Below are 70,848 nucleotides of genomic sequence, written 5' to 3'. Positions count from 1 at the left end.
TTAATTAACTATCCATGGCTGGACAGAGTATATCAAAAATCACTATAAAGCTCTACTTAGCAGTTTTTTGACTTTCAGAATACAAATTTTTTGTAGTTATGAATTTATAATTTGCCTGAATAGAGTGCTAGCAGTTGATGCGTTTTTAAAAGTTAGTGACGTCACAGCCGTAGCTTCCGTAATGGTTGTCATGAAAACTCGAGTTTTTTCTCAATAGACGTTTATCATTGGTGACGTCGCAGGGTTTCAAGCTGCTGGCACTCTATTGACTTAAGAATAATTACCTGTTAAAGGGTGATCAGGGCGTCCATTTATAGTTTCAATCCTATTTCTCCTCCGTTCTTTGGATCTCTCTAAATCATGCATCTTATTGTAAATTTTCTTTAATGCTCGCATAACACCTGCTGAAGAAAACAAGAATGAGTGCCCTTATATAGAATTCTCTCAATTCCCAAGTGCTAGAAAAAATTTTAAACATACGTTCCCCTTGAGTTTCTTTCAGACATGCTAATGCAGAATACTTGTCACTTTCCATTCGTTTTAATGTTAAATATAATTGAGAAACTGAAAATAATAAAGTAAGAAGCGAATTCCAAGGAATGAACTAAAATGTCTCGATTCTGTTTTATAAATTTTTTAAATATTTAGAAGACTATTTCTGATTGGCAGAGATAAATTTGACCTCAAGCTGTTGCGTCCATAGTCCATAGAGATATAAAATAAGTAGAGGCTAGGGGGGAAAAAGAGCTTCTTTCTGTTATGAAAATACCACCCCCCCCCTCCCGTGGCATGCGTTATAGGGAAGAAGTACGTAGCGCCACCACACCGTTCTGAAGGAACTAGAAATTGCGTAAGAAACAAACTACAGCATTTGAAAACCTCCTTTTCAGTCGTTTTGAAATTCGGAGAGGTAGGACGTATCGTTGTTCGTCTCTGTCCTTTTTTTTTGTGATAGTCGATAAAAGCATCAGGTCACAGGGGACCCATAGATGCTCCGTAGCCTAATAGAAAATATATGCTATAGGTTGTAATAACATTGACTATTGTAACCTCGTAGCGAAAGCGAAGGTAGGAAAGGTTTTGTCAGCCGTAACTAGTGACACCAGTTAGTAAATGTAAAATCTATACTGAAGTTATTTAGACGTGACTCTAACGCTAAGGCGTTCGTATTAAAATGGTCAATTGTCCGGCGACAAGCGACAGGTTGAAATAATGGTGTTGGTCCATTTGATCGAAAAATATGTGATCGACAGTCGATCATTATACGTTGCAATTGATAGAAATTCCATTTGATCGAATCCCATTTGTCATTTGTTTCATAAGATCGAACCTTCAAATGATCGAATACTATTTGATCGAATTCAAAAGTATTTATAGTACCAGTTGGTATGTTTTTTGAATAATGATGGAATAATTCATTGCTTAAGTGCAGATTACTGCTTCCAGGATGTTGTGATCGAGAAGCCAAAGAAGGGCCTGCACAATAGCCATGAGCTCGATTCGGCAGATTGAGAGCAGCGCGGATGTACGAAAGGAGCATGTGACGTCATGATTAGAGACATGGAATGCGAGACCGGAGTAGGCAGCCTGTGGAAGGCGAGACCCATCCGTGTAAACTACACACATCGTATCCGGAAACAGGTGAAGGTGATTCAAGAAGTCCGCCGCGAGTGCAGGAAGAAAGCAGGTGGATTTAGCATGTCGGCACCAATCAAAGTCAAAGACAAAGGGGGCCCTATTCCAAGGGGCATACATCGGCGCCAAAGGCTGGCGCAGGAGCGATTGGAAGACTTCAGGAACACTATGGATCAAGGCAAGATGAGCCAACGTACCACGAAACGAGGTGGACGTGGTATTGGTAAGCGCCAACCAGTCGGTAAGACAATGAGTTAGGGGACAAGACTGGCAGTGAACACCATACCTCAGGGTCAGGAAATCACGATGGAGGGATAGGGGTGGCACGAAAGAAACCACCTCCAATGCCCCAACAGCCGTAGAGCGAGGAGCGCCAGTAATGAGACGAAGGCAAGCGTTCTGTAAGGTGTTCAGCAGGGCGAGAGTTGTAGCGTCGTCTCTGTCCTTTCTCTCTTCTTTCTTGCTCTAATTTTATTTTTTCGGCCTATGGTCTTCTGCTGCTTTAGTTAGTTTTCTCCCCAGGGGGGCGATTCTGTAAAAAATCGAATGGGAATTCGATCTCGATACCCTATACCATGTCGAAATCGACTTCGACAATTTGCATTGATTTATGCTTATTCGAAATCTTTACCGAATACCATTCGTCGAGATCTCGAAGTTCGAAATCTAGTTTTCGATCGAAAATTGGATTTCAAATATTTACAGAATAGGCCCCCTGTTCCCTTCCCGTTATTTTCTTTTTCGACATTTTAAATGGCGGACCCATAGAAATCTCATGGGTAACTAGAATTCTGCCGTGTAACTGGCAAATGGGCCAAATGCCGTGGCAGACGATAGCCAGATCTCAGCCAATCAGAGCTCAAAGAGTGGTTCTGCCAAGAATTTAATAGCTGAAAACTATTCGTGAGTTCTGAACCGTTCAACCAGTCCCCATGCGCACTATTCGGCAAAACAAATTCTAGAACTACCCAAATGCAAACTATTCGCAGACAAGAACCTCTTGTTGAACCGTTCGGAACCGTTCTAAATGGTACCTGCTCAAGAGCAAGTACTGGTCGGAACTCAAGGTTGAAATCTCTAAAATTCGTCTGCACATCGGGCTGCGTACGTCAAATCGTACGAATCACAACTATTCGTACAAAAGTTCTGAACTATCCAGAACTTTTGCGTGACGTTACAGCTCAGTCCTAGGCCGTTCTCTTAACGGTTCAGAACTCACGAATAGTTTTCAGCTAATGTCACCAGAGAGAATGACGTCACCTATCTCCCGCTATAGTACGGCCTCTCATTGGCTGAAGGTTCAAGGCGAACTGGCGTCAAGCTCGGCCGTAGGCGGCAGCATTCTAGTTACCTATGAGATTTCTATGGGCGGACCACATGGCGAAGAATCTACTCAGATGGAGGTAGGTGGGCCGCAACGGTCGCCAGTTAAAACGGACAAAGTTGACTCACGAGAGGGACGACTCGTACCCGCGGGACGCCCTGCGGTTTTCTGGAAGGAAGGAGGGGGACCGGAGGCTTCCTCCCCCGTCTAAACCAATTCGCCTTAAGCCCTCGCAGGCCGGCGACAAATTCTCGGAACTCGGCACAAAGAAGCTTCACGAGCAGGCGATTCAGCATTTTGGAGAAGGGGTTCATTTTCAACCCCTCCCGCAAGGGGACCTCTTGGTCTTTCCGAAAACAGAAGATCAAGCAGCTATTATTCGCTCTTCGCGCGCTTTCGGCGAATTCAAATTTGAGGTAGATGAGTCTACGCCCGCTTCGACGGTGGCCCTTCATACACGTTCCGTCGGATTTTTAAAAAAATGAGATATAGAAGACGCGCTTCGCGAAAAGAACGTGTTGTTCAAGTCAATCCGACGTTTGGGAGGTCGTACGAACATATATGTCATTGGATTCCCTAAGAACAATATTCCTACGAAGATCTTTCTATACAGCATGAGCTTTGCGGTCTTGGAGTATCACCCACGTCCCCTTCAGTGCTACAAGTGTCGTCACAAACTCACTACGGTCATATCGCGTCGAAATGCCGCACTCAGGTGACCCACGAAATCTGTGCTACGTGCGGCAAGGATCATGCTTTTGATCCGGACGCTAGGTGCACGTCCATCGAATACTGTGTCAACTGCAAAGGGTCACACAGCTCGAAGTCGGCGGCCTGCCCCACGCTAAGGAGAGAAAAAAAGGTTCTAGAGGTTCGTCGCACAGAGGATGTTACTTTCCGGGAGGCAAGAGCAACAGTCCGGCAGGGGACATATGCTCAAGCGGCCACCCGCCACAGGAGTCAAACCCCTCGCCATCTTCCCAACCCAGTGGCAGAGCCTGCCGTGTCCACTGGCGCTGCGGCCCCGGTGTATCTCACCGCTGGTGACCTCTCTCTACTCATCGTCCAGTTGGTGGCTGGTGTTGCAGAGCTCTGTGAAAAACTTCATGGGCAATCCGACAAAAGGGAAAAGTTGAAATCCTTTGTGGCGGACTTTACTCACAAACTGATGGCGGCTCATTCGGCACCCAATGTGTCAGATTTCCCACCGTTGGCGTCTTCTAAACGGCCCCCTGATGACTCAAGTTCCTCTTAATGTTCTCCAATGGAACGTTCAAGGTGCTCGGGCGCGACTTCCAGACATTCTCCATATCTTTGGGGAGCTTCATCCTATCGTTTTAGCTTTACAAGAAACTTTCCTCTCGGCTTCTGCCACCATCAACCTCCACTTCGATGTATTTCGGGCGGACCGACAAACTTTTCCTCCTCCAGCGACCGGGGAACGTGGTGGGGTGGCGGTCTTGGTTAATAAGACTGTACAGGTGATTCGTCTACCACCTCTAGTTTGCAACGGCGTTGAATCCCTAGTTTTAAAACTTCTCTTCCCTTTGGGGTGGATCACGCTCTTCAACATTTACGACCCCAGGGGTAAGGCACCCAAAGCATTTTTCGATCAGCTTTTTCGTGGCTTGGACACTACAGTTATTGTTCTTGGGGACATTAACGCTCACAACTGCCTGTGGGGCAGCAATAAAACAGACGCCGTGGGCCGCCACATTCAAGCTTCGCTGGAGGACAATGACCACATAGTCCTTCTTAATTCTGGTGAAAACACCCGACGCCCATGTGGGGGCACGGAAGATGTGCTCGATCTTGCTTTCGCTAGCCGAGATATAGCCTTACACCTCCCTTGGACAGTTCTGAACAGTGGTACCAGTGACCACCTCCCAGTATTACTCGGCAAGTTAGCAGGGATTCACTGCCGTCGCAAAGGAGCCCAGCCTTCTGGAAATATAAAGAGGCGGATTGGAAACGTTTTCGCATCAACCTGGATGCCTCCCTCGGCAAAGTTCCCTTAACCATAGAAATCTCATAGGTAACTAGAATGCTGCCGTGTAACTGGCAAATGGGCCAAACGCCGTGGCAGACGATAGCCAGATCTCAGCCAATCAGAGCTCAAAGAGTGGTTCTGCCAAGAATTTAATGTCACCAGAGAGAATGACGTCACCTATCTCCCGCTATAGTAGCGGATCCAAGGCGGCGGCGGCGAAACTGTGCCGGTCACAGGTGTCTTACTCTTGCCTATACTAGGCTCGTGTAAGACTAAAAACCACTTCGTCGTCGTCGTCCGAGCTTCGTCTTTCTGGCCGAAAACCTGTTAAGCCGGCCAAGTGGTAAAGTCTGCGCGTATGGGTAGTGGTCCCTCTTTTTCCACGCTATTCTGTGGTTGAGAAAACCTATTAGCTCGGACTGTCGGAGTCTTTATACTCAGTCGGGGCAGCAGTAGGTAACATTGTCAAAGCTGGGAGGGGGAATGTGGTAAGCTTTTCGACACTCCCGGCCTTTCCGCCGTCTTGCGAGGCGAGGCGGTCTCTCGGTCTCTTAAATTTTTAAGGGACGAGCGTATTTGTTTCTATTCGTCATGATGGGGGAGCAAATCTGCCATTGGGTACAGGGGGTTACCGCCATTTTGCGAGGCGAGGCGGTCTTTCGGTCTCTTAAAATTTTAAGGGACGAGCGTATTTGTTTCTGTTCGTCATGAGGGGGGAGCAAATCTGCCATTGGGTACAGGGGGTTTCCGCCGTTTTGCGAATTTTCTGTTCTCTCTCCAGAGAGGCGACGTCTTTCTTTAGATACGTATTCCAAACCGGAGACGCATACTCGAGACCAGGTATAAGCACATTGAACGATAGAGAGTCAGGGAAGCGTATATATACCTGACAGAGCTGAAACTTGCAAACAGTTTAGAGGTATGGAAGTAATATAGTTGTAGTAATTTTTGCAATACAGATGCGGAAGGGTATCGTTCGGCGTGAAAAATGAGACTTGACCCTAGGGCGTATTAAAATTTTCGTGGTGGCGGAAATTAACGACACTGCGTGCGCGTCAAAGAATTATATCGAATAAGACCAACTTTTTTTCCGGTCACTCTCCCTTTAAGGGGGCTGGTCGGAGAGGGCGGAAATTAACGGCACTGCGTGCGCGTCAAAGAATTATATCGAATAAGACCAACTTTTTTTCCGGTCACTCTCCCTTTAAGGGGGCTGGTCGGAGAGGGCGGAAATTAACGGCACTGCGTGCGCGTCAAAGAGTTCTATCGAATGAGACCAACTTGTTTTTTTCGGTCACTCTCCCTTTAAGTGGGTTGGTCGGAGGGGTGGAAATTAACGGCACAAAGAGTTCTATCGAATGAGACCAACCCGCCCACCCTCAGGAGACCCGGGTTTAATTCAAACTTCCCGCCAAACTAACTGCTCGATGAAATATTCAAACAGAAAAACGCGCCGAAAGTTTCGGACAAGAGTGACATCTCTGGACCAACTATACAAACTAAGAAAGTGTTCAAGGGTAAAAGCTCTCTTCCGTTTTAATTTGAGTAGCTCGGATTCTTGCTCGAAGTGCGGGGTGGTAGATACCGCGGAGCACATTCTCTTCACCTGTCCATCCCAAGTTGCATCACGGCGTGGTCTTCTTAGTAGTCTCCATAAGAGGGCTCTTCCTGGCTCTCTGACGGGTGTGTTGAAAGCGGTCCACGCCGGATTTTCAGACGTTATTTCCGCCATTTGCGCTATACTTCGCAACGCTGTTCGGATTTGAAAACTTTCTTCGGACTATTATTATCTCGTTTCTTTTTTTTGTTTTGTTATCGATTTTTCGCGTATTTTAAATTTTTGTTTGTGTGATCATTTTATTCATAGAAATAGAAATTAGACTAGAAGCACGATTGGATTGGGCGGGGACGTACCAGCTAGAAGGCTGCCATCAGAGTGGAATCACGATAGTCGCGCCATCTCATAGAAACAATTTAAACTAAATGAGTAAATATGGTCACGTGGAATAACATAAAACAGATCGTAGGCAACGTATTAAAAACTTTTATTTATCTGACATTATATTAAGTTATTTAAACAGCTTTAGGAAAATCATAACAATCTCAAGAATCTACTATATCTACCGTGTCACCCTTAAAGTCACACGTTAGCTTTGCGCAATCATTGTAAGTCTGAACACGGCCAACTTTGATCACGTGCTGTTCGCGCTACTACGGCCAACAAATTCGTCGAAATTCCGCGAGCAAGGATTTTCCCCCTATAAACTGTACTATAATGTGTAGGAGTTCAGCGCAACGCTCGGTGGTTATATTGTCCCCAATGTAAAAACTATACTAAAAATAATAATCCGCTAGGGGCGCTGACGTCATACACATCTTTTGCTCATAGGTTAACACAGGAACGTCAACGAATGAGATGGCCGCTGTAGCGCGAGAGATGCGCGAGAAATCAAAGTTGGCCGTGGTCTGAAATACAGGGGCGGATTAACACTGACGGCGCCCCTAGGCACAGAAAATTTTGGCGCCCCTTGACATTGATCTTCTAATTAGACGTTACAGTCCGGTCAAGTGGGTGTGTATAGAATGTGCCCTTGGGTGTGACCAGGAATTAACAAAATTTAAGATACGTTTTGTAAATAACAAAATATTTTTATTTTATTGGCACCTATACTATCTACATCATTTTTCGCCTGCACTTTTGTTCCGAAAATGCATTAATAATAGCCGAGTAATCGAGTGTGATCGTTAACTCTTTTTCAATAGTAATATTCTTCCAGTCACTTAATCCCGTCGTTGCTACTACATTTCCCTCCAAATAATCGACAAAAACAGCTTTTAAGCTCTCCGAGTATACCATTTATTCCCGCAGTTTCACTTCACCATTTAAATTTTGTCGTTCAAACGCAAATTTTGTTAGCGCCCTTTCTTTGTCACGAAACGTTCGTTTTGAAAGGCTAAAATCACTCTCGATGTTCTGATTTATTTCATATTTTAATAAATACTCAATAGTAAAATCATTTTTAATCCACTCTGCTGGATCCGCACTTACTACGGGTATTGGATGACTGCTGACCTTTATTGTTTCGACCGTTTTCAAGTTGCTATCGGTTTCATCGCTATTTGTGTCAACTAACTTCACCGAAGAAACTGATATTTTGGTGTTTGAAACATCTAAGTCCATACATTTCGAGTTATTGCAGTCTGCTTCATAATATTTGTCGCCATCACTACTGGTAATGAGACTAGAACTCGCAGATAATTCACGAATTTCAATCTTAGAATCAGATTGAGACCGTACTACAAAGGAATCTAGTTTTTCTTTTTTTAAGAGCATTTTTCTTATTCTGAAAACCGCTCAATTTCGTTTTTGAACTCATAATGCCTACCGAATAGAAAAAAATACAAAAATACAAACTAGCTGCAATTTCCGGTTTTGTTTCTGTCCCTACCCGATTTTTTTAATAATTTTTTAAGAGATACGCATTTTAGCTATTAGTTTTTGATTTTGTTCTTTTTTTAAGAGCATTTTTCTTATTCTGAAAACCGCTCAATTTCGTTTTTGAACTCATAATGCCTACCGAATAGAAAAAAAATACTAAAATACAAACTAGCTACAATTTCCGGTTTTGTTTCGAGGAACAACTTAAGCAAATTTTACTATATCTGTCCCCACCCGAAATTTTTAATTATTTTTTTTATAGAGATACCCTCTATAAAAAAATATAGGCAAAACGCATAAAATGGGTTAAAAAATGGCTAAAATGGTTTATAAACGGCTAAAATGAGTTGAATTACAGCTAAAATATGTTGAAATACAGTAAAAATTGTCAACCTTTAAAACGTTAGTACTGTTTTGCATTGTAACTTTATTTCTTTCCTCAGAAAGAGTTCCCAACCTTTTAAACGTTAGTTCAGTTTTGCATTTCCACATTATTTCTTTCCTCAGAAAGAGTTCCCAACCTTTTAAACGTTAGTTCAGTTTTGCATTTCCACATTATTCCTTTAGTCATCAGCCCTACTTTATCCAAAACGTATTAAAATCTAGAAATATAAAAAACCGTTCTAGGAAAAAATTACAGGAAAATCAAATTTTATAAAAATTCATATCTTTGGAAAATCTAAATTTTTAAAAAATCATATCATTGGAAATAACCATTTCCGACAAAACATTTTAACATTAAAATAATCCACAACTTTAGTAAAAAAATTACTAAACACAAATTGGATGGGAACAGCTATCCTACACTTAGCAAACAATTTGAAACAAAATTAACTTACCAATTATTGAAGGCGGGAATATTTTCCTCCAAATGAGTTTTGATATTGAGTAGGATCTCGAGACATCAATTATTGAGATAACTGAATATAAGGACCATTGAGTTGGGAATAAATAGAGGTATAACTAAATCTGGCTGGCGCGGGACCAATTTCGTTCAATATGGAGACTTTTTCATAAGGCTGGGCGAATAGCATTTTTAGCCTATCGAGACGAATATCGAATACCCAATAAATTTCTAGTCGAATACCGAGACGAATAGTAGTTTTTGAACCAAATACCGAATAGTTAGGCTTAGTACAAATATTACCTTATCGAATATTCGTCGAATAATAGGCCCAAATATTCGTCGAATACTATACCGAATATTCGCCGAATACTATACCGAATATTGACCCAAATATTTGTCGAATAACAGATCTAATAGTCTAAATATTAAAAAACAATATCTAAATGGTAGAATTGTATCAGTTTAAAGTACCATTGAGCATCCCAAAATAAAAAATATATTTTATTTTAAAATATCACTAGAGTACAAATCTTTGGTACTACAATATTGAAGTATATATCGGTATTAAATAAGAAAATCACATTTTAACTTTTTAGGGTAATTTTTTTTTCGCCGAATATCTTCCGAACATTCGCCGAATATCTTCCGAATATTTGCCGAATATCTTGCCGAATATTTGCCGAATATCTTGCCGAATATTTGCCGAATATCTTCCCGAATATTTTCCGAATATTCGCCGAATATTTAACGAATAATACAAATGCTATTCGATATTCGATCAAATACCAAAAAAGACGTGAAGCGAATATCGAGACGGTTATTCGTCTCGATATTCGATCGAATTATTCGGTTAATTCGGTTATTCGCCCAGCCTTACTTTTTCAACTATATCGTTCAACCGTCGCGGCATCTGTCTCTAGTGGTGGCAACTATATTGCAATTGAATTTTTGCGTGAAATCATATAACTTTACAAAATATAGATGGCGCTACCGCCTAATTATAAAGATGAATTTCGTACAGTCTTCTCAGAACAGGTCCCACGTAACCATGGCAACCGAAATCGTAATTGTAATTCTAGCAGTATTATTCCCAATACAATGATAAGGACTAAGACATGAACAATGTCACTGTATTCCCTCCAAAATTTAAATATATCTAGTTCGATTTCCCTCCAACGACAAAAGACAATACGCTTCGCTACTAAGATTGGCGTTCAATCCACACGTGACAGGAATAACTTTCTTTCTCCATGGGACCATATCGAATTTTTAAGAGTTTGGATAATTGTGCAGCAAGATTATTGTCCTTCCAATTTTACGATACGTCCGCGATATTTTTAATAAATTCGGTGAAAAAAAAGAATTTAGTTTCTTCGTTTTACCAAGAATGTATTTATTTATACTCAGGAAGAATGAATATGTCGAGATTATTTTTAGCGTTTCTCCAATTCCACCCGTTGGGGCCCCCGGTATGCTCCTCCGCTTTAATAAAATCAAATAATACTGCAATCTCATTGGTTCTTAAAAATTACGTTTTTCGACGCGATTAACGCTGCTGCGAGGACGCAAAAAATAAGACCGCCTCCTTTTTTCCTCCCTCTCCCCTTAGCGTGACGGGGTTAGGGCCTCAACGTGTCCGTCGATAGTCTCGACATATTCATTCTCCCTGAGTATAAATAAATACATTCTTGGTTTTACTACAGTGGTTTTATAAAGTATTGAATAAAACGTTTGAGAAAATGGAATAACGTTAACAGAATTTTGGCGCCCCTAGAAAAGTGGCGCCCTAGGCACGTGCCTACTGTGCCTAATGGTTAATACGCCCCTGCTGAAATACCACAAATCATCACAGTGTATCTAAATTTTAATTATTTCAGTGTGGTTTAAAATATGCCTACATGAGATTCCAAAATCTTGGTTTCAGTGTCTTTTAAACTATTATCAGTATTAGTCAAGTCAAATTGAGTGGTTTCCGGTAGTTCACTTTTTCCGTAAGTTTTCTGAAATAAACTCTGATAAATAGGGAAACTAAATAACAATTACTAAAATCAATAAATTGGCATACTCTAGAAGATGTATATATGCTTTGTTCTGGAATAGATATTTTTGTGAGCTCTTTCAAATTCTTGTTTTAATAAAGAAATTATTCATATTTCAGTTAGTTTTTCATTTCAGAATGTATAGGGTAATTTTTACTTGTGTAGGTACAGAATTTGCTTTCAAATGGTGCCTTCCATTTTGAAAGTAAATTTCATCCGGCAGAAAATGTTTACTACAGTACTACACACAAAGTCATATGAAGTAATTGAAGATGGAGTCCAATTTTCGCGATTTACCGCTAAAACCCATTTTCCTAGTAATTCAGCATTTCTCAGAGGAAACCTTAGCGTTAAAAAATCTCTTATTCCGAGATTATTATAAAATGTTTACTAAAATATTACATACTTATGAAATTATAGTTTTATTTCTTTCCCAGATCTCTCTTTACAATGTGAAAACGCGCAGTTTTTAACCATTTTTGCGGATATGCTTTTAGACGCAAAAATTTAAACACGAAAAGACCACCGCTGCGCACGACGTGATGCGCAGTGGATCGCATTTTTTTCCCTCTTCGAAATTCGCGTCGTAGCCATGGCGACAATGCGTTTGTCAGATGGCGCGTACATCGCGATTCCACCCTAATGTCAGCCTTCTAGCTGTTTCCCTTGGGATTGGCGGAAAGGGCAGTGCTTCTAGTCTAATTTCTATTTCTATGATTTTATTGCCCGTCTGTTCGCTATTAGTGATTGTTAATTTTCCATTTGTTTTATTTTGAATCTGGTGCGCTCATTGCTATATACACCAACTTATATCCATTCTCGTTATTCTGCCCCCCCCCCCCCCCTGTAAAAGATCAAGGGATCATCAAGCAAGATTTCTGAAGAGGACGTCGTTGTTCACTTGAATAAGGCGTTGGTTTTGGAGACATCTCGGTTCGAATCCCGGTATCGTCCAAAATAGAAATTATTTTTTGCAGCTCCATCTACCGTGTCGTCACTTTCCCCGACAAACAAAATTCAGGCTACTCACACAATTATATATACCGATGGTTCAGTCAGGGAGGATCTTGGTTGCGCGGGTGCAGGTTTTTGTATCCCGGAACATGGGATTGAGAATCGGTCATTGGTGGATCCGGGTCATCCCATCACTACGGTGGAAATGTTTGCAATAAATCAGGCATTACGTTACGCTCATACTCACAGCCTTGGAGATATTATTGTCTGTTCAGACTCCAAGTCTGCTCTCTCAATGTTCTCCAGCTTCAGTTTGGACTTCCAAGTATTGACCTTTAGAACATTATGCGACAATTATCAGGGCAGCATCACTTTGTTATGGTGTCCTGCTCACGTGGGAGTGCCGGGAAATGTGGTGGCCGACAAATGTGCTGATGTTTCTCTCGTTTCTTGTCCCCCCTTTATCAGTGAGTTTCTTCCAAATTCGAAAAATTGCCTGAAAACTAGATGTTTGCAGTTAGTGTCAAACAACTGGACCACAGCGTGGCATCTCTTTCTAAAAAGTACGGATAGAGTTTGTTACAAACCAGTTCCATCGCGTGACATATTGTCAGCCTTGAGGCTTCCCCGTTGGAAGGACTCTCTCCTGCCCAGACTGAACTGTGATCGCTTACCTACCAATGAAAGACTATTCCTTATCAACTTAAAACAGTCGAATGCTTGTACTTGTACTAGCTGACTCCTTGTCACGAGATGTGTTTGCACGTCTCGACCCTTTACTAAAGGAGAGGGACGCATCTTTTACCCACAGCCTATCTAAAATGAATTTTTGTTCTAAAGAAGATGTTCTCTCTATTATGAAGGATGTCAAGACTGATCTAGCTGATTCTCTCAATGTTGTTAACGATGAAACTCTCTCCGTTTTATCAAGGCGCAACAACATCCTACTTTTTGGGTTAGTGGAAGCTTCCGCAGCCAGTGATTCCGAAGCCATCTCAGGTCTTCTACAGAACTGTAATGTCAAAACCTTTGTCCGTTTCTTCCGGCTTGGTGTGGTTCCAACTGATGGAGCGAGACCACGCCCAGTTAAAATTGTTTTACTCAAGGAAGGCCATAAATCGAACATTTTTTCCTACTTGCGGACGCAACGCCTAGCTGACCCTATCTTCCCACTTTCTGCTCGCGATGACCAGACTCCGATACAAAGAGGACGTTACGCTCAGGCTAAAGCTGAGCTAGCAGCCAAAGTAGCAGCTGGTGATACGGGTTGGGCTATTAGGCGATTTAAACTTGTGAAAGTGCAATCTCAAACAGCTACAGCAACTGATTTTTCCGTCCGGAAAAAAGTTCCTTTAAACTCCCAGACAATTGCTGGTCGCCAACCGCGCAGTGTCGCGCCCCACTCTCGGCAACACATGCCCGTCCAACTACCTGAGCGGGCTTCGGGGCAGGGTGGAGCTGTCTGTGGTGTGGTTCCTCCTCATGGTGCGGCTCCTCATTCTCACTGCCAGGTTTCTTCTAACTCTGCCTCGGCTGGAACCTCTGGTTACCCCAACACTACTCAACCTTGGCTCCAACAGCCTTATGGACCATCGCCTAACTTCAACCCTAACCATTACTATAGTCGGCCGCCTCCTATTTTTTCTCCCTCACCCATTAACTCTGTTGGGTGCCAGCCCTTTCGCTCCTAGACATTGTGTGCAAGCCCTTAGTGCTCGGGCTGTCCCTTTTTTCCTGCCCCCGCCTTATATACCAATTGTTTAGTTCATTCTCTTCCTCCGCGCTTGGCCACTCCCCATCTGCAAGAACAGTTCGTACTTGGAAATACTTGTTTTGCACCCGCTCTTCTCTCTAACGCGCGCGGTTTAACCTCAATCTACAAGCACAACGAACTATCGGACCTCATTCATTCTCATAAAGCTACCCTTGCGGCCATTACTGAAACTTTCTGGTTGGCTGACCATTTAGACAGTGAGCATTCTATTCCCGGCTATTCTCTCTTCCGACAAGACAGGGGTGTTAGCTCCTACGGGGGTGTGGCCCTCTATGTTTGTAATTTCCTTTCCACGCGAGTTTTGAGTTTCTCTGATGTTAATTTACTGAACTTTAATCCAAGCCCGCATGGTCTTGACATTCTAATTATTTCGATTAATCACCCCGATTCCCCTTCTTTTGTTACTGTAGTTGTAATTATCTATAGATCAAATAACCCATCCTTTATCAACCATGACCTACTAGTAACTTTTATCACTGCAATTAATGATTATTGTATTCACCTCAAATTTAAACTACTGGTTCTAGGTGATTTCAATTACCCTAAAATACGTTGGAATTCTGCTGTACCAGCTCCCCTAGCCTGTCGTCATACTAAGACCTTTCTTGAATGTATTCTTGATAACAACTTATTTCAAATTATTGATTTCCCTACCCGAAATGGTGGTCTTTACTGCTCTGATAATGTGCTGGACCTAGTTTTTACATCTGACCAGTGTCTGGTTTCTGACCCTAAACTTCTTGCTGCTCTTGGTACTAGTGATCATGGTGTTGTTGTCTTTAATGTTCAGTTGAAAGGCTCATCCCCTCACTTTGTTCCCAGACCCAACTTTTTCAAAGGCGACTACGCCTCCTTTGATGTCTTTTTGTCTCAAATTGATTGGTCACTGGTCTTTTGTTCAGACTCGTCTAATTCCTGGTCCAGTTTTCTTACAATTTTAAATGCCGGTATCTCTTCCTTTGTCCCTTTTCGTAAGCCCCCTTCCTCCCCTATGGTTAATTCTCGTACCGCCCGCAGTAGGGCCTTTAAATCTTCTGCCTGGGCCAAACTCCTACAAGCTAAAAAACGTTGCGTTCCCACTCCTATTTTAGGGTGGTTCCACGAGCAGTACCGTAGGGCTCGCAATGCCCATACCTCCCATTGTCGAAATATTAGGAGGAAATATGAGGCTGGCCTCTCAGATTTAATTAGTGATAACCCAAAGTCCTTTTGGTCTCATATAAACCGGTTTCGTTCGGCTAGGGTAGGTATATCTGACCTTATTAAGCCAGACGGCACCTACACTTCTTCCCCCGCTGAAGCTGCCTCAGTTCTGAATAACTTCTTCGCCTCCACGGTTCGTACTCAGGGTCCCCTCACTACTCTTCCATCTGTCACCGGCCCTTCCCCTAGTTCAGTTAGCGCTCCCGTTAGTTCTGGCGCTCCCGCCAGCGTCTCCCCCTCCCATATTCTTTCTCGCTTTTTTTGTGAACCTGCAGATATTTTTCGTCTGCTAAATACTCTCAAGGTATCTAAGTCCCCTGGTCCAGACGGTATCCACCCCTTTCTCCTCAAATCTCTTGCCAATGCGCTAACGTTCCCACTCTATCTTTTAATTTCGCGCTCTTTGGACCAATCTGAACTCCCCCCCTCCTGGAAAATTGCTAATATCACCCCCATTCACAAATCAGGTTCCCGTTCTGACCCCACTACTTATCGGCCCATTAGTAACTTGAACCAAGTTCCCAAACTCTGCGAAAATCTAGTTAATGAACAAACTACTGCCTTTTTATATTCTACTAACTTTTTCTCCCGTTCCCAGCATGGTTTTCTTAAGAATCGTTCATGTTTATCTAACCTGTTGGAGGCCACAAATTTATGGTCCAAATGGCTCGACGAGGGGTTTAGTGTCGACGTCATTTACCTTGATTTCACAAAAGCCTTTGACTCTATTCCCCACTCATGCCTTCTAATCGCTCTCCGCTCGGCTGGTATTTCCGGCGATGCTCTGGCGTGGCTCGAGAGCTACTTATGTGGGCGTAAGCAGCGGGTGGTCGTCGGCGGGCAGCAGTCTGGCTGGGCTGATGTGGACAGGGGTGTGCCTCAGGGCTCAGTCCTGGGGCCGCTCCTTTTCAATGTTCTCATCAACTCTATGCCTGAGTCTGTCCTTGTCGCGGTTGTTCTGTTGTTTGCGGATGATTCTAAGCTCTTTCATAAGATTGGTTCTCAAGCTAATTGCCGGGAGCTTCAGGCGGATTTGGACGCTGTTGTGGTTTGGGCTGGTGACCATGGCCTTTCTTTTAACGATGCTAAGTGTGCGGTTCTTCACTTAGGTCCCAAGAACCCTATTTTTATATACTCCATCACTGGCAACCCCCTTAAGACCACCCTTTCGGAGCGTGACCTCGGTATTATTGTGGACCCCACCCTGAAATTCTCCAGCCACTCCAATAAAGTCACTAAGCGTGTCCGTTCAATTGCGGGATGTGTCCGCCGTAATCTAAACTTCCGTTCCCCAAAAATAATTAAAACTTTGTATAATGCCCTTGTTCTACCGATTTTCGATTTTTGTTCCCCAATTTGGACCCCTCATTTAGCTTCTGACCAATTGGCATTGCAAAAGGCTCAAAACCGTTTTACCAAATTAGCTACTAAAATTGATAAGCTACCAGCCCCGTCGCGCTTACAATCCCTGTCCATTCTTCCAGTCATTATTCGCCACAAAATAACTAACTTATGCCTTTTACACAATTTTTTCCATAAAAGTCTCGTGCACAACTTTTCCGATTTTTTTGTTTTAAATGAGGGTTCTCGTACTAGAGGCCACTCTTATAAATTATCAAAACCCAGGGCAAGCACAACTGTTCGTTTAAACTCATTCTCTAATTCTGTAATCAATGACTGGAATGGGAAATGAGCATTTCCCCAACTACTCATTTCCCCAACCAAAAATGGCCATAACTCCAACTGTTCATTTCCCCAACTAAGCATTTCCCCAACCGGTCATTTCCCCAACCGAGCATTTCGCCAACAAATTTTTTTTACGGAGTTGGCGTAATGAGCAGTTGGGGAAATGAGTTGCCCATTCCCCCAACTCGCAAACCCTATGCATTTCCCCAACCGAGCATTTCGCCAACCAATTTTTTCACGAAGTTGGCGTAATGAACAGTTGGGGAAATGAGTTGCCCATTCCCCCAACTCGCAAACCCTATGCATTTCCCCAACCGAGCATTTCACCAACCAATTTTTTTTACGAAGTTGGCGTAATGAACAGTTGGGGAAATGAGTTGCCCATTCCCCCAACTCGCAAACCCTATGCATTTCCCCAACCGAGCATTTCACCAACTAATTTTTTTACGAAGTTGGCGTAATGAACAGTTGGGGAAATGAGTTGCCCATTCCCCCAACTCGCAAACCCTATGCATTTCCCCAACCGAGCATTTCACCAACTAATTTTTTTACGAAGTTGGCGTAATGAACAGTTGGGGAAATGGGCGACCCATTTCCCCAACTCCCCAGTTCTCAATTCTAGTAGGAAGTGGCAGAGGTAAAACGACTACAGGGTTAATCGATAACGTATCATTTTCGCACGGTGTTTTCGAAAACATCTTATAGTAATAACAAAAGTAGCTACTTTTGGTAATAATAATAATAATAATTGAGCCTTCTTGGATATTCCTACTAACGAGGAGACTACCCGAGGTGATTATCACCGATTTTGTTGAAACTGTGTGGCTACGTAGACCTTATGGTAACATGCAATTTCAAAAGGGAAAAGTTGCAATGGGCATTAGTTTTGCCATGGCAACCGAAAATGTTTTTGACAACACAGTATGTATAAAACGAGAAAAACGATCACTACAGGGTTAATTCCATAGAAATCTTATAAAGTAGAATCATAGAGAATAATTCCACGAAAATGAAAAATGATGTTGCCGACCAATCACTGTTTTAAGCGTTTAAAGTCCATTAGGATTTGAAAACTAAGAGTAGATAATATACAGTGTAGAATTTGTATGGGTATGATCAGGAAACTATATAGGTATATACTTGGAATGTCTAAGGTACCATTGGCATGGTGTTACGAAAGCGTGTCGAGAAAAAGGCGGCGTTTAAATGACGTCGAGTGTAAGACATATATTAACACATTTTAAATTTATTGGCTCGTGATTTGCATTGAAAAGAATGCGTGACCATGGTAACTAATAGGTGATCTTCCCGCGCAAAAAAAGGCTTATCAGAAAGTGGATTTCAAAACCCCAATTTGTTGTGATACCTAATTTCAGGTATTTATATGGTTCAAAAAGAGAAAACCAGGTAAGATAACATATAATAATCGGGACTATAAGTTTTCGTCGAATTAGGATAGCGAAGCACGAGATTTTATCTCGTGAGTTCTCCGGCTTTAAAGGGATACTGAAATCGGTAAATAACTTGCTTTCTATTGATTTCTACGTGAAAAATAAGTCTGGCGAATGGATCGGTTGCATAAGACTTTGGCGTTTCTACCAGAGATTCTCATTTTACCGGTGTTCAACTGCATTCTCGCAGAGCCACCAGTACAAGAAAACCAAGACAACCTTCCTCGTCTAAGAGAGTTCTGCACGAAATGATGTCGTGATAAGACATAACTTTATAACTTTGTTATCGTGATGAAATTAAATCGTAATACTTTTAAAAATGTTTGGTGCTGTAAATATAAATGGCCGTTTCATTTTCATTATTCATAACCTTTTGGGGCCCCCTAGGTCTCACCCCCCCCCCGGCACCACGGGGTCTGCGGGGGCAAGGTTAGTAAAAAATTTTAGAAACAGAACTGCGGACAGGTTGTCTCGTTTGGGTAGTTTTGGTTTACGCGTCGTTGATTCTGGGTCTGTTCCCAGCCTTCTACTCTAGTATGTGACGTCAGTCCGTTCCATAAAAGCTAGCCTTCCCAAAGTTGCAGTGACGTCACTCGGTTCTAGCCAATAACCTCTATATTCGGACATTAGACCCCCTCAGGGCCGTCGAGAGCGGTTCCGGGCCCCGGTAACATCTTACCTCCGAGCCCCAAAAGAGAGCGTATTTCTTAAAATATCGATGTTTCACGGAAGAAGCATAGTCAAAAAGTTTAAACCCGGGCCCCCTAAGACTGTACGGGCCCCGGTAATTTGGACCGGCTTCCCCCTCTCTTGTCGGGCCTAGACCCCCTTGTGCGGGGGCGCTATTTACGCCAACGAATATATGCATTGGAGCCTTCAAGTTATAAACACTAAACATAAAAATTAAAGTTATTTAAATAAATCTTTGTTCTAACGTTGACCAACCTAAGTAGGCACGAAGTCATAATCTCTTATTGATTTTTGAAATTATATAATTAATAGACAGTTTCAGCTAACCCATTTTTAGACGTTCGCGTAAACGCCTAGAAATATGTTTGCTGAAACTGTCTATTATGTGGTTTCCGCTATAATTCCGAGATGCTTATAATTTCTTTTTGTACCCGTATTGTCTAAATTGGAAATAGAGTCAATCAACGCTTCAAAACGATTAGGACTCTTTAGGAGCAAATAACATATAAGACAGTTTTTGTAAAATTTACTAACATATTTTGGCCTCTAGTATTCGCCTAAGAGAATTGAACTCATTTTCCATGTTAGTAATTAACTCATCTATATCCAAGTCTGAATATAGAAAAAACTTTAGGTTTTTACTAGACATATAATTATTACTAACATAAAGATTGAACATCAAAGGGCCTAAGAAGGAAGCTGCCTCGCGGGACCCCGGACAAAATTTTCCTCCGCCCTAAAAACTTGCTGAATTGTATAGGAAGCTTTTTAACGCTGCTTTGAGCGGGGATTTCGCGACACGTCAACTTAGCGTGGGCACGTATTCTAGGATTGAAAATCTAACGGCAGTCATATTTTGCCGGTGATTTTAAATTTAACCACTCGTCCGATTTTAATTTTGAAAACAGATTTGGATTCATATGCCTTAGTCACATATGACTTACACAATCCCTATATAAAAATGTTTTTTTAATAAAGTGTCCCTTGGATATCCTGCCCGGGGAGGGGTGGAAAAGGGCCGCAAAGCTTGTCGTTACGCCACTGCATTTGGTCACCAAAGGCATCCATATTTATTTTAATCCCTACACTTCTTACATTTATTTTTTTTTAATTTATAATTATTGTAGGCCTATAGGCTTCTGGTACTATATATTTATTGCAATTAATTAAATTTAATTAAGCTTTTTTACAGATTGGACACAGTTGACTAGTACAAAACGGATTGTAAAATTTTATAGCGCTCACCCGGAATTAATAAATAATAATTACGCGACGGCACAATTTCCGTTTCCTGATGACGTAATAACACCAAAATGACGCAATCGCTGTGAAACAGACCTTCATTAAATAATTTTATCCAGTGGCATACTGTTAAATATATTGTGTATTTTTATAATTATTGTAGTTTTGTATGTAATTGTTAATTTTAATATGTTGAAGTGTATTCATTTTTGTAAAATCTTGTAGGCTATCGTGTTTAAAATGTCAAATATTGCCAATATGCGTTGGAAAATTTCCTCTTTCTAAAAATGGTCCTTTTTAACAATACAACAATGTAAAACGCGAGAGTGCCCTTCTGGGGGTTTTTCCGAGGCGATAGCGTTGGGCCATCCCTGCCTTGAAAACCCATAAAGAACGGATATTGAAGGCAGGGGACATGGAGTCGTGGTGTGTAGGGGAAGCACCGCAAATTGACGAAGGCTGAACGACCTAAAGGAGATATAGTAAAAATAAATCTTCTCATTAAAACCAAAAAAAAGGTATCGAAAAACAAAAATAATATGCTCGCTAGTAGAAAACAGTTAAAATATCGCTTTAGGTAATTTAGCCCAATTTAATTAGACTTTTCAGTTTCAACCTAAATAGTTAGTGCCGGCCTTAGAGTTTGCGAGGCTCCGTTCAAAATCAGCTTGCGAGGCCTGATTTTGGAGAATTTGTTTTGTGATAAAATACACGAAATGCAGGGTTTTGAGGAAAATATTTTACGCTAAGTTCTTTTACAAATTTTAGGTTAAATGTGTTTAATCATGAAATTATTAATTCATTTGAAATGTCTTAGACAAAGGTGTCATTAACACTGTGTAACTTTCATCGGTCAATTTCTTTTGGCATTTTTTATTCGCTCAACTAATAGTACAGTGCGAAAATTAAAAATTGTACCGCTTTTACACGGTTCAATTATTATTTGGGAAAATGAAGATTAAAGAAATTTGCCACAATAGTTGTAAAATGTGAACGAAATGTATAGGCGTCAACACTAAAAATTTCAAATAAAATTATAAACTTGAAAATATTTATTCCTTTAATTTCCCCAGTCGCTAGTTTGAAAATGCGTTACAGATCTGATCTACGTAATTATCTTACGTAAGACGAATCAAAACCCCGACTCTTCTTACTTAATCTAATTTGAGAGTGTGAGCCTCCTATAAGTATTTTCCGCAATATAGACTTTGCACGATGACATCAGATCGAGCATCAGATAACGTGACCAATACTTTTTCCCATTGAAACAGAATACAGTTATGGCGGTCATGATAGTTATTGTTGTAATCTTGGAATCGACTGTTGCAGTCGATTTGAGGCAAGCGAAATATACTTCCGCTGACAAGAGGGAAGACTGTAAAAGGCTTGACGTTGAGGTCAGCGCGAAGCCATGTGCACAGTGGCGCGTTTATACCACTTGAGGCCCAAAGCGCAGTGTGATTTTGGGGCCCCTGGTTCAACAATTAAATTTATTAAAAACTACCAGCCGATCATAAATATTTTTCATATGAAAAAGAAGAAAATTCAGCTCATTTCAATGGCTCGAAATGAGGCCCCTAAAAATGCGGGGGCCTTAGGCGCGCACCTAATGGGTAAATCTCCACTGCACGTGCAGTTGAGTGTGTCGCACGTGACTACATGTCTTTATTTATGTCTATGGTAGCCACCTAGTTTCAACAAAATCGGTGATAATCACCTCGGGTAGTCTCCTTGTTAGTAGGAATATCCAAGAAAGCTCATTTATTATTATTATTATTACTATAAGATGTTTTCGAAAACACCGTGCGAAAATGATACGTTATCGATCAGGGTGAGAAATAAGGATTTTTTTTAAAACTGGACCTGTGGCCAGTAGAGCCTAGATAGTTTAATTAAAAAACTGGCCACTGGCCATTTACCATTTTTAACCTTCAAAATCAGGCCTTCATATTTTAACGAACTAAAATCTTGAAGGGAAAAACTTTGAATTATTTAAGTGGTCCCTAGGGCCACTAACACCCCGAGCATTTAATTTTTAAACTGGTCCCGCTAATTTTTAAACTTGCGATTGGCCTGTGATAGTGCCTTATTTCTCACACTGTTATCGATTAACCCTGTAGTCGTTTTACCTCTGCCACTTCCTACTAGAATTGAGAACTGGGGAGAAATGGGCGACCCATTTCCCCAACTGTTCATTACGCCAACTTCGTAAAAAAATTGGTTGGTGAAATGCTCGGTTGGGGAAATGCAAAGGCTCTTGCGAGTTGGGGGAATGGGCGACTCATTTCCCCAACTGTTCATTACGCCAACTTCGTAAAAAAATTGGTTGGCGAAATGCTCGGTTGGGGAAATGCAAAGGCTCTTGCGAGTTGGGGGAATGGGCGACTCATTTCCCCAACTGCTCATTACGCCAACTCCGTAAAAAAATTGGTTGGCGAAATGCTCGGTTGGGGAAATGACCGGTTGGGGAAATGCTTAGTTGGGGAAATGAGTAGTTGGGGAAATGAAAAATTGGTGAAATGGACGGTTGGAGATATGAGAAGTTGGGGAAATGAACCCCACCCGACTGGAATGCCCTTCCCCAATCTATTGTATCCGAACCCTCCCTCCCTAAATTCCGTGCACTTTTAAATGAGCATTTTAACCGCGCGTTATGATCTCACCTTCTGTATAATTTATCCTATTGTATCTGTTTCACGCATATGTATTTGAAATCTACACAAAAGCCTTGCTGGCTTGGTAGATATTTTTCTGTTAATAAATAAATAAATAACACTCAGGAGGTCCAGACAGTGGAGCATATTCTGTTCTCCTGTGTACGTGGTCAACCAGTTAGGCCAAGACTTTTTCATGCCCTAAACACAGGCAGATATGATACAACTCTACAAGGGGTGAAAACCGCGGTCCAAAACGGAGACATGGCAATCATTTCTGATATCTGTGCTATTTTTTTTTTTTTTATTGTGACGGGTGGGACAATACAGTCCGCTCGTCCACTTGATTAATCAGGTGCAAGATATGTGTTACGGCCACGCCAACGGGGGGATACTTGGGGATAGGGTTGGGACACCCGTGGCGGAAGTATGACAACCACCCGATGGGGGATTAGTGGTCGTCCTCACACGGCCTTCCACAAACTCTGCCTCCCGGACGCCTGGGATTACAGGAGTGAGCCACTACTCCCGGCTATCTGTGCTATTTTTCGCGCGGCCAGTATTTTTTAAAGCGCAAGTAGAATACAAAGCAGACATAAATAGTAATTTTTTTTATTTTTTTTGTTAAAAACACAGAAGAGAAAACAGTAGAAAGGACTGCCAACTTTTATCTTTCTGTATATATATTTTTCTTTTTCTTTTGTTTTTGAGTATCTGTATCAGGGTGTGTATGGTGCGAAGGCCTAGTTGTCATGTGCACCAAAATAAAGTTTATTATTTTTGAAAAAAAAAAAAAAACAAACAACAAACACTTAACGACATTCCGTCCATAGCAATAGTCAATTCGAATATATATATTCGATGTGAAACTAAAAATTTAATAGTTTAACCAACGGGTCTATTATAGCTGGAGCAATCATCTTTAGCAACCTTTACGGAAACGAGGAAGAAAATTTCCGAATTTCCGACGGCAGCAGGCGCTAAAGCGTCTAACCAATGAAAACTGTACTCAAGAAAATGCTCGACTCCCGACGGTTTGCATTCTCCTTGTGTGGGGTAGTCGGTGGCGTCATCTACGGGAAGTTAGCGGTGATAATAATTTAGGCCAGTGGCGCTAATTACCACTAACGAGAAACGATTATAAGCAGACGACATTTAAAAAAATTATATTTTCTTTGAAATATAGGTGAGGCCACCGACTAATGATAACTATTTCGATTCGTACATGATTTCAAGAAAGTGTTCCTCAAAACCAAAGCCACAGCAGTTAAAAATTGTGGCTCTAGAAGTACTATATTCCCAATACAATGGTTGCGTCATACTTTAACCCTTTAACCAGCCTGTTCTAATCATCTGACCTCAAAAATCCCGAGACGCTTGTTTTCTCACTTTTTTTGTGGAATTAATCATTTTACATTTCTTGCTACTTCGTGTTTATATACAAATTAGTTTAACTTAAGTATCAACTTTTAAAATACTAAATGGTACAGAAAGGAAATTTAATTATGTCTTCCCTTTTCTCTCTGTTAAGACGTCTTAGAAAGTGACCAACACTTCCCTAGGCTAACCTTGGCCATTGTTGGGAAAATTAAAGGTTTAGATAGTTGTGCTACATTCAAATATGGATACAAATCAGGACAGTTCAATAGATAAGAATAAACAACATAACCCAAATACCAAGGATATTAGCCCATCATCAACACCTAAGGTAGCAGATGTTGTTGTAGCCAGCCCAATACCAGTTAGTAGCAAAAAACCAAACACGTTAGAAATAAATATTCAACAACAAAGCTCACCAGTTGTCAAATCTGTATCATTTCATAGTACTTCTAGCCTTTCCACTGAGAAACGAATTATTAATGGTATTATTGATTTATTATTCATTATACATATTCTATGAATTCATTTGCAATTTTTGTTTTTTCAAGCTGTTGATTGCTTACGTTACATGATAAATGGTACTAGTTTGGTGAAGATAAAAGATAGCTCGCGACAATATCATAGGTACTTTACCATGGAAGATGATCTGTCAGCGATAAGATGGATGCCTTCATCAAAAAAGGCAGAAAAAGCTAGAAGTATGTTGAAGATAGTAAAGATGAAGTTCTTATGTAGATTTATTTCGATCTTCTTGCAGTACCAATCAATATGATTCATGAAATTCGTACTGGAAAGTGTACAGAAGCTTTAAGAAGCAAAGAAACAGTTGGGAATTTTTCAGATGACTGTGCATTTTCTATAATTCATGGAGAAAGTTATAGCTCCTTGGATCTTATAGCTTCAACTTCAGAGGAAGCAAATATTTGGGTTACGGTAAGTTTTCAAAATAAATTATTTTTATCAGTTTAGAAAAAGGAAGTATTAAAAATTGTTACTTTGTATCAGGGTCTTTCAATGTTAATAGCTGCATCAAAAAGTAAAATCCCACCTTTAAATGTTTCTATCCAATTGCTAATTATGTTTTTGCATTCAGCTGACAGTTTAGGAGAGAGCCAACAAATAAGAGAAAGATGGCTGAGAGAAGTGTTTGAAAGAGCTGATACGGAACAAAAGGGGGAACTGAATATTAAAGAAACAATAATTTTACTTAAAAGGCTCAACAGTCAAGTTAACGCTGTTAGGTTTAAGCAAAGAATTATGGTAGGAATATAAATATTTACAAGTAATATTACATTAAGTAACTTCATTTATTGCTAAAATCTCAGGAATGTGAGTTTGATAAAACAGCTGATGAGAGAGGAAAAATTGACAGTACCGATTTTGTGAATATTTTCAAAGAAACTTCAACAAGGCCAGAAATATACTTTCTTTTATTGAGGTAAAACTTGTATGTTAAAATATTTTCACACATCATATTAATACTATAATTTCAGGTATTCTGGCAAGGATTACATAAACTCTGAAGACTTACAGTTTTTCCTGGAAGGGGAACAAGGCGTAAGAATGCTTGGCAAAATTAAAGTACTGTGGCCTTATTTTTCCCTTATGTTTTTCGGCGGATACGATAGAGTTTGACACAGGGATTACGAGGGTATTTCTTTTGGCCGCAAATGAAGATTTCATTTTTTAGATTAATTTAAACGTTTTGACAATTTTTGGAAGTTTATAGTTTTTTTGTTGAAATCCTTTTTGTCGTGTATTCTCCGACACCACACTCTTTTTAAAAAATCGTATCAACGAACATCGTAACTAGTGCAATTGTAGAGAAAACCTTTATTAGTAGTACCTGCAATTTATTGAAATAGCAAGAACAAGGCAAAGTAAGGTACTCGATGGATAAAAAATTATAGGAATTTTAGAGTTAGACTGTACTTAAATATTTCAAAAGCATTTATTTATTCATAAAGAGGGTACATAGTACGTCTAAGCCAATAGAAGCTTTTGTGGCGCCCTCTAAAAAAATCGAAAAATACATCAACTATAAATGGGGCTCAAAAACACGTGTGGGCTACCAAAACAGTGGTGTCGGCGAAACATACACAACAAAAAGCATTACAACAAAATTCCCAAAAATTTGCACAACTTTTAAATTACATTAAAAAATTAAATCTCCATTTACTGCCAAAAAAAAATAAAAAATACCCACGCTATCTTCGTGACAAGGTCTACAAGGTGCAAGTGAAAAAAAATGAAAAGCAATAAGGCCGCTGTATTTTATTTCACCTGAATGCTTAACTCCTTGTATTTTCCTGAAACTATTACCAATTGAAACATTGTTCAAAATAGATGGTGGGTGTGACCTTAGACCAGTGCCAAGAAATAATTAACAAATTTGAACCGTCTGAAGAAGCTCGAAAAAATAACCGTTTATTAATTGATGGTATTATCGTCCATTGGTTTTCTTATAGCAGTTTTTTTTAATTATCACTAATATAAGTATTTCCAGGTTTTACTCAATTCTTATTGTCAGAAGACATAATGTTGTCCTCTCATAAAAGAGTTTGCCAGGATATGAATCAACCGCTTCCTCATTACTTCATTTCTGCTTCTCATAATACGTAATTTATAAATGTTATGATTTACATTATTGTTAGTTCACTATCCAAGGAAAAAAATTAACAAAAATTTTTAGCTATCTTTTGGCCGATCAACTTAAAGGACCATCGGGTGTAGAAGGTTATGTACGAGTTCTTAGGCTTGGAGGGAGGTACATCAAAGGTGATTACTTTTTTCCAGGGCTGTGCCAGTACTCAAAATTCGCGAGTACCCGGGTCCTTTGCCAAGGTTTAAAAATTACTCTTAAGTGGACTCGAGTTTATCAATTAAATTAAAAATACACGCAGAGTCCATTATTTCCAGTCAATTTTGTTTTTTGCAGCAAATAATTTTTATTTAGTAGTCGGCGAAAAATCCCTGATAAAATTGGTGAGAATTTTGGTAATATTTTAATACCAATTGGAAATTCTAAATTAGTCATAGAAATTTAATAATTAGTACATAATTAATAATTAGTTTCGTAATTTTAAATGGTTAGGAAAAAATTTATAGCTAGACTAAGACTCCATTAGAAAATTAGGACTCTAATTTTCCTGAAAGAGTTAAAATCCATTTCTTATGACTCTAAGACTAATGAGTATTGCAAAATCTGACTCGAAGACTCGCAAGTTTAATTTTCCAAGACTCTGGACTAGACTCGAAACCTAAAAAACAGGACTCGCACATCCCTACTTTTTTCTTGTTCTGTCAACTTTTGCATGTAACTTTTTAGGTTTTGTTTTTCTATTGGTGATGGTTTTGGGGTTCTAAATTATAGTTGATTGCTGGGATGGCTCGAATGGCCCTGTAGTCTATCACGGCAACACTCTTACCTCTAAGGTTTCTTTGCTCAATATTCTTCAAACAATTCGAAGAGAAGCATTTGTCGCATCTCAGTAAGCTTGTCTCGCAGTTGATATTTTTTATTTTCTTTCGTATAACTCTTAAAATACATATTTCTAAGTCTAATTGATGATCAATTTTTCTTTGTAGATTTCCTCTATTTTTTCATTTGGAAAATCATTGCAGTATTCAACAACAAGATCAAATTGTTTTAATGCTTAAAGAAGAGTTGGGAGACGTTCTCTACGTTATTGATGACTGTATTAAAGATATTTCTCAATTAACTCCGAGAAGTTTGATTGGAAAAATAGTCTTCACTGTAAGTTTATGATCTCTGCCAATATTTTTTTATGTAAATGTAATTGATATACAATTTCACTAGGGCAAAAAATTGCCCAATTATTTTCGTGAGATTGGTGATGTTACGGATGAAGATGATGCGGCAGACTGCGTTAATTCCAAGGTTCTAGTTATATTTACATGGTGCAGTTTAATTAGAGTTTTGATAATGTTTATTTTTAGGATGTTTTGAGAAAGATTTCGTTACACAGAACTTTGTCGGATTTAATAAGCTTTCCAAGAGTTCGTTTCATTGATTTTCCTGTTTGTGACAATAGTCGTAAGTGTTTCTACTTTCGGCTGTGGTTAGTGCTTATAATTTAGTTTTGTTTTCTGTACATTTCAGATTCCTATCGAGATATTTGCTCATCGAATGAAGCCCAAGCTGCTAAACTATGTCGCGCAGAAGCTGAAGATTTCAGTGCTCACAATAAACACTTCCTAAGCTACATATACCCTAACAGTACTCGAGTGGATTCTTCCAATTTTAACCCAATTGATTTTTGGAGATGTGGTTGCCAAATTGGTAAGAGCACTATCAAACTAAATTTTATATGTCGCTTAGAATTTAACTAAACCTTTCATTTAATAGTATCCATGAACTTCCAAACCTCGGGTCAAATGATGGACTTATATTTGGGTTGGTTTGGTCAGAATGGTAATTGCGGATATGTCCTGAAACCTGAAGGTCTCAGAGACCCCATGGTTTTATCTCACCCACCTGGAAGAGAAGGTTTCCTATACACTGACCCTTTAACTCTCCACATAAAGGTTGCAACTTTTTATTTAGAAACAAAGGTTTTTTTTTATCAAAGTCAATTTTTATTTTGTTTCCTTAGGTAATCAGTGGACAGCAGCTACCTCGACCCAAAGGGGCTTCCAAGAAAGCGTCTACCATTGACCCCTATGTAGTTGTACAAATATTTGGAATAGTCTCTGACTGGGGTGAAGGGAAAACCAAACCTGTTTCCAGTGATGGTAATAATTTGTATTTAAAACCCCCAAATTTTTAATTTTAGTTAATGAATAACCTAATCTTTAAAGGGCACTGTCCTATTTTCAATGAAAGTTTCCATTTCGACATTGCAATGCCAGAGCTTGCGATGTTGAGGCTTGTTATTTTAGATGATGAGTATATTGGTGATGAATTTATTGGTCAAAATACAATTCCATTACAGTGTATACAAACTGGTAAATAATTTTTCTTAATCATCACCCCTTTTTTTGCTTAAACTAGGGGTGTGCGAGTCCTGTTTTTAGGTTTAGAGTTGAGTCCAGAGTCTTTGAGTCCGATTTTGCAATACTCATACGAGTCTTCGAGTCATAATAAATGGATTTTAACTCTTTCAAGGCCAATTCGAGTCCTAATTTTCTAACCTAGTTTTATTTGAGCCCTAAATTTTATCCTAACCATTTAAAATCAAAAAAAAATATTTTAACCAATTATTCATTATGTACTTAACTAATTATTAAATTTATATGACTAATTTAAAATTACCTATTGGTATTAAAAAATTACAAAAATTCTCAAAAACTAAATTTTATCACCACTTTTAACAGGGATTTATCAGACTACTAAATAAAAATTATTTACGGAATATTTGGAAACAAAGCAAAAAAAGAATAACCGGGAAATAATGGACTCTGGGTATTTTTAAATTTATTTATAAATTAAAGTCCGCCTCGAGTAATTTTAAGCCTTGGTAAAAGACCTGGATACCCTATGGAGTCCTAGCAAAACGATTTTCGAGTCTCGAGTCCAAGTACTCGCACAGCCCTGGCTTAAACCCTTCTCCTAATTGCTTTTAAATTAATTTTCAAGGTTACCATCATATATCTTTAATGTCAAATACGGGGGAACCTTTGCAAAATGCAACATTGTTTGTACATGTGTCGCTAACGAGCAAAACAAGTGACCAAAAATGCAAAAGAAAAAGACCAAATAGGCCTCCTGTTGACATGCAAGTTGTTGGTCTCAAAGAAGTCGATAATATATTTCGGGTAATAATAAGTTTGTAAGATTTTGGAATTTATATCTTAATATAATACACATATTTAGGGTCCTTTGTTGGCTGGCTTAGCAGATGCTCAACAACTTCGTCATGATATGGAAAATTCCATGGTGGAATTATGCGAAGATTGTGGGCTTTCCATAAGTTCAAATATTATTCAGTGTTTAAGAGTTTTTGTGGTACAAAACCCAATAATTTTACGTACAAAGTTATACAGAATAATTTTGACTCTCTTTAGGTTAGAGCTGCAAATTCGACAGGTGTGACATCCTGTGAAATAAGTATTAATAATAGTGTTCCATTACCCGTTCTGAGCGGGGATGTTACCCTTCATTTAAAGAAAGTCACGTTAAGTTTTGAGAAAGTGGTCATGGAGTGTAAATTTGTGAAAGACAATGCTGATAATGTAGTACAAAAGGTATATAGCATCATACTGTAATCTGCCTCATGTATTTGAGTAGTGTATTCATTCACATTTTTTATTTAAGCTTAAAGCTTGTAGCTCTCAAGCGTCTGTTATATGGCAAGATTTTCGGGCCACGTGCCATTCTGCTGGATTGAAGGGCAAAAAGGCTGAAAAGGTATAATAGAAGTGTATTCTATGGGTTTAACTTCATTGCCTAAATATGAATTTTATAAACATTTTAAGGCCACTGAGAATTTTCTATGGAATGTTAATATTGTTGGCTATCTAACTAAAATCTTAGTAGCTGCTAAGAAAGAAAGTGAAACCATATTAAAACAGGTAAATTGAACTTATTTGTGATTAATTTGATACGCTCGCTTTGTTAAAGCTTTTTTTCTCCTACTGTTTATAACAGCTGGAAAATATTGCTCCGGCAGTTATTAAACTCTTTGAAAGTGAACGAAACTCTAAATCCGTCTCTAGTCATAAGTCTTGTTCATCCGTCTTAACCACCGATGATATAATAATACCAGGAAGCAGTTGTAGTTCATTGGGAGCCAGTGGAAACTGCAGTCCGGAGAAGAAAATGCCAAATTCCATCACAATTCCATCTGTCAGTGAACCTGGTCAACAGCAACTCAAAGGGATACTGAAAAAAGGACACAGCCCTTTGCCCACACCTATTCCGGCCCCTCCTCCATTACCAGACAATGATAATAACATTCCGGAAGATGGAAAAGTGTTTCAGTTCCCAGTGCAATCTCAACCAAATTCTTGTAATACCTTGTTGCCTCCTGACAGTTCACCGAGAGCTTCGTAACAGTGAGTAAAAAAATCTCATTTAGGCTATCAAATTTTTGTAGCAAATACGTGTAATACTATACTTGTACTGGTGAGGTAAAACCACAGTTTTAGAGAAATAATTTTACTAAGAGCAGAGTGCTTCAATTACACAAACTGTGGACCAGTGCACTACAAAACCTATCATATTTAAAAATACTCTCGATGGAAGTATTGGAAATGAATCTTAAGATTAGGGTCGTAGCAATAGTCAAGAATTATCTTTCAGTTCAAATTTACAAAATAAACGTTTCTTTGGGCTAAGCCATTTTTATTATGTATTACTATGGTCTTCCCTGAATCTCAAGAGAGATTTTAGGCCTACAACATTATTTTATGGTGCTAGAAAGAGAATATTTATTTTATCCTTTTTAATTTGTATCTATTTTATAGAGAAAGATTTTATTTGTAACATCTGTACTTTATTTAAAGATATTTTTCCTTGATATATAGTTATTTATTATACTCAAGCCAGCTAGTCAAGGTACTCTGATATTTTAGGCAAATTTTTTTATAGTGGTAGATTACTAAGACACTCCCATATGTGTCTGAAAGTGGTATTAAAAATATTTTGTCCTAGATATAAAGTTCACCAAAAAGTAATACTAAATCATTTACTGTTGATTGAATTTTTACGCAATCCTATGCAATGATGAACCAAATTTTATTTCAAATAATTAAACAAATATTAGACTAGCCAAATTGGGTTAGATATATCTGTCATTATTTATACCATAATTTATAAATTATATCTTTTATGTTTTATGTGAAAGTTGTGTGCTATTTGAAATGAATCTCAGATAAATACTCTTCCATTTTCTTTTGATATATACATATATGATGGCCAAATTTTAGGATGAAAATTGTTAATAGATAACGGCCGTTTTATTGTGAAGATTTTTTTTAAACATATCAGGAAGGATATTGTAGTAAAAAGTGGGTGGTCTCTTCATTCAAAGCTTCTCAGCACCAAAAAAATCCCTTTGTCACAATAGAGTTGTTAATTTATTTATCAAGTGATGATAGTGTATTAGATATATTATCTAAACAGTGATGTGGATAAAACGGAGAGAGGAAATTGGTATTTATTTTATTGTACTTTTTTGCAATGATGAATGAAGTTTTCATCCCTTTTCTAACTAATTTTATTAATCCTTCTTGGTGCTATAACAGAAACTATTTAAACACCTAAATTATATGAACCCAGGCATGGTGAAATTGACACCAATGATTTTATACAACTAGTGAAAAAAAATTCAGAGAAAAATAAAATGTTAAAAAAAATAGGTTATAAGAGTAATTTTCTCCATAATGAAAGAATAAAAAGTTATTGAAGAAAAATATCATAATTGTTAATTGGAATACAGTTTATAGTTTATTATTTTAAAAGAAATCAAAAACTTTGGCTCATAAATGTTGTTTTTCATTCTATAAATAGCGTTGTTATTCTGTGTAAGGAAATGCATAGAAATATAAAATAACCTGTGATTATTTATACTTTTTTGAAATGTTATTTCGTTTGAAAAGTCAAAGGTATAATAGGTCTATCCATATTTTGCATATTAAGATTTTTATTGGCAATAATTCAAAGGTTGCTAGATCCCTATACTTCTTTCTGGGGGAAAGTGCAAATTTTTCTGGCTCATTACCAATAAGGAAAACAATTGCAAACTTTTGGTAATAGAATCTCCTCGCACGTATCTTAAGCAAAATATTACGCTCATTCATTCGCATTTTGCAACTGAATTATTTCCCTAAATAAAAATTCCCTGACCCAGCATAATGTGAGTCGTACTTCCTTAAAGGAAAAAAAATATTCAATAAACCTTAGCTTTTTAAAAGACAGGGTAGAGCACCTAAGAAATTCCAGCAACCAGTTTGTAGGTCGTTTAGGGTAAAACCCCATTAACACCGGGTGCACCTTGTAAACATAAACCCACTCTTTAAGTGAATTAGCTTCCCCAAAGAACAATCAAGCGTGAAAATTCATTTTCAGTTTATTAACAATGTCAACGATTGTACATTACATACATAAAACATATTTGGGAGGTTTCAAATTGGCAACTCTGCCTAAATAAAACATCTCAAAAACAAAGGGTAATATACATATGTTAAAGTAATATTATCAAAGTTTACAAATATGTTAAAAAGTAAATTTTTAAACTGCACCATAGCGTAAAAAGGGCGGATTATATTTAAGGCACTTCAATTTTTTTTATAAAAGTAAATTTAATAGATATATTTAGTATTTGATAAAAATTTGTTTCCCCATTAACCTTTTTTTTAGAATAAATGTATGGCGATTAGTTCCCTATATTAAAAAATACTTTGGCTCTTAAATATGGCCTTTTTTCTATTGGCTCACTTCCTTTTGCTTACAACAAACTTATTAAGAAAATACACAATTTTGCTCAAATACATAATGTATGGGTACAACCAAATCATTGGCAAAATCAACTGGCACTCCTGAAACTCTGGCTTATATTTTATACGCATACATAATGTATAGTAGAAGTCAAAAAGGCCTTGATATTACCGAAGTATATATATAGGTCAAAACCCTACACAAGTCATAGTTAACGCTGTAGATCTAACTTATTCAATAACCACTGAAACATTTGTCAGTTTACCTCCAATAGTGAAAGTGGGGAAATAGATACGAAAAATAGAGACATTCCTTAAATTTATCAAAGCATGGCACCATTACGCATCGGAGTTGAATAAAATAAAAAAACATACAAAAGTTTATTCAACTCTCAAAGAAATAGAGTAAGAAAATATATAAACATCTGTTCAAATATCATTTTTTACATTGGTTATTTTGGGTTAGGTTATCTAAACCGTTTTATTGACAGTACGTTTCCCGGTAGGGTTGATTAATTAAAGGGATTGAAAATATGGCCTTATTAGTTATTACTGGAATGTTTGAATACTTTATAAGTTTCTAGAATAGTTCCAAGTTAAAACTGTACCCTGGCTTAATTATGTAACTCTGATTAATAGAGATAACATTGTTGAACTGATTACATTTTACCGTTACCCAGAATTTATCAGAGAAGTAATTCATATGAAACTGTAAATGGGCTCTTTTAGGCTAATACTTTTTTTTTAAAAGTTATTATTAAAAATTAAATAACTTTTATTTACATAAAGAGTCCTCTAAAAGAATCAATTGAAAATGTATATACCATAGACTCAAAATGTGAAAATATTTTCTATGTTTCTTAAACATGAGTTCTAGCACAGATGGTTTGAACACTGTCAACTGTGATCTCACGCTATAGCGGCCAACCCATTCGCCAAAATTCCGTGAGCCAGGCTATAACAAGCGTGGCGTGACGCTGCACTCAGTTTTTTAACATTGGCTTCAATGCAAAAACTATTATGAAAATAATATTCCACTAGGGGCGCTTAAATAATACATATCTTTTGCTCGTAGGTTAACATAGAAACTTCAGCGAATGGGTTGGCCGCTATAGCGAGAGATCACAGTTGACTGTGGTTTGAAGGAGCAAACAGATATTTTCTATAAAATTGATAAAAACTTACAGGGGTATTTTTTGTCCTTACTCAAAAATTAAAAAAATCCTCAATTTTAAAGAACAGGGAGAGGGGGAATTGATACGTATTGCAATATCTTTTACATTTGTTGAACTATCTGATATTTTTCTTTCATGTCTAAAGTTTGTTTACGGGGGTCCCTCTTTTTCCGATTAGCCAGCATTTCTCTCATTTGGGCAGCGCTCATATTCAGATTGAGATCCTCTTTATTATCTTCTTTCCCAACACTAGAGTTAGTAGTACTATTTTGTTGAATGGGTTGTTCGGTGGTGGACTTCTTAACACCGTTGTTATTATGGTTGACATTGGCTCCCGAACCTAAATTGCATTACCCATAAAAATCTAGTACTAAGGCCTGGATAATGTATCCTCAACTTTTGTAGTAATTCTTTCTTTAAGATTAAAGATATATTTACCATTAGAAGAGGTTCCATTTTGAGCTTCTGATTTAACACTTTCCTTTGGTTCCTCAATTTCTTCTCTCTTAATTCGTGGGGAAGATTTTCCATTCTAAATTTTATAGATAAAACACTATAGCAAATTTTCTCACTATATTTATTGATTGAAACATACCACTGATGATAGATTTTGTGACTCCGTATCTATCTTTTTGATGCCATTGGCACTTTCTTCAACCTGAGATTGTTTTTTGGATTCTTGAGCTTCCACCTTGGATTCAATTTCGGTGGTCAAACCATTTTTACTCTCCTTCGTTCCATTTAACCCATTATGAGTGGCAATTTCTGCAATCTTGGCAGACTGAGAACTTGGGGTTTTCTTGTATATAACATTGGACTGGGTGCCTTTCACCACTAGTTTACGTTCCTTATACCACTTATCCGCTGCTTCATCTAAAACTAAAAGCTTGGTTTCATTTACCTTTGGGAAAAAATGTAAAATATTGTAAGAAACTGCTTTCAAACTGCTTAATTTATAAAGTTTCTTCTCACCATAGCCTTGATTCTTTCCACAACTTGTCGGTGATTTTCATTGGCAATATTCACACCATTTACTTCGATTATTCTGTCACCTTCTCTCAAACCTGCCTGTTCTGCTGGGCTTCCCTCATCAACTTTACCAATAAATTGACCAGTTTTAGCCTTTTCAGCGTGCAAATTAAAGCCATATCCATCAAAGTCAGGCCATTTAACTAAATGGCACAGTCGTGGCGCGGGGGCATCCGCGGGTAATTCGGAAGCCATTTGAACTGAAAAGTTTTTTGCTACACTAACACAATGCAAAGTAATTGATGTTGAGCCCTTAAGGGAAATTTTCGCTCTGAACACGAAGATATGTTTAGTAAGAATGCCAAGTTAGGCTTAAAACAATATAAAAATAATGTAAAACAAACTTTTGTAGAAAATCAATGGTACTAAGAACACACACTTCAATAATAATTTTGACAGGCAAATAATTTAGACTAGCCTAAAGCATCACCATTAAATTTTTAAGTTTGTTAGTCTTTTCTATCGAATATACAGATGCACATACGATACGCGCACAATAAAACTCAAAATGGCACCTACGAAGAGAATCGACGAAAATTCCCCAAAAATTTTCAGTATTGATGATTTAAGCGCCGCCTGTTGGTAGAGTCACGGCCAACTTCGACCGTGCTTTAACGGCCGTAACAATCGTTTCGAATCATATGTTAGCGAGCGTGACGAAAAATTCCCGCTAGAGGCATGAAATCTCTAAGTTGAAGCCATAGATAAGGGAAACGTATATAAAGGTCTAGATAAAATATTTCAAAGGGAGTGAATACGGAGGTGACAGCTAGCAGAAACGCGTAATTTCTGCAGGCTATCCCTAAAAGGCGCTATCTATCGGTAAGAAAGCTCGTGCTATCGTCGCGAGAGCCATTGTCTCCTGCTTAAAAATGATACTAAAAGTCACCAACAGATGGTGTCTAAAGACTGCGGCCTGCGGAAAGGTACTTAGTACTAAAATGCTAATGGCGTTTTCCATTGGAGTCCTCTGAGCGCTCCTAAATATAAAACGTGTTCCATTGGGACAAAAAGGGCAACTACAAAAAGGAGGCACGTCTTCCATTGGCACTGTTGCTCCCTCGCGGATTGATCCGAGCTGCCCCAACTCGAGGGACGGGGCAACCAAAAAAGAGCAATTTTTAAGCAAAGTGACTCCGAGAAAAATTCGTATTCCATTGGGAGGGCTGGAAGTCTAGTCCTCCGAGCACCTAGCGGAGTTCTTCGTGGTAGAGTGATGACGTAGAAGGCAAATCCGGATCACGCTCGGAGCAGTCCCAATGGAAAACGCGGCGAAAGTTATTTTTCGTTTCAACTTTTTTGCCAAAAGCTATATTTTCAAGACAAAAAAAGGTACGTGTTAGTATATTGAACGTCTTGTTAATCTTTTGATACGGAAATAAGGCCATATTTGGAAAAGCTTAGCCGTTCCCCTTTAAGGTCCGGAGGTGGCGCTCCCGACGGCCGACGAAGACAATAAAAACCAAACTTTTGATTCGCGACAATAGAGTGTTGTCGTCTGAAACCCTGCGACGTCACCATTGTAATTTGCCTATTGATAAAAACGGTAACTGTCATGGCGGCCACTATTAACACTACAGCTGTGACGTTACAAGTTTTCAAAATCATATCAGACGACAACACTCTATACATGGATTTGAAATTCTTTAGGCAGGCCGCCTGGTGCGAGCGTAGTGAGCGCGCGAAGTTGGATATGGTTCTACGCTCGCTCCGCTCAATTATTTTAACATTTTTAATTAAATAATATTTAGTTAAAATATATTATAAGCGCAATAAATTATAATTTTAGGTTTCAACAAGTTTTAAGCTTTCGTCTTTTTAAACCAAGAATACTTAGTAAGGGCCGGTTTGTAATTTACTAATTTTTTCTGACTGAAAATGTTTTCCATAATAAAGGTACAAAACTGAACAGAAATCATCCTCCTTGAAATGCACGCTGCAGACCATCAATTCTGTGTATCTTTTGGTACAAAATCATCGCGACTAATGTTTTTAACTATAAATTACTAGTAATCTCGTGAAAAGGTAGGTCTTTTCTATTTACATGGTTTGATGTATAATATGGTACGCAACACGAAGGCATTGTGATGAATATTTCTATCTTTTACCTATTTTGTTCCAAAGATGTACCTAAGCATCTTTTATTTTCTAATATATTAGTTTTAAGATTCTTACTCTTAAAACTAATTAGATTTACAGAAAATACTACCTAAGAACGGTTATAAACTCGTGAATTTGCTATATATATACTATTAATAAAGTTATTATTAAAGATTTATAAAGCTTAAAGGGGAACGGTCAAGCTTTAACCAGTTAGATAGCCCTATAGCCCATTAAAAACTAAAATTTATGGCGAAAACCGCATCAAAAAATATTGAGTGGTTAATTTTTAATAAAATAAAGAAATTTCGGGAAATCGAAAAGCGCGCGTCCGCCGCGACACCTGGTGGGAAGTCAGTGAGACAGTAAAACTACGTAAAAGCGCGCTGCTGAAGACGCAAAAAAATTGTTCCAGTTATAAGCGACCTAAGCCTAAATTGCGCGATTTTAAAAGTTAGGATAGTTCGCAAATCGCTCATACGGGGTGAGGAGCGCTGGCGGCAGCCCCTAAGATGGCGGCGAAAATTCAAACCCAAAAACCTGGCTTTTTTTTTCGTTTCAACTTTTTGGGCCAAAAGCTATTTTTTCAAGACAAAAGAAGGTACGTGTTAGTATATTGAACGTCTTATTAATCTTTTGATATAAATAATAAATAAATAAATAAGGCCATATTTGGAAAAGCTTGGTCGTTCCCCTTTAAGAGAGACATTATTTACGCATCAAACGCTCTAAACACCTCTACGGCCTTCAAAACTGTGTTCTAATATGACACCTTCGCGTAAAAAACGCGTATCTCTTTCTTAATTTAATTTTTATAAGGTAATATTTATTTTAAAACATTGCGAAAAGATAGTTTAACTTACTATACCTTGTAGTAGGGTTTTGGTCGTATGTAGCGCCCCTATCGGGAATTCGGGATTATTAATACACGTAAATTAACATTAGATGCGATCATGCGAGGCGATTTATGGGGCCGCTAAAGCGCGGTACGCGTGATCGAAGTTGGCCGTGTTCTTGTGGACTCACGAATAATGCTCAAAACCAACCACTTGTTCAAAAACAGGTTGTAAGAGTGCTTTCAATTTGAAACTCATGACGTCACCAATGTTACTGGCCTATTGAGAAAAACCGATAACTGTCATGGCGACCACTGTGAATACTACAGCTGTGACGTCACACGTTTTCAAAAACGTACCAAACGAAAGCGCTCGATTTGCGACTGACCCGTGCGGGAAATCTAGCTAAAGAGCTATTATACCGAAATGAGAAACTAAGCCTTAACATAAAAATTTCAAAACGCGTTGGGTAGCAACGGAAAGCCGAAATGCGGGAGAGTGGTGGATTATAATGTAAGTAAGTTTTTAAATTTCTTCAAATTTGTTTAGGGATTAGCTTTTTTATCCTTTTTCATTATCGACTATTCTACTTATTCGCGTTTTTCATCACTCTTTGCAATGCAGTCCATAGGTGGATTCTCTTTACATTAGATAACTCATCTTACTTATTTAATTATAGGTTAAAAAGTTAACCGTAGATCATTTTCGTGATTTTCTGTATAGGTTTTGGTTAGAGGTGTGCAAATATCATTTTTTGGGGATCGAATCGAATATCAAATATTTTTTTTCAAGGCACGTCAAATACCAAATCGAATATTTATAACGTCAAATAATTTGGTCGAATATTTTTAGAGCAAAATTTTAAGCCAGTTAACTGATCAAATACCGAATAGTATTTCGAATACCAAATAGTTCGACATATATGGTTTTGAAATAATCAAATAGTTTGCATATTTGTCAAAAAAATAAAAAAGTAATTGAAATCACTGTTCATATCACTTGCAATAGTAAAATACTAAACTAAATGTATAATGTATATTTTATTTCATAAATTTAAACTTTAGTAACTACTAACTACAATTAAAATCAAAGGATCTGCTATATTTTTCATGCTTTGCAAACACTTCATTCAAATCTAGAGTTTTCAAATAAATGTAAAACACTAAGGAGCAGATCTTTTATTACAAATAAAAAAATAATATTGAGTTTAATTTATAATAATTTTAAACCAATAATTTAGTGAACTCAAAAATTCAAAACCTAAAAATCCAAAAAGTTACTTACTTCAACCTTTCTTCCAGTTATTAGTTTTGTTTTGAACTTGGTTTACGTTTTATAGCGTTTTCCATTTGATTGCTCAAGATTCGCTCTGAATCTGTCTCTGACGTCATAGATCTCACCCCAATCCACTAGAGTAAAACCGCAAATGGAACATTCCATGAACATATTCAGGCCCGGACTGGCTGCTTTGGGGGCCCTCGGCAAGACAATGAAGTGAGCCCCCTTACCGGGCGGTGGGGGGTATGGAATAAAAATCAAATGGTTACTTATAGGACAACAAATAACGTTTAAAGTATACTAGATTCTACGTTCACATTAATTTGAAAAGTCAAACGCGTCTAAAGGACCTTTAGGAAAAATTTATTGTAATCAATTTGGTGCCCCCTTGAGGCTGGGGCCCTCGGCGATCGCCGACCAGCCGACCCGGCCAGTCCGGGCCTGAACATATTCCCGCGCTTTGTTGTTTTTCGTCTGCTAGTAATTTGAATTTTCGCGTCTTGGTCTTCCATTTTGCCAAAAAATCTAAAAGGAACACGCGAAAATTTTCTCCGATGTCGATCTCGATCCGTTGATCTGTCGAAATCGGCAGATCGGTTTTGTGCGATCTCGGAGCACCGGAGAGCGGCAAATGGAACACGCGAAACTTGATCGGAGCAGATCCGAGCACGCTAATGGAAAATAAAATGTTGATCAGAGCGATCAAGAGTGCTCGAGAGCAGTCAAATGGAAAACACTATAAGTTTTACTTTGCTATTCTAGAAAATACCATAACAAAGAACACGCGAATAATCTAGCCAATAGGCGCTAGAATAAACAGCTTCTGCCTTTCGCTAAGAAGTTTTAAAACACGGTATGAATAATGGACGAGCAAGTTCGTGCGAGTTACTCTTTATATGGTCCTTGCCGCTGTGGCCTAAAGAGAGGTACCAGAAATAAGCACTAGTTCAAAAATTTCACAGCGTTCTCCTCTGATGGCCTTGAAACTCAACAAATTAGAAAAATACCCGCGGTTATGGAGTGTTGTCGTCTGAAACCCTGTGACGTCACCATTGTAATTTGCCTATTGATAAAAAACGACCATTTGATCAAGAAAAACGAATATTCGCGAACTTTCTCAAGTGCTATTCGATTCGATAAATCGAATATTCGATTTGGTATTCGATCGAATTATTTGGTCTAACCAACTATTTTGCACACCCCTAGTTTTGGTTTTTATTAATTTTTTTACAATAGCTGGAAGTTTCAACCTAACAACATTTATATCCGAAAGCAGGGATCCATACCTCTACTTGGAATGCTTATCGCGGCAGATTTTCGTCTCGATGTGGCTGACGGTTTTTATGACGTCACTATGTTAACTTAACAAACAACAACGTGAAAAGGGAGCGCGCGCAAAGGGGATTTTTCTCTCGTAGGTGGGGCCAAAGCCGTGAGAGTTATCTTACCATACGCGATACGGCAAAATAAGTATTCCAGTAAACTATATAGGTATACACTTGGAATGTCTAAGGAAGATTTTTAAGGCCGTGATGAAGCTCGTAGAAATGGGCGGGTCTTAAAGCGGGAAAACTCACGAGAAAAACTATCGCGCCTCGCTACCCTAATTCGACGAAAACTCGTCATTAAGCCTAGTCGTGGATATTATATTTACTTTTGATATTATTAGCTTACCTGATTATCTTTTTTATAACCATACCTGAAATTAGGTATCACTACACTTCTTTCACGAAGAACATTATAATTACTTTAAAATGTAAAGTACGATAGTAAATTGAGGTTTTTAAATCCATTGTTCTATAAGCCTATTTTGCGCGGGAAGATCGCCTATTTGTTACCATGACGACGCATTCTTTTCGCGTCAAACCTCGAGCCAAAGAATTTGAAATGTCGTGTTACGTTTTACACTTGACGTAGTTAAGTCCCGCCTTTTTCTCGACGCGCTTTCGTATCACCGTCCCAATGGAACCTTAGACATTCCAAGTGTATACCTCTATAGTTTCCTGGTATTCCAAGTGGAAGTATGGATTCCTGCCGAAGTCGACTACAATTTGCTCACACATGATTTAGTTGATAGGTTCGAAGCCTATTTTTTTTAAAAATAGGATAGAAATCATGCGCTAGCGAGTCACCCAGTTCGAGACGAATTTTATTCATTTCAGAACGTAGTGACAATAAATAATTAAATAGTAGAAATGCCTAATTTAACGACTCTCACCGAAAATAAAGCCTAAACAACACTCTTGTTGGCGATTTACGTTTCAAAAGTACCACCTATTATTGGGAATCTGAACTAAACTCAGTTTTCATTCTAATAATCTAATTTTCAAAATGGATGCTGGTGGATGAAAGCGTTGCTACTTACCTTGTTAAAAAAACGAATTAGTATAAATATTAAAGCTCGCAGTTGAAGTTTTAGCTCGGTTTTGTATATTTTAAGATGTTGCTTTTAATTGTTTCGTATAAACCAGTTTTATAGCATGCTAAATAATAATGGTTTCGTTTTATCGATGTACCACTTTAGGCCTAGCGTTCATTGCATGGCTTCTGACCATAATTTGCGACATAAGGGGCCAATTAATTATAAATGTAAAGAACTTAGGAGGAGATATTCTCCAAGAAAGTATTATAGCCAATACATCAACGGACACTGTTACTTTGGAATTTCAAAGACCAGATGGAACCTTAGTCACTCTTTTTATAGACTTCAGATCGGTCTGTTAAAACTTCTTAAAGAGTGTCTTGTTATATTTCGTTATAATCAATTTGTGCATGTACTTTACTTATAGGAAGTGCAAGTTTTCAGACTACTTGTTCTTGGAGAAGAAGAAAGGGGTCAGAGCCAGTATCAAGTTCTATGTTTTGTAACTCGTTTTTTTAAGAATGAGTTTATTTCTGCTGATGCGATGTCCAAATTAAGACAAGTAACCTAAAGAAGTTTTTTTATGTGCTTTAATTTTTTAAAAAACTTTAATTACAGAGAAATCCAGGGGCTGTCCGCCAGCCTGAAGAGGAAAAAACAAAAGAGCTATTAGAGATGGATTTAAGCGTCGAACTTTCCAAGTCTTCCATACTATCACCTTTCCTACCTGAATTTTGTCAGGAAGCAGTTAATGCAACCTTTGCCAGGGAAGTTGACCTACGTGCTTGGGCTAGCCCTAAAGGTTTTAGTTAATGTTATGCTAAAGATTAACATCATTCTTATTACATTGAACAAATCCTTTCTTTTTCTTGTTTCTTAGCCTTGAACCGCGATGTGGTATCTCTGATTGCTTCAGTGAAACGGTTCTCTCCAAGCAAACCCGTCCGTTGCAATAACAGCTCTTCCTGGTTTCAACCATGCCAGTGTCAGTTAGATACTTGTGTTGGTTGGTACCCGTGTGGCCTGAAATACTGTCGGGGCAAAGACCCAATTGGGAAAACAATAAGTTACCGTTGTGGCATAAAAACTTGCCGCAAGTGCCGTGTTTTTGAGTATTCTGTGGCCCAAAAGCAACAATGCTTATGGGACGAATCAAACTCTCTTTAATTCACTTCTGGTGAAAAATCGGTACAATGATCTTCCAAGGACTAAAACTATTTGTACGCTGTTGGATATTGCACTCATTGTAAACCTTTTTTTTTATTTAGAAAGTCTTCTACAATAGATATATTTTACATTCACTTTCGAATACTGGCTTTTAAAGTTTTGTAATGGTATTCATTGTACCGACATTTTTACCTGTAGGAATCGTTTTTATTCTCAAATCTTAGTTATTACAATAATACTATAATTTTGGTGACACTTTTTTTCTATTATAAAATCATGTTTTTTTTCAAAACTTATACTAATCTAATGTTCCTATGTTGGAAAACTTAATGTAGTGAAACTGCAATTTATCATAGTTAAACTATATATTTTGGTTTTCATTTGCGATATTACAAAACAATGTCAGTCTTTTAATTCTTAAAATTTTTGAGTTTTGGGTATAACCGGAAAAAGAAAGTTATGTAGATACATGTAGATGTTTTACGAAAATTGCATTGTAAACCGGTTCAAAGTAGCTTTTCCTATATGATACAAAAAAAGAAAGAGATGTTTGCATAAACATTCCCTTTAATGCCATGACCCAAAAGCTTCCACAGCAACTGAAATAATATATAAAACAAAAAGAGCTATTTTCTACAATTATAAAATAATTCTTATATTTGAACGAGCCTTTAGGCATTATGTAAATAGTTTGGGAAAGAAGTTTGCGAGTAGTCCTAATTGTTTAGTGAAATGTTTTTATTTCTAATTGTTCCTTGTAAGTTAACAATTCTTTATCGCAGCTACATATACATGTTTTCTTTAAGATCAGCAGCTTAAGTCTGTTACACAATTTTAAAAAGAAAACTGCGAACAAAAAACAGATTGAGAGTAAATAAAAGTTTTGTAGGAAAGCCTTTGTGAAGGTTTTTGAGGACACTTTCAATAACTACTAATGTAAATGCTCATTGAACAAATGTTTTAAATTTACTGTTTATATCAAGCTGAATTTTAAATCAAAGTTTTTCAATAAAATGCGGTTTATTTAAAAAAATTCCATCTAGAAAATTAATATCATATACAAGCCAAATAATTTTATTAACAATTTTGTTTTGCATTTTAAGTTTTTCTTTAAAAAGTACTTAATTTTTTTGTGTTTAAATAAAAAGAATAACTGAAAAGAATGCGGAAGGTTCCATATCATTTGATTTTTTTCCCACATTGGTGAACAAAATTACATTTGTTTTAACTCTGATATTAATTTTGCGTTACAGTACATTAATCATAATCATCTACAAAGTCATCCAGTTTTCTTTTGTTGGGATTGGCATCCATGCCATTCAGTTCATCAACAACTTGTTTGTTTAATTGCATAGTTGCCATTGGACCACTGGATATACTTGTTCTTATTGCTGGTGGACCTGATGACAACTTAATAATGGGAGTTGGAGTTGATTTGGTAGCGTTTTTAATTTGGGGTCTTGAAGAAACTGTTACTAAAGCACTGCCTTTGTTTACGACGGATAAAGTGTTTCCAGTTTTGCTGTTTAGAGACAAAGCAGCGTTGGATTTGGAGCTATTTCCTTGTGTTGAACTTAAATTCATACGACTCATTGATGAAGAACTGGCAGAGGATCTTGATTTCTTCATAGATTTCATTCTGTAATTGCTGGATGTTAAACTGTAACGATCTGGAGGTAAGCGAGGCCCGACATTAGCCTTGATTAAGGGCATTGCAATGCTATTTTTTTGGCGAGCTGCTTCGATTAACAGATCTCTTGGTGGAGGACTGGTGAAAGCCCTATCCATTTGAAGCTGAATGGCCAAGCGTACATCATCAATATCTACAACCTTCTTTTTAGCGTGTGAGGAAAACAATCTAGCATCATCTAAAATTGAAGTGACATATCGAAAAGTGAACTCCAGCATTTGATTTACAATCCTCTGTTCATATTCAATGACTCCCATATCTTTCAATATAGCAGCCATAACCAAGGCATCTTTTGGAGTTGTTTTCTGAGAACTCATTTTCTCAGAGTTTATTGCTACAGCTTAAATGAAAAGTAATGCAATTAGGAATTATTTTGCAAACTAGCAATCAACTTAAAAAGTTTAAAGATAACTTACACGTTACAAAGTATACATTAGAACGGTGCGATTAGAGACATCAACAATTCACCATAATCCATTTTTTTTCTTCATTAGATAAGATATGGTGCATGTGGCATCGAGGCCTTCACACCATGTGCTCCTTTGTTAATGACGCTATTTTGTCAAACAATTCAGACGTAACGTAAAAGACATAATTTGGTTTATCATTGTTCTAAACAAGCGCAGCTTTTATAAAAACTTAACCGCACGTAACGTAATAATTTCCCTCTTTGTGTCCATTTAGATTTGTGCCTACATTGTAGACTCCATGGCTAGATGGCGCTACTATAGCTACAAGAATGATCCCCTTCGAAATAACAAAATCATACACAACAATTAAGACTACTATGATTTAACCGTCTAAGACTTGTATTTCAGCTCTACCTCTCAATTTCTCCTTTATTTACCTTTTATTTTAATTTTTTTTACTGTTTTTATTTTCATTGTTATCTCCATTTTAGTGTCACTACTTTCCAAGGTTGCTAGAAACGCTAATATAGGGCTACGTTCAGTGCAAAGACTATATAACGCTTCGCTTACTAGACCGGCGTGTTCCTAGGAAAAACCTGTTAACACCTCTGTAGCACTGTAAAAGCTGGGGTAATATTTTACCCGCGGCTAGAGGCGCCACTAGTAACACAGCTCAAGCTAGGGGAAATTTTGGGCCAGCGTCGAGCCGGAGCCACAATCGGTATGCAAGTTGAGCCATAGAACACGCCTGTCTAGTAAGCGAAGCGTTATATAGTCTTTGGTTCAGTGAAGCTTAACGGTCTTATACCGTTTTGCGTTTGCGTTGATTACGTCATGGGCCAAATAATGATAAATCCAGGACATGACTCTGGTACCTTCACGCGTACTAAATCGGCCGTCCACTAAAAGACACAGGCGGCCATTTTAGTAGGGGGGAAAAGGAGGAAAAATAATAAAAAATTGGGGACAAAATCAAGCAAGTTTCCGGTTTCCCGAACGCCATCTAGTGATGACTGAGTCGGAATTCGTAAATAAGTGGCGGTTGTAATTCGAAAATCCTGCCATATTTCGCCCCTCATTTTTTTATTAATTTTAACGATTCTAGGAAAGTATATGTTTAATATTATATAATTATATATATTATACTAATTATGAACTTAGTACGTATAAAAATAAGTACTTACTTTAATAACCACACTATATATGATAACTGTGAATAAATATTCCAGGATATTTACTACGACGACCACGTGTATTATTTTTGAAAACTGTCCCTAAAACATTTGCCCCCAAAATGACGTAGTTCCGCGATCGCGCGTTTTTCCCAATAGGGGGCAATAGTGATCGGGTGTTAGCGCTGTTGGACGGGTTTTTCGCATAGAGTCATGTCCTGGATTTATCATTATTTGGCCCATGATTACGTTGAGACTTTTGCTGAACGCTTTTTTAGGATTGTTTTAATTTTTATAAAATATCGTCTGCTGTTCCGTCCGCAGCTAGCCTTCCCGTGTGCTGTGACGTCACGATTCCGATTAACAACGAAGAAACCTGCTCTTTCAATCGTTGAGTTTGTTGAGCTAACGTTCCCAACGTGACGTCAAAACCGGATATTACAAAAACCGTTCAGTGAAAAAAAAGTTGTCAACGTTGAGACCGTTGAGCTTCACTGAACGTAGCCATTGTGTGCTCGAGCAGCCCTTTTAAAGCCTTCAAATAAGAGACGAGATGAAAGTGTTTAAGTGACAGGGTCTGACGACGACGTCACTAAAACATTCGATTAGCGCCTCAGCCGTTATAAAGAATTCTAAAAAATATATCAAAAATACATTGCTTGGGTACGGCAAAAGTCAGAGAAAATATAGTCCGAGGACATAAAACAACTTCTAAAATTCGTGACGTCGGTGACAGACCCCTTGAAACATAAGAGCAAAAAAATTTACCAATTCAAATCAAGCGTGAGCACCCCTTGACTACTTTCGGGTTCACTCTTTGTATGTATAATATTCTTTTGTATTTTATGTCATTATAGTACCCTTTGGTCACATAATGTTTCCTGTAAGGTTACACACAAGCTATAACTAGCTTCGTAGCCATATTCTTTTATTTCAAATAAATAAATTGACACAAAAAATAGCATATATACTTTACGCTGCACACGGGCTCGTGGGAAAAACACGGAAGAGACAGCTAGCAGAAGACCCATATTTCCTAGATGCGCTACAAAAAATTATCATTTGGAAAAGAGAATGCCTAGAGCTCAACAAGGTGCTCCCTCCGGGACAATCGGGTTACCGAAAAGGTCGTCGTGCCACTGACAATGCGATTCGTCTCGCTTCTGCGGCCACCTGCGCTCTGGCCTCCAATAAGCATTGCCTAGCGGTGTTCTTGGATCTCTAAGATGCATTCGGGAGTGTCCACCATCGCGCGCTCCTCTACAAACTCCAAAGTTTTGGTTTGGAGGGCAACTTGCTGTGGTGGGTTGAAAACTTTTTGGCGAATCGCACTTCTCAAGTTCGCGTCAACGGTGAATTTTCGGCCACTTTGCCAGTCCGGACTCCACCAGGGCAGCGGTATTAGCCTTATCCTATTCAGTGTCATGCTGGATGGGATTCCTCTGCTCTGCCCCAAGACGGTCGATCACGGGGAGCACACAGATGACATTGCCGCCTGGATCAGCGGCTTTGACTGGGGGAGTCTATTCAGGACTATGCAAGTCGCTCTTGACAGGATCACCGACTACGGCGCAAACTGGGGACTAAACTTTCAACCTCTCAAGCGCAATTTGAACCTTCTCTCGAGACACCGACTTTGCGGCGGCCCTCACTCTCACACTGGGCCATCAGCCACAGTAGCGTCGCTAAGGGTGGGCTGAAGTGGGCTTTAGCCCCCCTGCATTTTTGAGATGGGCCACATATTTATATTAAAAGGGCCACATGTTTATAATTAAGAGGCCACATATTTTAATTTAAGAATTTTCTTTATCTCTAGAAAATTGTTTTATTGCCAAGAAACGTTTTTCTGGAAAAACATCTTTCAAAATCAATTCGTTTACTCAAAAAGATAGTAGGGAGCGGAAATAGAGAAAGTTGAAAAGAAAGGGGCTTAAGGGAATTTAAGGAAATATCCCAGGCATGCACGTGTCCCCTCCAGGTCGGATACAAGGTCAGTAGGGGGTCCAGAAAACACGACGAGAGCCGCAACAATAAAACGACCTTGCTCTTCTCGCTTCCTGCAAAATCTGGGGTTTTTTAGATTTCACCATTTTTGCGAAATATGGTCAATCCAAGGTTCCCGCTAAGGGCCACAAAATTCTTAGGGGCCACAAAATAATTAGCCCACCTGTGAAAAAACCTTAGCGCCGCTACTGATCAGCCACTAACTAAGGTGTCCACCTACAGGTACCTAGGTGGTCTTTCGATGCCCGTCTCTCTTGGATTCCCCATATCGAGGACCTTTCCTCCTCTTCGATGAAAAGACTAAACCTCCTCCGAGTGGTTTCGATATACACACCTGATACGCTCCAGACTGGATTACTCTAGTCCCCTTTACGCGTCGGTGCCAGCAGTGCCCTCAAGAACCTGATGAAGTTCAAAATGCGGCCCTTCGAGTTATCCTCCGGACTCCACCGTCTTCTCCAATCAGTCTTGCTTCATGTGGGGCGGCGGCCACTCCGGACTTCTACCGCACTCTCCAGCGCCGGGACCTTGCTTCCTTGGAGATTTTGGAGCATTGCTTCCCAAAGAACAGGCTGCCTTTTATACTTAGGGCTTGGCGCTTGGCCCAGGCCTACAATATTGAGTGGCTTTTCCACGTTACTAGTCACCACCTCGTCACTGCGGCGACTCCCCCATGGACCCCTCCGTCGGCGACCATCGTCTCGCTCTGGCTCACAAGCCCTAAGGATGACAATAGCTCTGAACAGTTACGGTAACTATTTTTCGCAAGTCTCGAACCTCACGCGAAGGACGCGACGGTTTTCTACACGTACGGTTCGGTTTCTCCCGATTCAGGGGTCGCGGATGCTGCCTTCGCAATAGTTGATTTTATAAAATGTCTTTACGCTGCCCAACTTGTTGAAATGTTGCCCTGGAATAGTTCAGCCAATGCCTAAGAATGAGTTCATAAACTCTTTAGTGGGAGAGAAAACGGATCCACAGCTGAAGCGGGGAGGCAACATTTCAACAAGATGGCCAAGGTTATTTTATAAAAAGAACTATTCCCTCCCTCAACGTTGGTGTGGTTAATTTAGTGGACTCCGGTCATCCTATTAATCGGGTCGAGCTATTTGCCATCCAGATGACTCTCTCCTACGCGTCCACACATCTGCGTTCGCCTGTAGTTGTCTGTTCCGACTCTAAAAGCGCACTCACCCAACTGCTAAGTCGGTCGATGGATCCGGTGGCCATCTGTATCCAGGAGCTTTGCGATAAGTACCCGTATCCGATTTCTCTAATCTAGTGTCGAGCACACGTGGGAGTTCCAGGAAACGAGACGGCCGATCGTCTCGCCTCGGTCACTTGGCTCCAGCGCCCTTCTATGGTGGACTTACTCCTCCCGTCTACTCTTGTAGAAATAAAGAGTGCGTGTCGTCGGGCTCTCTTAGCGGAGTGGAGTACGGAATGGCAAAACCTTTTCCCGGCTCTAGTGCTATACTATCGCGACGACTAGGATGTGGTCGGCTTCCCACAAATGCGACCCTACACCAGTTCAACCTCAGTGTGCCGGCCGCTTCCACTCACTGCGAAGCTATCGACGACGCGTACCACGTCTTATTCACCTGCCCCTATCACACTGGGCGTCGATCAGCGCTGGTTTCATCACTCCAGAAGCGAAATCTATCCTTCCGAAATAGGATAGACACCCGGCGCTTGGGTTGGCAAGCCTTTATTTTCACGCCAGTAAGAAAAAGCAGACGCGGGGGAAACGGCCGAAAATTCGCCACCTGCCGGTCGCAAAAAATATTATTATCACAAGAGCTTGGCGCCAACTATTGGTTACTGAAATTGATATCAAGCGCGAAGTTCAAGTTAAGCCTAACTTCAAGGCCTCTGCGATATGATTTATTGGGAATTCTGGAATTAAAGATGCATTAGTTGCCGTCCCATCAGCATCTGTGCCGGTGTCGGGAAGTCTTGAGAGGGTGTTGAGCGGTACTCCATAAGTACATATTGTAGATCGTGCCCTTCTTGTCTTGCTTTGATTAATAGGTTCTTGATGGTTTGTACTGAGCTTTCAGCCATACCGTTGGAACGAGGGCAATATGGGCTGCTGGTACGCACCATGCTTTCAGAAATATTTGTACGTACGACCATACGTTTTGGGGGGCATGTGCATAAATTGGTTCATACCCCTCATCATCAGAGTTGACTGGAGATTCATTTTCCCGGTGATTTGTGTGGAGAGCCATTACAGTTCGCAATGATAGGTTGGAGTATTCTTCATCCTGTACTACGGAGGAGGGTTCCAAAAAATAAGAGTCCCGATATAGGTGAACCTGTAGGGTGGCGTTTGGCAAAGGTTAATTGTTCCGCCTCAGGTTGGAAACCGACAAAGGATGTTCCGTATTCGCTGCGGTATATGTGGAAAAATATGATGGATATGTAAGTTCAGTATCATACTTATAATAATGTGATGATGATTCGTCCGGCATTCCTTCGGTCTGAAGAGCAGCGAGAAATTGTGATGAGCTAGATCAACACAGGCTTGTTAATGCCCTCGCTTTTTACAATTGTAACAGATGGAAGCCGTGGCTGGGCATCTAGTCTGTCGAAAGTGCGGCAGTCCACAGTTCAGGCAATGGTTGTTGCGATTAGCTGGAGGGAGATGTCTTGAAGGTCTTTAGTATTAAGTGTTGAAAACCGTGTCGTGTTCCGTAAGGATGTTACTGTCCTCGCCCAGAGACGGAAGCTGGACCCCACGGATGAACCGTAGCTGGAGTCGAATGTGGTGTCCTCGGTTTAAAGCATTGCCAGCGGCTGGAAGAGAACTAGGTGAAATAAAGTTATCTTGATTACGTATGAGATCAGCATGTGTGGTAGATGTCCCTTCCGCTTGACGTATAGTTATTACTTGAGCAAAGGTTTAATTCTGCTTGGCAAAAGGAATTTGCCGAAGTTCAGAAGATCGATAAATGCCTGCAAGGATTTGGTAACGTTGTAGTGAATCAAACAGTTGGTTGAATCCACAGTTCTTTGCCTGAGAACGTAGATCAGACAGGAGATTCCCAAATGGTTGGTGATCAATTTGTTTTGTATGAACATATTTATATCGGTAGGAATCAGGGTTGTTATATGAAGCATAATGGAGATCAAATGCAGCGTAGATGTCGTGTAAAGTAACAGGTTTGATTGTCGTAATATATAAGAAATGTGCTACTTGCGTCCCTTTATCCTCGGTAGATAACTTTGAAGCTGTGGCGTAAAATTTTAAACTATCGCTTATAGTCTGCCCATGCTGCGGCTGGATTCTTTGTCCCCGGGTCGCCCCGGAAAGTATCACACATAGCATGGCAAAAGCTAGTTACACAAAAACAACGAGATTCTTTATTTAAGTGGAAAAAGTGGGAACTATTTCTGACACCATGAAGTGTAGCATAAGGTTCATAATAAAAGATACGATTTGATTGAGGGATATTAAGTTTTACTCAATAGTACAAGGAGAGAATTGTGTCCGCTATATATGTACAATTATAACTACTTGGCAAGCCAAAATATACCTCTCCTCGGAAGAATTGGCCCTAGCGGTATTAATTTTTCGAGATGACTCTTAAGGATTTATCTCCGCAATTCCGAGTTATTTACTATAAACGTAATCCCGGTTCAATCCCGCCCGGTATAAAATTTTAATTATAATTAAAATAATTGAGACGAAACAACCGAGTATAATTTATTCAGAATATTATAAATTAAGTAGTTACAAACTTACAACAGCGAGTTAGACGTACTAAAACAATGCACAATTGAATTTAACCCTATTTACGTTACAAGTTTATCAGTTAAATATAATACGAAGCCAATTTTAATGAAAGAAATAACTACAGAGGGTATTTGTATTTTTCTCGCTTACGAAATACTTGCCGCATCTTTAACGTTCATTTTATTTCAAATTAAACATCTTAATCAGTCGAGAAAACGTTTAAAATAAATTACGACCCAGTTAAAAACCAGACCAACATAAGTGTAAGCGCACGATGTATACAACTCGATAAAAATATACAACTGAAAAAACGAAATAAAATACAAATAAAACGAAAGATATTTAAAATTAAACCAGTTGGCAAGCCAAAATATATCTCTCCTCGGAAGCATTGTCCCTAGTGGTATTAATTTCTCGAGATGACCCTCTAAGTTATATCTCCCCAATTCAGAGTTATTTACTAATAACGTAATCCCGGTTCAATCCCGCCCGGTATAAAATTTTAATTTGAATTAAAATAATTGAAACGAAACAACCGAGATTAATTTGTTCAGAATATTATAAATTAAGTAGTTACAACAGTGAGTTAGACGAACTAGAACAACGCACAATTGAATTTAACCCTATTTACAGAATAATTTTATCAGTTAAATGTAATACGAAGCAAACTTTAATAAAAGAAATATCTACAGAGGGTATTTGTATTTTTATCGCTTACGATATAACAACACAGAAAACCTTCTTTAAACCACTTCACACGAAAAAATGATAATTAAAGCCAACAACACCGCCCAAAAGCTCAACACAATCAAAATTAAAATACAACTAGTGGTATTAATTTCTCGAGATGACCCTCAAAGTTATATCTCCCCAATTCAGAGTTATTTATTAATAACGTAATCCCGGTTCAATCCCGCCCGGTATAAAATTTGAATTTGAATTAAAATAATTGAGACGAAACAACCGAGATTAATTTATTCAGAATATTATAAATTAAGTAGTTACAACAGTGAGTTAGACGTACTAAAACAATGCACAATTGACTTTAACCCTATTTACGGTACAAGTTTAGCAGTTAAATATAATACGAAGCCAATTTTAATGAAAGAAATATCTACAGAGGGTATTTGTATTTTTGTCGCTTACGAAATACTTGCCGCATAGTTAACGCTCATTTTATTTCAACGTTCGCCCGATCAAGATACCGTAGATATCTGGTAGTGGACGACTCGTAGACTGTCGGAACCATCCTGTTGACGTTGTGACACATACCGCATGAAAAAGACCAAAACCGTCCAATTTCCAATATCATATAATGACTCGCACACCCAGGATATCAATGACTGCATTAGGAATCGTAGATATCCAAATATCCACACCACCAAAAAACTTATTAACAAGAAGCGAAAAACTTACCATTCACAAAGCACAGAAAGCCACTTGATTAAACGTATATCAATAAATGACCGTAGAGGGAATAGTTAGGGTTCTTTATAAATAAACACAAACGAACCCAATTGATGAACTGCATTAAACATCTTAATCAGCCGAGAAAACGTAAAAAATAAATTACGACCGAGTTGAAAACCAGACCAACTCGATATGTTGTTAATAAATGAATTATTAAGCTTGAAAACCAATACGCTAAACCTAATAGATAAGAATATACGACTGAAAAAACTAAATAAATTACAAAAAACTAACGGGTTCTACCCTTTATCTTATCTGCTGACTGCGCTAAAACAAGATTTGACCATTAAACTTTTTGAAAATGCGACGTATACACTTTGAAGGTTCCGTCAAAAATTATCCTTTCCCAAACGTAAAGGTTCTCAAAACATTAATACAGAAAAAATAAGTAAAAAGGTTCCTCCAAAAAATGAACCATTTTGCGGAAGAAGTAAATAATTTTAAAAGAATAAAAGATAAAACAAATATACAACCGCAAAAATAAAACGTCAAATAATAGAAGAAAAAAATCTTTAACTCCATTCATTAAAAAAACCCTAAACAAAAGTACCAAATTGAAATAAAGCAACTTATTATATTAAACAAGATTAAGTCTTTATAATTTTTTCGTAAAAAAACCACATTAGGCCTTCACAATTTCATTCGTAAAAAAATTCAAGACTTTGTTAACTATTATGCTTACAATCAGTGTCTTATTTGCAATATAGCTTGAAGTTATCGTTGGTTCTGTGGTAGAGCGCTCGACTGCCTGACTGAACGGCCCGGGTTCGAAACCTGAGTGACGCATTTGTTTTTAATCAAATGAGAAATCGCTAAATTAGAATTTCTTCGATGCAATAATTTAAATCTTCCACGAAATCTTGCTCTATTTCAATTAAACCAAAATTTCATACTCTATTAAATACGCTTTCGATAAAGCTGAAGGTCTAATTTTCAATGAAACGTAATAAGTGTCGGTGGTTCTGTGGTAGAACGTCCGCCTGTCAAACAGGCGGTCTCGGGTTCGAAACCCGCCCGATGCGATCGCAAATTGATACTAAGACGAATACCGTGAACAATTGGTGGAAACCCTGCCATTGGATGTTGAGAGGTAGCATTACACTCAGCACTCGGTCCGTCCCAAAAGTCAATAAGAAAGAGTTGGAGAGATACCACCCGTACATACACACCACAAACTCAACACCCACAAACGTCATAACAATAACACAACATTACCACCCTACACATAAACATTACAATAGCGAAATATCCAAACCACTGAATTAAACCTGTCGTGACGGCGAGCGTTGACGAAAAAAAACCACCAAACCAACCCCGACTGCAAATTAATCCGTTAACGCTCACCGTCCCACGGTGGTTTTGCAAACACGGTTTTTCGACTTTGTTCCCTAATTACTAGCAACTGCGAACGCAGAGATCTCGAGAAACTGCGTACGCAGTGATTACACTTTGCACCGAAAATGCGAACGCGTTCGCAGGCCTGACAGACCCACAGACCCACAGACAGACCCACCCACAGACCCACCCACAGACCCACCCACAGACCCACAGACAGACCCACAGACAGACCCACAGACAGACCCACAGACAGACCCACAGACAGACCCACAGACAGACCCACAGACAGACCCACAGACAGACCCACAGACAGACCCACAGACAGACCCACCCACAGACCCACCCACAGACCCACCCACAGACCCACCCACAGACCCACCCACAGACCCACCCACAGACCCACCCACAGACCCACCCACAGACCCACCCACAGACCCACCCACAGACCCACCCACAGACCCACCCACAGACCCACCCACAGACCCACCCACAGACCCACCCACAGACCCACCCACAGACACGGTCGTTGTATAACCCCTCCTAGGGGACTTTGTAAAAAACTGATCCTAATAAAACGTGAAAATACCCTCCACGTCACGCACATTCGAAATACGCAGAAGTAACGTTATACTATATCCAGTTTAAAATATTAGATTATCAAAAAATAAAAATAACGAATAGAAAAATACACAATAACAACCCAATCAATCAGACTTCAGAAACAAAACTCATAGAAAAATATTATAACGCAGTCAAGCAATCAGACTTCAGAATCTAAATAATTCATAGAAAAATATTATAACGCAGTCAAGCAATCAGACTTCAGAATCTAAATAATTCATAGAAAAATATTATAACGCAGTCAAGAAATAAATTAGTTCAAATACTTAGAAATCAAGCAATAGAAAATATAATATCAAGAAGCGCAACACCTTACCATTCACAAATACGATTTTTCACGTTATTATAATGAAACCGGATAAGCTTTTGGGCATTACTTACGCTCTTAAAGGTTCCTCTAAGACTGGACGATTTTGCGGGAAAAAGGATATAAACTGAAAAAATAGTAGGTACAAATATCAGACAGAAAAAACCAACAATACCAAAGATTAGACAAAAAAGAACGTAATCTCGATCAGTTAAAAAACACAACAAACAAGATTAAATCAACATAATTTCATTCGTAAAAAAACCAGATTAGGCCTTCATAAATTCATTCATAAAAAAATTCAAGACTTTATTACCTATTATGCTTACGATGCGTGTCTTATTTTCAGTGAAGCTAAGCAGCTATCGGTGGTTCTGTGATAGAGCGTTCGACTGCCAAGCCGAATGGCCTGGGTTCGAAACCTGGGTGGCGCATTTGTTTTTAATCAATAGAGAAAACGCTAAATTAGAATTTCTTCGATGCAATAATTTCAATCTCAATTCTATTTCAATTAAACCAAAATTTCGTACTCTATTAAATACGCTTCCGATAAAGCTGAAGGTCTAATTTTCAATAAAGCGTAACAAGTGTCGGTGGTTCTGTGGTAGAACGTCCGCCTGTCAAGCAGGAGGTCTCGGGTTCTCTAAGACGAATATCGTGAACAATTGGTGGAAACCCTGCCATTGGATGTTGAGAGGTTGCCATAACACTCAGCACTCGGTCCGTCACAAAAGTCAATAAGAAGGAGTTGGAGAATACGCACCCATAACAAACGTAGCGACGGTGGGTGTTAACGAAAAAAAACAAGTTGGCAAGCCAAAATATACCTTTCCTCGGAAGAATGGTCCCTAGTGGTATTAATTTCTCGACACGACCCCCAAAGATATCTCCGCAATTCAGAGTTATTTACGAAAAACGTATTCTCGGTTCAAACCCTGCCCGGAATAAAATTTTAATTTTAATTTAAATAATTGAGACGAAACAATCGAGTTTAATTTATTCAGAATATTATAAATTAAGTAGTTACAACAGCGAGTTAGACTTACTAAAACAATGCACAATTGAATTTAACCCTTTTTACAGTACATGTTTATCAGTTGAATATAATACTAAGCAAATTTTAATGAAAGAAATATCTACAGTTGGTATTTGTATTTTTCTCGCTTACGAAATACTTGCCGCATCTTTAACGCTTATTTTATTTCAACGCTCGTAGACTTCCAGTTGACGTTGTGACACATACCGCATGAAAAAGACCAATGCCGTCCAATTTCCAATATCATATAATGATTCGCACACCCAGGAAATCATTGACTGCGTTAGAAATCGTAGATATCCAAATATCCACACCAAATATATTTACAAGAAGCAAAAACCTTACCATCAACAAAGCACAGAGAGCCACTTGACTAACCGCCAGCTCTTAAAGCAATTAACGTAAAATTATCTCCTTTGAATTAACACAACTATATATAGGTCGTTAAGAATACCCGTAAATAAATAACAAAAAAACTAACAAAGTGGACCACCCACAGGGTCTACCCTTTAACCCTCTAATCTCGGCTGACTGCGCTAAAACAAGATTTAACCTTTAAAATTTCATTCGTAAAAAAACCAGATTAGGCCTTCATAAATTCATGAATAAAAAAAGATTTTATTACCTATTATGCTTACGATGCGTGTCTTAATTTCAGTGAACCTAAGCAGCTATACGGGGTTCTGTGGTAGAGCGCTCGACTGCCAAGCCGAATGACCTGGGTTCGAAACCTGGGTGGCGCATTCGTTTTTAATCAATAGAGAAACGCTAAATTAGAATTTCTTCGATGCAATAATTTCAATTTCAATTCTATTTCAATTAAACCAAAATTTCGTACTCTATTAAATACGCTTCCGATAAAGCTGAAGGTCTAATTTTCAATAAAGGGTAACAAGTGTCGGTGGTTCTGTGGTAGAACGTCCGCCTGTCCCAGGAGGTCCCGGGTTCAAATCCCGCCCGATGCGATCGCAAATTGATACTAAGACGAATACCGTGTATAACTGGTGGAAACCCTGCCATTGGACGTTGAGAGGTAGCATTACACTCAGCACTCGGTCCGTCCCAAAGTCATTAGGAAGAAGTTGGAGAGAAAATGCCCATACAAACACAACAGACTCAACATGCACAACCATCAGAACACAAACAACTCAACACTCACAACCTACGCATAAACATTACAAAAACGTAATACACCGAATCGTCACGACGGTGAGCGAAAAAACACCACCCAAACCAAACCGCAAATGAATCCGTTAACGCTCACCGTCACACGGTGGTTTTGCCAACCCTTCGAGAAAATGCGAACGCAGAGATCTCGAGAAACTGCGTACGCAGTGATTACACTTTGCACCGAAAATGCAGACAGACACTCACACACCCACCCACCCACACGCACACACCCACCCACCCACACGCACACACCCACCCACACGCACACACCCACCCACCCACAGTTAACGCAAAATATAAAAATATTTAAGCTTTTAGTTAGAAAAAAATTGTTGAAAAATTGTCCAAACACAAATTTTTGTAATCGCGTTTCCTACTGATTGTCAGATTTCATTTCAACAACCGCCGCGAAGATCATCTGTATTATCTTCGATTTGTAGTAAAGCCGGATACATGAAAACGTTATTTTTTTGATAATACTACTCTGCTTATTGAGTTTATCTATATAGTATAATCCAAGCATTTATTTTATGCGTGTATCCTGTTGTCCTCAAAATTGTATAAAATTAAATAAAATAATACTTTACGAGTAGCCACGAAATAATAACGGACCTGGACAGTACGGATCGGAGTCCGAGTTCGAGTCCATCACCAATGAGGCGGTTATTTTCTTGACCAATTTTGATATATTATAATATTTGATTAATTGAATGACTGATTGACTAAACTGTGCGCTGTTCATAAAACTTAAGGCAAGTGCCAATCAAGGCTGGATTAGAAATTCTAATTTCTGACTCGAGTTATCTGTGCGACCCAAATAGCAAGAAAAATAATTTTGCTGCTTCTGAAACGAATTCAGTTAAGATGTGCTTTGTCAATGGTCAGTTCTTCATCTTGTATCATCAGATTCTTTTAGTTATATACATTTCATAAGAAAGTTTAGTATCGTACAGTCTTCGACAAAGGGAGTTTTTGCATTTATCTTAAATTTTCTTAAACGATAGAAAAATGAAACCCGAAGCAATTTTTAATACTTTTTTATTTCCTTTCACGTGGAGTTGTAGTATTTTGCAAAGCGATAATAGTTACGGCGGAATAATGGAGTTACGCCCCTGAAACCGGCATTTTCGGATTCAGGGTGGTTGAATCATATTTAGAAAGTGTCACTGCCATTGCTCTACCACCAACGGTTGAGGAGCTATAGTCGGTGGCAATTTTCGATTCCATTTGGGAACAACTAAAAGATGTCAAATATCACTTGTGGCATTCCCCCGATAATGCAGAGCGTTTCAACAACAATTAATATTGTATAGGAAAAGAGACGAGAATGGAAGCAATGAAAGTAGAAAATAGGTGTAGAAAATTGTAATTACTGGTTTAGCATCCTTTCCTCGAGTGAATGGCTTTTTTTACAATATTTTGATAGAGACTAAAAGGTTATAACATTGAAACAATGGCAAGTGTCATACTAATAGAGATTATGTTACTTGTTGTAAAAACGAATTTGGCAGATTCGGTTGTGGGGATAAAAGGCGGAAACCTTTTGCTACACCTGCAGTGATACAGTTTTCTTCGCCTATTTTCTAATTTCATTGCTTCCATTGTCGTATCTTTTCATATATATTATTAATTGTTTTTGAACAGCTCTGAATTATCGGGGAATGCCACAGGTGATATTTGACGTCTTTTAGTTTTTCCAAAATGGAATTGAAAATTGCCACCGGCTATAGCTCCTCAACCGTTGGTGGTAGATCAATGGCAGTGACACTTTCTAAATATGAATCAACCACCCTGAATCCGTAAATGCCGGTTTCAGGGGCGTAACTCCATTATTTGAGAAGTTGTCAAAAACGGCATCTAGCGTTTCCGCCGTAACTATTATCGCTTTGCAAAATACTTCAACTCCACGTGAAAGGAAGTTTATAAAAAAAGTATTAAAAATTGCTTGTGGTTTCATTTTTATATCGTTTACACGTTTCGAGAAATTTTAAGATAAATGCCGCGGCAAGTTTCCCAAGGTCAAGGGGCCCCTAAACAAAGCTAAGCCTAGGGGCCCGAGTGGTAGTTAATCCGCCACTGTGTATAACCTCTCCTAGGGTACAAAACTAGTCAAAGTTTTTTATTATACCGTACGTGTATTTACTTTTTATTTTTACTTCAATGATCAAATACTGCGAGCAAAAATATATTTATTCGCGACCGAAAACTATTACTACGCCCCCTTTCGTTCGCTATTGAAACCTAGGTAGTTTTTCCTTATTTATCGTTATTGGTAAATTTTAGTTCATAAACAGTGGTGTAGTCCTAAAATAAAAAGAACCGGGGCGTTACCGGGGTACAGCCAATTTCGATTACGCGCGAAATCGAAGTTGGCTGTACCGGCAAAGGATTGTATTTGGTTTCTGTTTAACGAAATTATGCATCAAGATGATATTCCGGATAGCTGGAAAGAGTCACGTGGTTTTCAAAGGAAAGGGAAAGGCTGAGGAAGAACTCAGTTCCTATCGTCCTATTGCAGTAACGTCGGTCTTCCACAAAGTGTATGCCATACTTTGGAAAGAACGTAATTAGCGGGTATATGGAAATAAACGGCTTGCTCGATGAAGCTCAGTAAGGTTTTCGAAGAGGTAGAAGGATTTCGGACAATATTTTTGTGCTTTCTCAGCTGGTTGAACTCTATCAGAAGCAGGGGCTCTCTCTTTATTATGCGTTTCTTGACCTTCACAAGGCGTACGACAGTGTCAATCATGATAAGTTAAGGTGGTGCCTTGAGTATTAGCCTAGCTGATTATTATTATTATTATTATTATAAGTTGTGGAAAACGTTGCGTGGCTTCGGCTTTGTCCCGAGTGTAGTTCACCAAATTCAAAAACTACGCTGATAGCTCGTATATATACACAGCCCAAAGTGTTACTACTGAGGCGTTGAGGTGTGGTGTAGGTTTGCGTCAGGGGTGTCCACTGTCCCCCGTACTGTTAATTTCTTATATTAATGGCCTTGCGGTGAGTTTGTCCGAGTCGGGAGTTGGCGCTAAGTTCGAAAAGGTGGAGAAGGATAAAGGTGCCTCTGTTGGCAAAGTGTCGATCCCTTTCTTACTGTTTGCATATGACATTCTTCTTTTGGCACATTCTGCGGCGGATTTACAGGAGCTGTTGGATAGATGTTCCGCTTATGCTAATTCCAAGGCGTTAAGGTTTAGCCCAGAGAAATCAAAAGTTTTGATGTTTGGTACGTCAAAGGAAGCTAGCCCGGTCCCCTTTACGTTGCAAAACGCCTCTTTGGATTTGGTGGAAAAGTAAAGCTATCCTGGTGTCCTGTTCTGTTCCAAGCCTAACTATATGGAAAATCATGAGCGCAACCATGTAGCTAAAACTACTCGTCTACGGTGGGCGGTCAAGAATATGGTGGGTGGATCATATAACAAATACAGTGTATCTAGGACTTTGTGGAAAGCTGTGGCGGTACCCACCATCACGTATGCAAACGATGTTCTACCGTATTCCCGGGTCTCAATCACAGCCTTTGAATATGCTCAGTGAGAAGTTGGCCGTGTTGCACTTTCGGCGGGCCCTTTCGCAGCTAAGGCTGCAATTAAAGGTGAAATGGGTTGGAGCAGCATGGATGAACGTGAAGCTACGAATAAGCTGAAATACGTAGGGCGGCTGTTACTTATGCCGGCGTCCATGCTTCCTAGCCTAGTTTTTAGATCGCTGAGGCTTCAAGGAGTTGAGACCAGGCTACTTAAGCGTATGGCACAGCTTGATCGTGTCTTTGGCAATGGCACGACAGCGACGAACGAGAGAAAATGGGCTGCTGTAGTAGTGCGAGATGTTCATGAAGCGGCGGAGAGGTGTTGGCGTAATGATGTCAAAAGTAAGAATAGTCTGAAGCTCTACCAAGTGAAACAAAAGCCACAAACCGAATCTTGTTATGATGGTTCTTGGTGTAGTGGCCTCCTGTTCGAGCGCTAGAACGGGCTGCCTTCTGACGGGAGAGAGGCAACGTCGGTTGTTTGCTTTTGAACCGGCCTGCAAGCTGTGTGGAAATGCCTATGAAGACATCGCCCATGTACTCTTTCATTGTCCGGTTGGTGAAAGCGATGAAGATATCTTTGAATGGCGCGTGCGGAACCGGGAAATCTCCTTAGAGGAAGCCCTTGGATTGTCAGGAAATTTTCATCACTTGTATATAGTTAAACACATTCTGGTTACCTGGAGGGCTAATAAAGATAAGTGGCGTCGTGAAAATATTTAGGAATTTAAATGTTTATTCGTTATATATATAATTTTATTGTTGCATTCTGTAAATTATATTTGATACTTTCCAGTACTTTATATTATATATTTGGTTTAATGTTGTGTATTGTTTTTAAACCGTGCTCCCTTTAATTTGGTGACGCCGCCCCGATTTCAAGGGGTTGTATTTTGTATGGGTTTACCAATAAATCTTAAATCTATAAATGTACGTCCAACTTCAATTTTTAACGTGATCGAAGCTGGCCGTACGTAGGTAACGATTTGAAATTGTTATGGTATTTTTCTTCGGCCAAAATTTATCATAAATTCACACACCCTTTATTTCAAAAAATGATATACGAAATAGAAGCAAGGCGCGCCCTGGCAAGTTGAAAAAAAGAGACAGGAAAAACCAAGGCGGGGCGGGGCCCTGCCTTTGAAAAAGGCACCGGGGCGACGCCCTGGCCCGACTACACCACTGTTCATAAATAATGATACTCGCATTTTAATATAATTTTTGAATCGTTTGCTTACGCAGATGCTAGGTCATGGGCGCAACCTAGTAGAAGCTAGCGCCGTTACGCCACCTAGACTTGTTTCGGTCGCGAATTTACACCAGCCAACAGGGAAACTACGAGGGCCTACACTCTAAAAAATGATCACTCAAAAATGAACGTTTTAGCGTTCAATGTCGTGCAACCCTGGCGGTACGCTTTTTTGATCAAATTTGAACGATAAATGTTGCGTTTAAAATTGCATGCTTAAGAAGCGTTGATAATTGAATGCTCCCACGTGCATTTTGATTGCTTTAGCATTCAAATTCAAATGATATAGTATTCAATTTTGAACACATATATGTGCAATTATGCGTGTCAGCGTTCAAATTTGAGCGTTTTGGCGTTCAAATGAGAGCGCTTTGGCGGTCAAATACGAGCGTTTTGGCGGTCAAATGCGAGCGCTTTGGCGGTCAAATGCGAGCGTTTTGGCGGTCAAATGCGAGCGTTTTGGCGGTCAAATGCGAGCGTTTTGGCGGTCAAATGCGAGCGCTTTGGCGGTCAAATGCGAGCGCTTTGGCGGTCAAATGCGAGCGTTTTGGCGGTCAAATGCGAGCGCTTTGGCGGTCAAATGCGAGCGCTTTGGCGGTCAAATGCGAGCGCTTTGGCGATCAAATGCGAGCGTTTTGGCGGTCAAATGCGAGCGTTTTGGCGGTCAAATGCGAGCGTTTTGGCGGTCAAATGCGAGCGTTTTGGCGGTCAAATGCGAGCGCTTTGGCGGTCAAATGCGCGCGCTTTGGCGGTCAAATGTAGTTGAAATAAAAATGACAGTTAGGCTACTAATAAATTTTTTATTTCAAACCTTTAGTCTCATTAAGCTAGTTTATTCACCGCTTTGACTACGGAGGGGGAAATTTAAAAAAAAACAATTTTAAAAATAATTTTTTGGATATATTCATGAGTTTTTGACAATTCTTTTGGATATGCCATCTGAAAGGCATAATACGCCGAAAAAAGAGTTGTTATGCCCATAACAATTGAGGCAGCTTCAAATTCGACTCCCTCGATGTGCACTTGCATTGTTGATTCAAACACATCTTCGTTATTAAAAACCAAAGTGGGAGTGCTGTTTTTTGCTGCCTAAAATAATCGTGAAATTTGGAATTACATAAAGTAATAGTTTCAAGAGTTAATAAAATTAAAACGGTTTTATCATGTTTGAACTCTAGGGAGCAGTATCGTAGATACGTTTTAGAAATCGGAGGAAGCAAGGCTTTAATTTTCCAGAAAATTAAATAATCTATGTTATATACTAAAATTTCAGTTCCTAATTAATACTAAAATTTCAGTTCCTAATTAATACTAAAATTTCAGTTCCTAATTAATACTAAAATTTCAGTTCCTAATTAATACTAAAATTTCAGTTCCTAATTAATACTAAAATTTCAGTTCCTAATTAATACTAAAATTTCAGTTCCTAATTAATACTAAAATTTCAGTTCCTAATTAATACTAAAATTTCAGTTCCTAATTAATACTAAAATTTCAGTTCCTAATTAATACTAAAATTTCAGTTCCTAATTAATACTAAAATTTCAGTTCCTAATTAATACTAAAATTTCAGTTCCTAATTAATACTAAAATTTCAGTTCCTAATTAATACTAAAATTTCAGTTCCTAATTAATACTAAAATTTCAGTTCCTAATTAAAACTAAAGTCATATCGTGTCTCTATATATATAATAATTTCAATCAAATGGAAATGAAAAGTTTATATTTATGGAAATATTAAGATTTATGATATGATATTATGAAAAATCACTTCATACATATCAATGCCGGAGAGCGTTACCTTGGCTCTCAGGCATCGATATATACACTGAAATATATACTTACTCCTATGGCAAACCAATATCCAAAGTCATCATTGAAAATTCCTGGTAACAAAAGTAGACTAGCCAACATTTCTCTCACTGAAATTTCAACGAATTTTTTTTAATAGTCTTTCGTTAAAAGGAGAACTTACTTGAAACAGATTGTTTGTTTCATACTATCAGAACTAACCTATGTCAATTAACTAACGAAAACCGTTTTTTGCACTGACAATCTTAGCCAAGTAGTACATTATCATCCTTGAAGAAGAACAATTGTCTTTGTCTATATATTTTTTGACAATCTTAGAGCTCGCTTGGCCTAAATTTCTCAATGATTTAATTCTATGATTTATTCTATTCGCTTCCCGAATATAGCTGAAAACTAATATTCCGGCTTGGACGCAAGTTTTGCTTATTTTAGACACTAGATGCGTTTAACCAACATGATTGCGCAGTAAAGTTTGATTATTGACATAATTTAGTTTCGATGTTTAAATTTTGGTAAGAGTTAAAACTCATAATTACCCTCAAAGGCAGTACTGCTTAAAATTTCTTCGCTATTCTTTAGCAATGAATGAATCTTTTTACAGTGTACGTCTTTAGATTTCTTAGTCAGTGCGATTATGCGTTTTGAAATCTTTGTTACATGGTGCACCCAAACCTTATCGGCTGACGGCCTCACATTGATAAGAAGATTGAACTCCTTTACGAGCTATAATAGAAATGAAAAATTAGCTTAAACAACAATGTAATCAGATAATTTAGGTTTTATTACGCTACCTCATTTATTTCAAGGAAGAGTGGAAATTTTTTCTGTCATTAATTGAACTGTAAGCTTTTGCCTATAGACTGCTGTGCGGAACATTTTTTCTTCAATCAAAGAATCATTTCTGGATGCTGGTGCCTTTTTTAACTCTGTTGAGCGCTTGCAGATGGCACTCAATTGTCTCTTCATCCTCGGCCATTCCTGAACACATCTAAAAGTTCATTCGAGAAATTAAAGTTCATTCGAGGAATTTAAGTTCATTCGAGGAATTTAAGTTCATTCGAGGAATTTAAGTTCATTCGAGGAATTTAAGTTCATTCGAGGAATTTAAGTTCATTCGAGGAATTTAAGTTCATTCGAGGAATTTAAGTTCATTCGAGGAATTTAAGTTCATTCGAGGAATTTAAGTTCATTCGAGGAATTTAAGTTCATTCGAGGAATTTAAGTTCATTCGAGAAATTTAAGTTCATTCGAGAAATTTAAGTTCATTCGAGAAATTTAAGTTCATTCGAGGAATTTAAGTTCATTCGAGGAATTTAAGTTCATTCGAGGAATTTAAGTTCATTCGAGGAATTTAAGTTCATTCGAGGAATTTAAGTTCATTCGAGGAATTTAAGTTCATTCGAGGAATTTAAGTTCATTCGAGGAATTTAAGTTCATTCGAGGAATTTAAGTTCATTCGAGGAATTTAAGTTCATTCGAGGAATTTAAGTTCATTCGAGGAATTTAAGTTCATTCGAGGAATTTAAGTTCATTCGAGGAATTTAAGTTCATTCGAGGAATTAAAGTTCATTCGAGGAATTAAAGTTCATTCGAGGAATTAAAGTTCATTCGAGGAATTAAAGTTCATTCGAGGAATTAAAGTTCATTCGAGGAATTAAAGTTCATTCGAGGAATTAAAGTTCATTCGAGGAATTAAAGTTCATTCGAGGAATTAAAGTTCATTCGAGGAATTAAAGTTCATTCGAGGAATTAAAGTTCATTCGAGGAATTAAAGTTCATTCGAGGAATTAAAGTTCATTCGAGGAATTAAAGTTCATTCGAGAAATTAAAGTTCATTCGAGAAATTAAAGTTCATACCAAAGGAATTAATCTTTTCTTTTTTAACTTTTTGTTGTGGTCCTTAGAAGACTCCAGCACATTTTCAGTTACCTCTGGTAATGTTCTTTTTTGGGCATATAACCCCTTCTTTGCTTTGATTTCAGGTACATTGGGATTATTTAGTCGTTCACGTCAAAACTTATTTTGAAGTGCTGTAATCCAACTCCCCTATAAAAATTCAGATATTGGTAATTAATTTAGGAAACGTTTAAATTACTAACAGCGGAAAATTATATATCAAAATATTTATATAGTTTCCTGCCAATTCTAATATTAATTTATCATTACTTCTCAATGAATATAGAAATACGACTGATTAGTAATTAGTAATCTATTATATAGATTTTAAGAATTCTGAAAATTATTATTAACATAAAAAAATCAAATGTAACAACTGTGTACCAATGCCAACTGCAGTATATTTAATTTAAACTATCTCGTAACGTGATTATCATTTTTAGACTTCTTTTAGGAGTAGGAATCGATAAAATATAGGCTTTTCATTATCCCTAAAGGCTACCGAAATTAATCTACTAAGGTATTTATTTTTATATAAGCACGGCCTATTACAATTTACAGCTTAAACAAAGATGCAATTTCAAAACATAATAAAATATTCTTACTTTAATTTATTGGATTTAAAAAATTTATCATCCGGAATGAATAAACGTTCAGGAATCGTCCCACTTTCTTCGATGAATATCGAGCTGTTTGAGCAACAAAGGATACTGCGCGAGAAGAAAAACTTTCCGCGTACTGGACAACGTTATTCTTACGAATTTCTAGTCACTGACCCCGCGCCCTCTTTGGGAAATAGACGAAACAAATTCTTTTGGCTAAAAAAAACAAACGACCTTGGGCGGACAAAGCAAGAGTAAGCTTTGGTATTTTTCCACGCGCGAGTGACGTCAGATTAAAAGCCTTTTCGAAATTCGAACTACTCTTTTGTTTTGCAATGACGGAATGTACAAATTTCGATAATTAAATTGAATATTCAATCCGATATTTTAAACCTACTTTTTTATTTTAATGAAAAAGTTATAATATTTCTATTTTTAAACCCGAAATTTTAAAAACGTGCCTCGTGAGAAAACATCGTCTCCCCCTAATTACGCCCTTGGTCTGTCTAACTGTGTGGGTGAAACATAAAGTGGTGAAATATCTTTGGGTTCAATAGCTGTATTACTGGGTGAAGTTAGTATTATTCCGATTTCCAAAAAATGCCAAAAAAAAAATTAAAGTATCTTAAAGGCACTATATCACCGAAAAAAAATCGGTATTGACCTCACTTGTTTTCTAAAAAGTGATTCCATATTTACGTTCTGCATAGTGGCGACCTCGTATTTTTGCGGGAGTTTTCAAAATTACTTTCAAGGTTAGGCAGGGGGGGGGGGAGATCGGCCGGTTTTGAAAAGGGGACAGCATGTCTTGAAGATACAGGAACCGAGATATCGAGAAGTGTTCCATCCAAAGGGGGATGAACTGCTGGAGGGTAGAAACGAAAATTCGGCTATGAAAGTTTTCGACGGTCGCGCGGACCCGAGCGAAGAAGGACCCCTAGAGAGATAATCCTTTTGTTAGTTCCTGGACCGAACAAAGAGCAACTAAAGTCTCTTCCCTCGTCTAAATTCATTTCGAGGAATTTTTAAAACTAGCTTATCACCTATAGAGTAAGAACAGAAATACATGAACTGGTAAGAATGCTTCCGCAAATGCGAGATTGATAAATACATTTCGTTTACTGTATATAAAACATAGGTGAAATCCAAGGTTCTTACAAGCGGCAAATCCTCCGTGTTGATTTTATTTTATAAAAATTTAAAAAATAGAATTGCGTTTTCAATGGAGTAAATAAGGCTTACATTGGTAAAATAATAATTAATTTTATTGAAAAATAACACTTAACCCTTGTTTACAAAGCGAAAGGGGAAGCCACTGGAAGAAAGGCGTTCAATACAAATAACTTTTATAGACACTCGCTACATGACCCCGAAACTGGTCCTGGTAAGTGAATAAAATGGTACTCCAATCGAGAAATAAAAATTTAATTTAAAAAAATTAGAAAATATACCTCAAAACAACAATTATCAATAATAAAATATTTCATTGAAAAACCAATTCAAAAATATTCCCTAGGAAACCTCAATATCCTAAGAAAGCTCATCAGAAATATAAATTGAATTTCATAAAAATACAAATTAAAAATCAAAATGTTATAGAAATACGAATAAAAAATTAAGACAAATCCAAAAACAATATTACAACGTAAATGACTTATTTAATCAATCTACTAAAACTATAAAAACAAAACTACCCGTTTCAAGTGAAGTAAGCTATAACCGTACTTCCACGGATAACAACCAAAAACAATATTACACAGCCTCAAGCGCATACTCCACCAAGCTCGCGCCTTTATGAACACATCGAGGTAATCCTATCACCAACACCCGTTTCAGAGGGAAATTATAATTCCGTTTCCCCCTCTTAGGGGCAACGAAATAAAAAAGACAGGAAGTAGTGAGGGGTGCGAACCTTTCACTACGGAGGGCCTGTAAAAAGGGAATTGCCTGGGATTGGGAAATTCCAAATGTTTCCACTTGAGTTCATACCAAAGACTATATATACGCTTCGCTTACTAGACAGGCGTGTTCTATGGCTCAACTTGCATACCGATTGTGGCTCCATCTCGACGCTGGTCAGAATTTTCCCCTAGCTTGAGCTGTGTTACTAGTGGCGCCGCGGGTTCAAATATTAACCCAGCTTTTACAGTGCTACAGAGGTGTTAACAGGTTTTTCCTAGGAACACGCCTGCCTAGTAAACGAAGCGTATATATAGTCTTTGGTTTATTCGATGTTTTTCGAAAGGGTCATATCGGTAACGTGGTATTTTTGAGTAAAACCCTTAGCAGTCGCGTGACGGGTTTTCTAGAAATATTATCAGATCTGTCCCACGTTTCAGTGGCGTAGCCAGGATTTGGTTTCGGGGGGGGGGGGGGGCACGTCATTGAAAAAAAATATATATTTGTACGTACGACCATACGTTTCTATGTGCTCCCCCCTGACTACGCCACTGCCACGTTTTGATATTTTTAGGCAAGTCTATAACCATGGATAAAATGGAAATTATGCCTTTGGATATGGTCAATATATTAGATGAAGAATTAATCCCGTGCAAATGTAGGAATACGTGTAGCAGAGCCGCTACTCGAGACATAAAAAACAATGTTGCCATACATAGGGGAGGGGGGCACGTCCCCCTCCGAAATCCAATCCTGGCTACGACGCTGGCTTAAGTTGTTTAGTGTTAGCGTAAATTTCAAATGCAAATACCTAATCTTTGCTATCTATACTATATTCCTAAGTGTCTTCTGTCTGTCTTGCGTCTGTTTCTCTATAGACGTCCGAGCCGTTCAACCTAGGACCTCCAATTTCCTCACAGCTATTCCTATGGCGCAAACGCAGCGAGTCGCGCAATTTTCATCGATTTCCAATTAAGTTAATTAATTAAATCATGCATTTTTTCCCCTGGAACGGTGCCGTGAATCCTGCAACCTACATATCACACCTATACAACCAATATTTTTCTGCCTAAGTCAATTTAGCGGCTGCGCTGGGACGGGGGAAGGGTTTGGTTTATGACTCAGTCTTCACGGGATTTTAGTTCTAGCTGGGGCCCGGCCGAAACAGTCAATAATATTGTTAACACAATCGTCACGCCTGTAAAATACTTTAATCATTGTACTTTACAACTTCATGCCTCAAATTA

The 70,848-nt window shown here is 38.5% G+C and overlaps 6 protein-coding genes and 1 long non-coding RNA gene across 10 annotated transcripts in view; 3 read left to right on the top strand and 4 right to left on the bottom strand.

Annotated features, from left to right (window-relative positions):
- Positions 1–641, bottom strand: part of LOC149932220 (uncharacterized) — a 1,962-nt gene extending 1,321 nt beyond the window's left edge. The window contains exons 1-2 of one of the 2 annotated variants that reach the window (XM_090156659.1): positions 481–641; positions 285–401 (exon numbers count right to left, since the gene is read on the bottom strand). In XM_090156659.1, coding sequence (XP_090012785.1) covers positions 285–401; positions 481–535 — 172 coding nt within the window. In that variant the 5' untranslated portion in view covers positions 536–641. Of the gene's footprint in view, positions 1–284; positions 405–480 lie in introns of both variants that reach the window. The other variant, XM_090156658.1, reaches the window with a different exon arrangement.
- Positions 642–13,049: 12,408 nt separating this feature from the next.
- Positions 13,050–16,898, top strand: LOC149932219 (uncharacterized). Its single transcript, XM_090157086.1, has 2 exons — positions 13,050–13,851; positions 13,993–16,898. Exons 1-2 carry the CDS (start codon positions 13,050–13,052, stop codon positions 16,896–16,898), a joined length of 3,708 nt encoding a protein of 1,235 aa, XP_090013212.1.
- Positions 16,899–24,159: 7,261 nt separating this feature from the next.
- LOC149932218 (inactive phospholipase C-like protein 2) lies at positions 24,160–32,840 on the top strand. Of its 3 annotated transcripts, XM_090156996.1 has the most exons (24): positions 24,162–24,790; positions 24,857–25,006; positions 25,066–25,241; positions 25,314–25,344; positions 25,402–25,568; positions 25,634–25,746; positions 25,802–25,865; positions 26,655–26,748; positions 26,815–26,926; positions 27,001–27,086; positions 27,682–27,799; positions 27,897–28,065; positions 28,129–28,209; positions 28,269–28,365; positions 28,432–28,611; positions 28,678–28,856; positions 28,925–29,063; positions 29,130–29,276; positions 29,908–30,086; positions 30,145–30,276; positions 30,336–30,515; positions 30,586–30,678; positions 30,747–30,842; positions 30,919–32,840. In XM_090156996.1, the coding sequence occupies exons 1-24, from the start codon at positions 24,550–24,552 to the stop codon at positions 31,321–31,323; spliced, it is 3,429 nt and encodes a 1,142-aa protein (XP_090013122.1). In that variant the 5' UTR covers positions 24,162–24,549; the 3' UTR covers positions 31,324–32,840. The 3 variants fall into 3 exon arrangements, with proteins under 3 accessions (XP_090013121.1, XP_090013120.1, XP_090013122.1); XM_090156995.1 differs by having other exon boundaries at positions 24,160–24,790; positions 25,314–25,568; positions 28,159–28,209; XM_090156994.1 differs by having other exon boundaries at positions 24,160–24,790; positions 25,314–25,568.
- Positions 32,841–33,319: 479 nt separating this feature from the next.
- On the bottom strand, positions 33,320–36,424 carry LOC149932217 (uncharacterized). Its single transcript, XM_090156997.1, has 4 exons — positions 35,855–36,424; positions 35,478–35,783; positions 35,321–35,414; positions 33,320–35,222 (listed from the first exon to the last, which is right to left on the bottom strand). Exons 1-4 carry the CDS (start codon positions 36,104–36,106, stop codon positions 34,984–34,986), a joined length of 891 nt encoding a protein of 296 aa, XP_090013123.1. The 5' UTR covers positions 36,107–36,424; the 3' UTR covers positions 33,320–34,983.
- Positions 36,425–42,440: 6,016 nt separating this feature from the next.
- oaf (BRICHOS-like domain-containing protein out at first) lies at positions 42,441–44,801 on the top strand. Its single transcript, XM_090155651.1, has 4 exons — positions 42,441–42,840; positions 42,915–43,049; positions 43,106–43,289; positions 43,368–44,801. The coding sequence occupies exons 1-4, from the start codon at positions 42,619–42,621 to the stop codon at positions 43,652–43,654; spliced, it is 828 nt and encodes a 275-aa protein (XP_090011777.1). The 5' UTR covers positions 42,441–42,618; the 3' UTR covers positions 43,655–44,801.
- Positions 44,656–45,997, bottom strand: LOC149932215 (transcription initiation factor TFIID subunit 9-like). Its single transcript, XM_090155652.1, has 2 exons — positions 45,761–45,997; positions 44,656–45,684 (listed from the first exon to the last, which is right to left on the bottom strand). Exon 2 carries the CDS (start codon positions 45,659–45,661, stop codon positions 44,912–44,914), a length of 750 nt encoding a protein of 249 aa, XP_090011778.1. The 5' UTR covers positions 45,662–45,684; positions 45,761–45,997; the 3' UTR covers positions 44,656–44,911.
- A 24,076-nt stretch (positions 45,998–70,073) lies between these two features.
- The window catches only part of LOC149932214 (uncharacterized), a 1,999-nt gene continuing 1,224 nt past the window's right edge, over positions 70,074–70,848 (bottom strand). The window contains exon 3 of the long non-coding RNA XR_016472896.1: positions 70,074–70,848. This exon is cut by the window's right edge and continues 107 nt beyond it. This is a non-coding gene — a long non-coding RNA (uncharacterized LOC149932214).

This window comes from Leiobunum rupestre, chromosome 8 (genome assembly GCF_980474605.1).
Source record: "Leiobunum rupestre chromosome 8, qqLeiRupe1.1.hap1, whole genome shotgun sequence".
Taxonomy (NCBI): domain Eukaryota; kingdom Metazoa; phylum Arthropoda; class Arachnida; order Opiliones; family Sclerosomatidae; genus Leiobunum; species Leiobunum rupestre.
The sequence above is the reverse complement of the archived record's forward strand: the minus strand, read 5'-3'. Positions and strand labels throughout refer to the sequence as shown.

What these genes read in the sequence shown, in the direction of transcription:
- LOC149932219 (XM_090157086.1), top strand. Translation starts at nt 13,050, where the DNA reads ATGAATTTTTGTTCTAAAGAAGATGTTCTCTCTATTATGAAGGATGTC. An exon ending in CAACCCTAACCATTACTATA is followed by an intron (nt 13,852 to 13,992) that starts GTCGGCCGCCTC and finishes CCAATTGTTTAG; the next exon opens with TTCATTCTCTTCCTCCGCGC.
- LOC149932218 (XM_090156994.1), top strand. Translation starts at nt 24,550, where the DNA reads ATGGATACAAATCAGGACAGTTCAATAGATAAGAATAAACAACATAAC. An exon ending in AAAGGCAGAAAAAGCTAGAA is followed by an intron (nt 25,007 to 25,065) that starts GTATGTTGAAGA and finishes ATCTTCTTGCAG; the next exon opens with TACCAATCAATATGATTCAT. An exon ending in CTTTAACTCTCCACATAAAG is followed by an intron (nt 28,857 to 28,924) that starts GTTGCAACTTTT and finishes TTGTTTCCTTAG; the next exon opens with GTAATCAGTGGACAGCAGCT.
- LOC149932217 (XM_090156997.1), bottom strand. Translation starts at nt 36,106, where the DNA reads ATGGCTTCCGAATTACCCGCGGATGCCCCCGCGCCACGACTGTGCCAT. An exon ending in CACAAAATCTATCATCAGTG is followed by an intron (nt 35,415 to 35,477) that starts GTATGTTTCAAT and finishes TATAAAATTTAG; the next exon opens with AATGGAAAATCTTCCCCACG. An exon ending in AAATGGAACCTCTTCTAATG is followed by an intron (nt 35,223 to 35,320) that starts GTAAATATATCT and finishes AATGCAATTTAG; the next exon opens with GTTCGGGAGCCAATGTCAAC.
- oaf (XM_090155651.1), top strand. Translation starts at nt 42,619, where the DNA reads ATGGTTTCGTTTTATCGATGTACCACTTTAGGCCTAGCGTTCATTGCA. An exon ending in TTTTTATAGACTTCAGATCG is followed by an intron (nt 42,841 to 42,914) that starts GTCTGTTAAAAC and finishes CTTTACTTATAG; the next exon opens with GAAGTGCAAGTTTTCAGACT. An exon ending in TGCTTGGGCTAGCCCTAAAG is followed by an intron (nt 43,290 to 43,367) that starts GTTTTAGTTAAT and finishes CTTGTTTCTTAG; the next exon opens with CCTTGAACCGCGATGTGGTA.
- LOC149932215 (XM_090155652.1), bottom strand. Translation starts at nt 45,661, where the DNA reads ATGAGTTCTCAGAAAACAACTCCAAAAGATGCCTTGGTTATGGCTGCT.